Below are 53,478 nucleotides of genomic sequence, written 5' to 3' on the forward strand. Positions count from 1 at the left end.
TTGAACAAATCCCAACCTTTTGGCCACGTTTGGCATCCAAGATAGGAATGGATTAGGATAATAATTGGATTGGATTAGGATAAAATTAGATTTGTTTTCATGTTTTCATGTGTTTGGTATCAGAGGATTAGAGCTGGAATGGATAAGTACAAGAATCAAATCCATTGTCAACTCCTCTTCTCTACCACCTCCAATACTCAAACGCAAACTCACCTCCTCTTCACTAACCCAACCTGACCCACCCTAACCCATACCCGAGTCCATGGCCTCCACAGCCAACCCCTTCTCTATCTCATTCTCCTCCAAACCACCGCCAAAGCTTCACTCTTCAAGCCCAACAACCCGGTAGAGTTTTCTCTTTGAGGTCAGAGCCACGACGTCGCGGCTCTCTGATCTTCGTTCGTTTTGGATAGCTCCGTTGAGTGTAGGGAAATCGAAGTCGAATTCAGCATAGCTGGTGGGCCGGCGCAATGGAAGAGAAAGACTAAGGAGGGATGTCCAGCTCACGCCATAGCCGCCTGAGACGGAGAGATTGAGCAGAGGGATGTTTGGGTTCGATCAGATCGCACTGAGGAGGATACAAGGTTGGTGTTTGTATTTTGATTGAAGAAGGATAATGGTAATTTGGTCAAGATCCAAGGATGGTCATCGTTATAATCTTGTACGATTGTGCATATCCCACCTCTCCAACAGGAGTTGATATCCTACCTTAACAAGATTTAAATTTCCAATCCTAGAGTAATATGAACCACCAAACACTAGCTTAGATTTTTTTTAGTCCTATCTGATTATTAATCTAGACAAACAAATGTGGTCTTTAGGTTTAATTATATAGGCATGGGTTCCATAAAGAGAGAAACTACAAAACCCTTAAGCAATGTTTTAGGATGAGTGAACACATCTTCATTCTTGTATAGAAGTTTATTCAAACGTGCATGATTCAGAATTACTAGCAATAGAGGCATGTGAATAGTAGTATTGGAGTGGTGATTGAGCCACTTTTGGTTCAAGTCTTTCCAGGAATCATTGACTTGCTTAATTGGTTAGCTCGATTTTCGCTTCTTCTTTTGTGACGTTGTATTGATTCATGTAGCAATATTCCACTAATGAGGCATGGTGTTCTCTCTTTTGCTCAAACTACGTAGATGCAGTTATAAGGTTATAAGATAGATTCTCTTTTTTGCTCAAACTACATAAATTTGACCTCCATGGTGTTATTTTTTCTATTTGGCAAGTCAATCATGAATCAAACATCATTATACAATAAATCAATTTTTTCACCTATATAAATGAAGGAAAAATAATACGTTCATTAAGTGAAATGCCATGTATTATTAGACAAGGAATATGTTTCCCAGGTAATTATGTTCATCCAACTGAATCTAAATTGCAAATGCCAGTGAACCATGACCTGTTGGTTAACTAGCCTAACTAACACCATGGAGGTCATGAGTTTAAATCTTATTGACATTATGGGTGGGGTGGGGAAAAAACTGTCGTCCAGAATATTAAAAAATAAAAAAACTGAATCTAAATTCCTTGTCTAATTTTGAGGACAAACTTTGCAATTTTGATTCAGTTGATGAACGTAATTACCTGGGAAACATATTTCTTGTCTAATAATATAGGTCATTCCACTTAATGAACGTATTATTTTTCCTTCAATTATATATGTGAAAAAATTTGATTTATTGTATAATGATGTTTGATTCATGATTGACTTGCCAAATAATATATATATATATATATATATAATTACAAAGGAGGGTAATTAGGGTAATTAAAAAAAAAATTAAAGTAATAGAAAAATAGATAGGGTGTGTGAATAGAGAAAATATGTGTGTGAATAGCACCACCCTATATTAAGAATTAAAATCTCCTAATAACGTCTTAATCTTTGTGGGGTATGATAGGAAAAAATTGTCACTCATATAATTTGGAAATAAACTATTATCTTTAAAATAAATAAAAACTTGGTCATTTCAATGGTTTAGTTACTTTATAAATCTTAATTACATATCCATTCCTTAATCATACAGCATAAATCTCTTTTTTTCAATAAAAAAAAATCAAACACAAGATATTGAATTTTAAAAATTAATTTCTAATCAACAAGAAAATAACATGAACTCTTCTGTGGATTAAATTTTTTTTTTCTGTTTTAGCTGTGCAAAAAAAAAAAAAAACGAAGATTGATCATTTTTTCATAATGTTTATTTTATTTTCTCTATTTCCTGTGACTTATAATTTATTTAAATATTCGTTTAGTTTTTTTTAATTGCTAGCTCATTTTTTGTTTATTTTTGCAAATATAATGGTTAGACTTAGATTTAGGTCATAATATGATTTATTTTATTTTTTCTCCCTAATATGTGTTCAACATGTATATCATACATTTTTATGTCACATAATCTTAATCATGATTTTAATGCTTAATATATATATATATATATATATATATATATGTATATGTATATATGAATGCTTTAATGACTATGTAGTGAAATTGAAAAATAAAAATACATAAAGAAAATAATAAAGAATGCAATCTAATATTATTGAATTGTAAAGTGTTGAGAAAATCAATATAATATTTTTTGGTAGAATTATTGTCCTTAATAGTCATTTTATAGTAGGTTATATATGCCATTTAATAAGTCATAATAGAGTGAGGTTAAGTGAGCAGACTTGGAGGTTCAAATAAAAACACTCATATTCAATAGCACTAATAATGATGTTATAATGCTGTATTTTAAAATATGAGATTGCACCGTGGACAATTTTTTTTTAATAGAAATTGATATCATTAGAATCAATAGCCATGAAAAGGCTAAAGTCTACAAACCCTCAAAAAAGAACCCCGGCAAGTAACAACCGGTACAACCTATCTCAGAAAATGCAAACAATTAAGTTCTAAAAACGCTCGCTTTACGCAATCCTATACAAGAAAGGATTACCTCGTCTTTTAAGAAAATAAAACCATTCAACTAGTCCCTACTTGCCAATCACGCAATTGTGGTACAAGCAACTAGAAACGTCTTAGAAAACTTATAGAAGCTCTCCCAACTCACACAGGCTTGAAACCCTAGGCAAGGAAGATTTATGCCACAACTAGCTCATTTCTTTTCGAATTAGAGCTTGTAGTAGCATCTCCACCATTCAGGTTGGTCAACAGACTCTTCTTAGCAGACTTCCGCTTCCCAGCACCATCTACCTTCAAGTCCTTCTTCTTTCCAGCAGTATCAGATAGGATTTTATTTTTGCTTCCCACCAGCCTCGCTCTCTTCTTCTTCACTATGCCTTGATCATTCTGTGGCAGTGAGACCAGCCCCATATCAGCAGGCTCCAGAGTGCTTTTTACCCACTGCCAAACTCAATTTGAGTTTCCTTGGAGAGATGGTGAGCTCAGCCTCAACCCTAGAGTGACGCTTGTCTGTTATTGAATCTACCATACTATCAAACTCATCTATCTTTCTAATGCTTACTTACAACGTGGTTTTTGCACCAAATATGTACGATTGCACAAGAGTTGCTCCGGGATCATCCTAGGGAGTTGAGTCTTGAAAGTCAAACTGTGCCCATTGAAAGAAACCCTAGGATTGAATGCAGCTACATGGGAACAACCTTCAGAACCCGACCCCGTATTCAAGCTCCAATCTCGACCTGCATGGCACCAGACTTCGCCACCGTTGGTGACCCCAGCACCATGCACTCTGCAGCGGCATCCTCTTCGTTCAATGCCAGCCCCGAGCATGGCAACCCAATGTGGGTGATCAATCCACACACTCCACACCTCCCAAACAACTTATCATACCTGAATTTGCACAAAAAGTCCATTGTATCCTCCACCCAATACCAGCGCTAAAAGGACAATGGCCTGATCAGAGGAATCTCAACCCTAATCCAGTATTTTCCAACCTTCTTCCCCTGCTTATCGATCTCTTGAAAATCTTCCAAAGTATATATGATCATTGTCATCACCCTTTCATATCTGAACGTAGGTGGAATACCTTGCAGCGTGATCCAATAGGATGACTTCACCAATGACACCTTCTCAATTGGCATAACACCATCATATTCAGCCAAGGCCACAGGAGCACGGTTAAAACCCCATGGCGCACCCCTCCAAACCCTAGCCCAGTCTTCAGGGTCTGAAAAAGTGAACAAAACCCTACCTCCTTTAGCTTCTTCAACTTACAGCGTCCTATTCAACCTCTAGGCAGATCGAAACATACCTAGGAAGGAACGGACCTTGAACTCCCTAGCAGTGAGGAGTTTCCCAACCATAAAGACTTCAGATTGTCGCAAGCTCTTACCTTGCGACGGACGGAGATCTACCCTCCTCTTTCCCTCTGCCAGTGCAAGCTAGATAGGAGGCGAGTCGGGCAGCCGTGGCATCATCGAAACTCTTGATGGGGCAGCTAAAACTTGCACAGAACGTTAAAATCTAACCCTAGAGAGATACAGAGATAGCAGCATTCTTCTTTTTCTAACAACTACAAGTTGGCATATCGCAATGGACAATTACTGTCTCGTAGTTGATTGAAAACCTGTGGTGTAGTTTTTTTTTTTTTTTTAGTGAAGTTAGCATTTTCAAGTGACTTCAATTATAGCCCTATTTTTTCTAATACCTCCATGTTTTCTCTCCATGAAAACCCTAGCTTACTTTTTTCTTCTATCTACATTTCTCTTAACACAAACCATAGATCTGACCCTCAATGGAGTTGATATACATCGTGGTGAAGGTGGTAGCCTTTCTCACTCTCTAAACGATCACTAGCTCATTGCCTTGGAATTGTTAAAGGTTCCTCTCAGCTGCCAAGAACGGTTCCTAGATTCATCACCTCCAACATCAACATCGATTTCTTGGAATTACATCGCCCAACTTCTAGGGATTATTTGGGATTTTTGTTGACCTAGGTTGTAATCTATGGTCCTTTGCTATTTGTTGAAAAAAATGACGGTGGAAAGGACGCAAATTTACCATGCTCAGCAGACAAGATCAAGGATATCCAAAATGGATTGAGGGTAACATCTTATTCTTGGCAAAGTAGTTTTACAAGCTGTGTGGATGGGGTTCAATGGTAGAAGTGGTTTTTCAGACGCCATAGAGCAAGTTTTAAGGAGGCTGCTACAATTGGTCAGGCCACGGGTTTTGTTCTAGCTCTTAGATGGGCTCTTAAATCGGATTTTGATCTGGTTCTACTTGCTAGATTTCACTATTGGGCCACAGTTAATTGGGATTTCCAACAATGCTTGTGGGGTTTGGAGTGGGTTTGTTTTGGGCTTCTTTTTATCCTTGGCCTACATGCTCCTTTAAAGGGGAGTTTTCTATTGTGCCCTTTAAAAATGGGAAAGAAGACACTATTTGCTTAGTTTATCTTCTTATATATGTCTACTTGCCCATTCACTATTTGCTTAATTTTGTAAGTTTGCCTGCATGCCATGTAGTTATCTTTTTCATCAAGTAATTTGCGTGCATTGACAAAACCACAATTGTTTGCATTGGCAAAACCACAACTGCATGTATTGAAAAGGAATATTCAAATTAGCTTATACTGTGTAAGAATAATTTAGTATAGTTTTGCAAGCTCTTTTTAAATGAATGAGCGTCATTGTGATAGTGAATGGTGCTATATTCCTATAGATTATGAATATTATGTAAATGGCGTTCTTGCTTTTCTTCCAATGAAATCTATTTTAACTAAAAAATAAATAAATGACTTCAATTATTGTTTATGAACATTATTTTTCGATTTCTTAAAATACTACTTTGTTTTTGAATAAATCATCTCATGGATGTTCATTGATATAAAAAGGTTGGGTTAGAATGACCATTTCATACCCTTCTGCTGCCATCTACAGACAGACAAGAAGTTGTGGTACTACCATAGTGGTACATATGATAGGTCTATTCATACGCTGTGTCTTGCTCACTTATTCTAAAGCAAGCTTATAGTACTATGACTAAAACATTGCATAATACATAAGCAAAAGCACACAAAGTGCATAGACTAGGAAAAACAAAAACCTATTAGGTCCCTCAAAATGGGCTTCCTTGTCCTCACTAAGTTTTCATTATTTTGTTCTTGTAGTTTTGCCTAGTATTCCTACCAGATGTTTCAGTTGTATTTGGCTTATGTACTTGTTTGTGCCTTCTCCCTTTCAGGTATTCAATTAAAGTATTTTCAGACCAAAAAAAAATTAGGTCCCTCAAAAAATGTAAGGTTGTGATGAAAATATATTATACTTTGAAAACTTTGTCAATGAGCTGTGACATATTGGTAAGTTATAATTCCAACACTGTAAAAGTCTAGATTCAATTCTCACTGACATAAGTAAGGGTGGGGTGGACTAAAGTTTTTTATTAATTAATTTATATATATATATATATATATATATATATATAAACATAAATTAATTAATTAAACTTAAATTAAACAGTGGCTTATGGCCTACAGAGAATCCAAGAGAAGGCACAAAGCCCAACGCAGGTCTAGCCTTGACACTTCTCAATGCCTCTGATTCGTGCACACTGCGATCTATGACGACCGCTGCAACTACCAACACATCGCGATCAATCCAGGAACACCACCTTGACGTCACCACCAAGAGACTTGAATGAAGGCTCAAACAAACTTCTTTGACTCCCATTCAGTATAGGTACCCTACATACCCTTCCGTTGCCATCCACAGACAGACAAGAAGTTGCGGTAATACCACTGTTGCACATACGATAAGTCTATTCATTCAACATGTCTTGCTCACTTATTCTAAAGCAAGTTTATAGTACTATGACTAAAACATTGCATAATACATAGGCAAAAGGGCACAAAGTGCATAGACTAGGAAAAATAAAAACCTATTAGGTCCCCCAAAAAAAGTAGGGTTGTAATGAAAATAAATTAAACTTAAATTAAACAGCAGCTTATGGCCTACAAGAACTTATGGTAATACCATGGTGGTACATAGGATAAGTCCATTCATTCGACGTGTCTTGCTCACTTATTCTAAAGCAAGCTTATAGTACTATGACTAAAACATTGCATAATACATAGGCAAAAGCACACAAAGTGCATAGACTAGGAAAAGCAAAAACCTATTAGGTCCCTCAAAAAATGTAGGGTTGTAATGAAAATAAATTAAAATTAAATAAACAGCAGCTTAACTTCTTTATTCATGGCCGCAACATTTCTGATTGTATCATGACCACCTCTGAGTGCTTTAACATGTTGGATTCAAAGTGTTATGGTGGCAATGTAGCAATCAAGGCAGACATTACGAAGGCTTTTGACACTCTTTCATGGGTTTTTCTTCTTAATGTTCTAGAGGCTTTTGGTTTTGCTCCAAAATTTGTGCTTTGGGTGCAAGCACTCCTTCAGTCAGCTAAGCTTTCGCTGTTAATTAATGGAAGGCCAATGGGTTTCTTTTCCTGTGGTAGAGGTGTGCGTCAGGGTGACCCGTTGTCACCATTGCTTTTTTGTTTGGCTGAGGAGGTATTAAGCCGTGGTCTCTCTGAGCTTGTATTAGCAGGTAGACTTCATCCTATTTCTTCTCCCTGTGGTACACAAGCTCCTTCCCATGTGTTATTTGCAAATGATGTCATGCCCCGAATTTTGGATAAATAAATTCAAAATCCGAAACGCGATAACTCAATCATACAAACCAATAGAGCATGCATCATGACTCAATAAGTGTTCTACTATCTTAGAACACAAAATCCGGCTAAGGCGTAGCCTCAACCAACCCACACATAAATCATCACATAACATTACATGCACACAATCAAACTGGTAGAGAATCTCTACCACCACAACAAAGAAGGATGCATCATGCAATCTATCACCAACAACAATACTCTACAACAGGAAGTCACATGCAATAGTCTAACTACAGACATTAGGCAAACTGAACACAATACAAACATAATAGAAAGAGGTACACTAGCGTTATACATTACACTAACACGATATTTAAGGTTGATAGGGTACCTTCTATACCTGAGCTTTACTAACTAATAACTAACACACTAGCCTGCCCAAGGAGGCAACTGTCTCTGCTTTGTCCCTCGCCCACTACCTAAAGGCTGGGTACACTCTCTAGCGTAATGCCCTGTCTGGTCACATCTATAGCATGCCAAGCTCCTTGGCTTCAGGCACACTCTAGCAACATGACCCACCTCCTCGCAGTTGTAACATCTTAGGGGTGCCACCTGCCATATAGGTGTAGCCCTAATAGGTTCAACGGCTACTCCAGCTGGAACCTACTGATGAGTCCGCTGTCTCTTCCAAGACCTACCTCGATGACCCATCAAACTACTACTCTCATCCACCGTCTTCCCCTTTCCCTGGGCATTTCTCGAAGTCGTCAACTCATCCTAGTGAGTCTGGGTATCCTGCTCAAGAGCCATGGCCTTAGCTAAGATGAATGCTATAGTAGGTAGCTCCAGAAGTGCTACATTATGCCTGAGAGAAGCATTCAGCCCCCGTTGAAACTTCTTGGCCAAACTCAGAGCATCCCAAGGACTCAAAAATCGGTACAACTGTGAGAACTTCACCTCATTGTCCCTAACACTCATAGTTCCCTGAACTAGAGAGAGGAACTCCACCTCCAACTGCTCTATCACTGATGCTTGAAAGTACATCTCCTTGAAGAGTCTCACAAATCCCACCCATGTCATGGTCGACATATCTCTAGCCCTCTCCACGCACTCCCACCATACCTGTGCCTCATATTGGAACAGAAAAGTAACTATCTCCCTCTTATCATTGTCGATATAAACAACCATCCTAAAGTAATTCTCCATGTTCCTGATCCACTGATCAACCAACATGTGGTATGTACCCCCCTGAAATGGTAATGCTCCCAGCCTAGTAATCTTCCTCGCCAATATCATCAGACGAGTGGCATCTATCACATCCACCACAAGTGGAACAGGCACAACATACGATATCTCCACCTCCTCCTCATAGAACTCCTCCACAGGAGGGACCCTGCCTCTACCCCTAGCTCTGCCCCCTCCTCGGGGTCTCCCTCAGCCCCTAGCCATGCCTCTCAAAGGATCCATCACCTAAGGAGCATAGCACACTTGGTTAATACATGTATAAAACTTAAACACAAGCATAAGTCAAATACAAAGGTCATATTAACTAAGGCACTAATACAAGGAGGACACACATCCGCCAACAAAATCTTCTAAGTCTAACAAGAGTTCAATCAAGAGGTTCTCATTCCTCAAAAGGCTAAAAATCAAAAGAACATACAGAAAACTCCTACACTTCACCTACAGAGTCGACCAGTGCTCTGATGAATCAACACTCTAATGCACATCTAACACTCATACATACCTAATGACTATATCAATACTGAAGAGCATCAAATGGGGATCCGCTGCAGACTGGCCATCACTTGTGTAGTACTGATTATCACCAAATATGTACCTTACGCTCTGATACCAAACTGTCACGCCCCGAATTTTGGATAAAGAAATTCAAAATCCGAAATGCGATAACTCAACCAAATGTCCAGAAAACATAGAAAATTTTTTCAATTTAATCTAAGCAATAAAACAACCTAGCCCACAAATGTCAATACCGACTCGTTCTCTAGAGTCACATATTAAATCACCACGTGTTTACATAAACTCGAAAGCATCAAAGTAAATGTAAACGCTCACCAGAAGCATACTACAACACCAGTAAATAAAACAAACAAAATGGGTTCTAAACATGATACTACTGCGACGATAAGCTCGGCCTCAACCCTGGTTACCCTGACCTACAGGAAAAATCATACATCATGGAATAGTGCACCAGGTTGCAAAAACAAACTCGGTAAGCTTTTGCAAGCTCGTATGAGTAAACTCAAATAAAATTACTCAAAACAACACATGCATATAATTTCTCAGCTAGGTAAATTAAAGCAACAAAATTTAAATCCACAAAACACAACTGAACTTACAATCACACAAGGTAAAAATTAGTAAAATCCCTGCTAGAAAATTAGTTCAAAAGATCACCGAAAATCACACAAGTCAAATCATAGCAACTCCTGCATATAGTTTAGTTCAGGAGATTGCATTAAAATCAAACAATAGAAATGAGAAAGTAAAATAAATAAGGCAATCAAAAGACTCACACTGAATTCAAGAAACCACTCTTCCAACTCCAAATGAACGATCTCACAATATGACTCATTTTCAAAACTCAACATCCTTACCTCTTAAAGGTAACATACATCACTAAAGTGATAAAATCATATTTTTTCAACTCACACTATAATATGAAAATCAAGTCCCTCCTCGGACAATTAAAATAAAGAATTACACGCCACTGATTTTTAACACAAATAAAAATCGATATATAATCCTATAATTATATCGTTCAGTCATCAATACAAAATACCTGAAATCTTTTTCCCTTTTAACCAAGTACATACTGATGCCCTGATCCCTCAAAGTTAATATACACTAGCTCTCCACAGAGTTATATATTACACAAGCTTACGAATTAAACGTAAATGCTCCTTAGAGCTCACTACAAGCGGAAGTCTTAATAACGGTAAAGTCACAAAAATGGCTTACTATCGTAAAGCTGCTAGCACGCTACCTCAGATTCAGCCACGATTTCCCTGACCTACAGGATTAACCCCTACACCGTTTGAATGGTGCACGGGTTGTCACACAACAAACCCGGTAAGCTTTTGCAATCCTGTATGAGTAACTCAAAACAAAACACCACACAACACAAGCCAAAAACGAGGAAAACCTTTCAACTCGAGAATAAGGAAAACATACCATGTTTCCCAAAACAATACTCTTTTCCCAAAAGAAAACAACAAAAGTCATACCGTGACAAAATCATATAAATCGTTAACCTAACAATTCAAATATGATAAATCGATCCAACCTAGATAAAACAATAAATCGGTCCAACCTGGACAAAACAACAAATCGGTCCAACCTGGACAAAATAACAAATCAGTCCAACTTGGACAAAATATCAAATCATATCAATTGTTAACCTAATAGATCGAATATGAATCTTTGGTCCAACCTGGACAAAATATGTACCCAGGAGTCGTAAGTAACCTACTTAGATCCATGAGGTACGATGGCAAACAGACTAGAGCTCTAACTGAATCGTAACCTGTCATCCGGCCAAGGTTCAATCTTACGATATAACATTGCCATGAGGATATAACATGCAACCCCGGATCCTTAGGCTAACCTGACCCTCAGATCAAAACATTAAATCAAATCAAACCGAGAAATCACAACCTGTGACTCTCAATTCCTCAGACCACCGGTCGTCAGATTAAAACATTAAGCAACTCACACCAAATCTTGACATTTTCAAACAATAGAAATTCCAAATTCCTAAAACAATGTTTCTCGAAAAGTCAAGCCCAAAACAATAGAATGAAACCATCAATCCCTATTGCATAATTCACCCATCCACCCATAAGAATATACATATTTCAAGTGTGTGTGTATATATATATATATACATGGTCATTCACTCAGGAATGCCACTAATACCAACTATAGTTTGCAGTTAATAAATAACTCTCAAAACGATAAGGGTATTCCATTCGTAAATGAACCTTGTGAGATTACTCACCTCGAAACTCCCACTGTGTCTTCTATACAGAACCAAACTAACACTCACACCAACAACTAGTCCAAGAATACTTCGTCAAGTACCTAAGGAAAGTACAGCCTTGATTCAGTCACTGAAACACAAGGAATAACGTTCGAAACCCTAAATCGAACTGAAATTCCCAAAGTGACGCCAATTGAGGTGAAACCACATCCGAGACCACCCAATATCTCCGGAATACTTATACAATCGATATGTCAAAGTCACAAGTCGATCGGACGCTCAAATCGTCACGGAGCGAATCATCAAACGGTCTGAAACCGTAAAAATCACAATATATTCATACGATCTCCAAAAGTTGCATACAATATATTCATACGATCTCCAAAAGTTGCCTATTATATATAGAAACGCTCGTATCGACGAGTAGAAGATATATAATACCAGAAACTATCCCTCACATGGATGGAACGCCGCCACAGGCAGTGGTGGTGGTGCCGCCGTCGGGTCAAACTCGACCACCGGAAACTCAAGACCAACAAACATGATCATCATGAAGAGTAGAGCAACTTTCATACCTGGAGCTAAGCCTAGATCGGTCTAGATAGTCCTAGATCAAGCTTGCATGATCGACCAATCGATGTCGTCCGATCAAGCTCTAGATTCACTGTGCACCGCTGATCTCCAACCCTTGATCTTCCACTCCACACGCAAAATCGTCCTTCAAGGCGGGTATGAGGATGATCAAGAGGAGGAGGCGAACCTAGAACATTGAAGGTAAAGTGGCCGGAAATCGAAAAACCGGTCGGATCGCTATCGTACAACTGAGGTAGCCTTCGATCTCCTTCTGGGGTGCTCCACCGGTGAAACCAACACTAAGGGTCGACGGCAGAAGCTGAAGCGCGTCGGTCCAGGCCGGGTCGGCCACTGCTAGTGGCTGTAAAACGAAGATGGAGCCGGGTCAGGTCGGCCGGACTTCGTTGGGTCTGAGGAGAGTGAACGGAGAGTTTGGTTTCCGTTTTCGGAAACCCCTATTTATAGAATTTCCCAAACTTCAAACACTCATAACTTTCTCATACGAACTCCGATTCTCGCGTTCCACATGTCCACGAATTTGTATCGACACACTCTACAACTTTCGTGAAGGAGGTTTTCGGAGAATCTCAACATATAAAAAGTCAACCTTTACGCCCCCCCCGCCCCCCCCCCCCCCAAAGTCATACTTTCTGAATAAAAATTCGTCCGAAACACTTCCACTCCATCCACGAGCCACGAAACCGTCCAATAATCACAAAATTAATTCCGAAAAATCTTAGGAAAATAAATACGAATTTCCGGTGCATCACAAGAATACACCCCAAACTCTATTTTAAAAACATGTACTCATGAGTCGCAAGTAGCCTACTTGTTACCCCCCATGACGTATCATGATAGACAAACTAGAGCTCTAACTGAATTATAACCATAACCCGGCCAAGGGCATGGTTCCGATAACCAACCCTTGATCACTACTGTGACCCTCGATCTGTAGACCAAAACATTTAAAAAGTCACTCAAGTCTCAAAATGTTACATAACCTCACATGCTCTTCAAAACAATATACTTGACTGCAACAAAATATTGTTTTTGAATCTCAACTCCAATCTCCAAAAATAATATAGAAACCAACTGTGAGCCCCCGAAAATTTTGTTTAATTTTTAGAAGGCAATTTTTCGCCGATAAAATTTTTCCTGAAGGTGATTTAAGTGAAAGAATCGATTTCAAAAATTGTTTTGGTCTCGAGATCACAATTTGGGCCTTATAATTTAAGTTTGGGCCAAGGTCCTCCCTGGGGCCGAAAAAGATTACTAAAGTTTGTTGGGACAAAAGATTGTCGAAGCAAATATGAAAGTGAGACGAATTAAGTTGTAACAAAGTTTTGGATTTTGGGTTTTTGCGAAATCGAGTTTTGGGCCTAGGATGAAGTCGAGAAATAACTTAGGAAGTTTCCAACAAAAAATGAATAAATTAGAAGTTACGAGCCCAAAAACCTTAAAGCAAACAGCTAGGATAAATTCGTAATTTGACGCGAGGGTAGGATGGACTTTTCACACAAACTAAGAAAAAAAGGGTTAGAAAACCCTAGAGACCTCACAACTGTCCTCCCTCCTCTCCCAGCAGCGTTGCTCTCTCTCTCCCCTCTCTAACTTCTCCGAAATCACAGAGTCCGGCCACCACCTCTCGTCACTGCTACCACCAATGGAACCACAATCCAAATCTGACCAAAACCCAAGAGAAATCGCAGCCATACACCACCTCCAAACGTCGCACCCACTCCCCTAAAGCTGTGACTTCGCTACCTCTCTACCTCCATCGATTTCCGGCCACCATCTCACCACACCACCTCCACTAGTCGACGCAACACCCAAACCTGACCATAACCCGAGCCTTACCGTCGACATACACCTCATCCAGCCACTGCATGCGACCACCTAGCCGGAAAGGTTATTTCCGATCACTTTTTGCACTCACCGCCATCACCAATTGATCTAGACCAGGCCACTCACCCAAAGCCCAAAGCCTTTGCACCATCTGACGCTAGAAGACCACCGATGTTGGAGTATAGCCACTGCCCTTCCTTAATCTCCAACCCGGCCAAGAATCGAGCTTCAACACCTCCATAAACGAAGTCAAAGCTGCACTATCTTTTGAAACCCCAAAACTCCGACCTCTGACTCCGACCAGAGTCGCCACACGCGTTACACTCGCCGGTTATAGCCCGTGGATGACCAATCCACCGTGGACGTCGCCGTGAGCGCCACCAGCTTATCCTCTTCGTCTGGTAAGCTGGATTTTTATCCCTTCTCCTTAGTTGAGGCTTCTGGTTTGATCTAGATTGAAATCCCTAACTCTGTCATATAATTGGAATTGTGTGAGGTTTTGTGGAGTCCACAAATTTGGGATTTTTGGAGAGGAGGAGCTGTCGAGTTAGTTTCGAGTGAAATGGGAAATGGTAAGGATTATGTTCAGATTCTGTTTTGGAATGCAGAAATTATGCAATGGGTGGACTGTTAACTTTTTGTGCCTGTTAGGGAACAGAATGAATGATGATGGTGGAAATGCAGCCATGCTGAATAGAATCTCTGTGGAAAAGAAGAATGGTAAGGGTCTGGGTTTTTGGATCTATATTGTCGTGTGATGTTCATACTTGGTGGAATTCTGGTTTTCTGGACTATTTGTTATGATATCGATATGTGTTGGGAATTTAACATGGTAGTGGACAAGAATGAAATTGGTTGTATGTATAGACAGAGTTGGTTTTGTCAAATAAGAAGATGGATCTGTTATCAATATTTTTGGCAGTGTCATTCCACAAGTTGAACAAAGAGAAATTAATTTGGTGGTAATTGAGAAGCAAACCGATTTGTTAAAGGAAGTTAAGGAGTTTGAGTAAATGCAAATATTGACAGAAAATTGATGGTGAGGAAGTTAAGCTAGTAAGGTTCACAAATTGAATTACAATTAAAGAACTCGGGAATTACCATATCCCAAATGAGCAAAGAGAACAAAATCATTCGGGAATGGTAACTGTTATTTAATTGCTTAATGTAGAGATGCTAACTAAAGAAAGGTCAAAGTGTTAAATGTGATACCATATTTCAAATTATTCAAATGCCAATTCACTTGGATTATTTGGGAATGGTAAGTGTATTTATTACTTAAGAAAGGGACGCTAGACTATGGCATCGAATATTTAACCCGAACTATATTATTGAAAGAAGTATGATCACCATATCCCAAATGAGCTTACTATTCTAAGTGAGTTGTTCGGGAATGGTTTCTAATAATTATCGATCATGGGTTACTTGGTGAATTTTAAAGTGAGTTATGAATTAATTACTTATCGGATATAATTTTTGTTAAGGGACTCGAGCGTGTGCCCATGAAATTGGAGGAAGTATCGAAAGTCGGAAACGAAGCTAAGTTTGGGCGAACACTCCAATTCCAGGTAGGGTAAGCTGTCCCTTCCTTGTTAGAGGCTTTTCTATATGTGGAATGCTCTAGTATAATAATATGTTGCCTGCAAGTACGTTTTTGGTTGTTCATTAGTCGATGCCTTGTGATACCTGTGTTTTCATCACTGATACTTGTTGATTGTGAAAATTGAGGCTAGACTTGCATGTTGAGATACTGTACCCCTTGTATGTTTGTACTTGTGACTTGAAAGTGAATGGGACCTAGATGCGTAGATTCCTAGGGATCCCACGGTGTCGATAACTGTGAATCTCCGGAGGGGGCCGTGCTCCTATGTTTGTCGAGGAAGGGTGAGTGCAGACAATGAACCAGTCATAGGAGACTCAGGGCCAGGAAATGGACACTTTCGCTACCTTTCGCTACTTGTAGTCACAAGGACTACAGAGTAGTTGGCTGGTTCTCAAAGGATGACGAACGGGTCGGTCACCGATTTGTTTTAGTTTAGCCGGCAGGTAAGTATCTTGGAGCTCCAAATTGTGTGAAGCATATTGCATATGTTTTATAAAAGAAAATAAATGTTTGGTCGGCCCCTACTGGGCATGCGAGGACAAAAGCTCACCCTTACAATAGTGTGCAGATTTGAGCACGTGGTCGGGGAGCGTACAGGGGAGGCACATGGCTTGGCTTGGCGTATTCTTCTTAACATTATTAAAAGAAGGTTTTGACCCCTTATCAGATTTTGAAGTAGCTCATTTATTTACTTTTTATTTATTTCCTACTCGTTTACCAAAACTTCAAGAGGCCCGTAACCCTGGGGTGCGTCTCTCGCATTTTTAGTTACTTAGTGATTTGTTTTCCAAATTGGGCTCCGATTGTAAGCCCAAAACCCATAGCCCATTTCAAATTTTGCTTTTGAAAATATGTTGTTCGGTTGCTAGAATGAATTGTCTAAGAAAGTGTTTTGTAAACCAACAATCTAAACCCAAAAGGCCTTGCGATTTCGGGTTGATGAGTTATCGGGATGTTATTTGTGACATGTCGGTTTCTCATCGGCTCGAGGTCGCGGCGCTGTGGGACCCCCCCTCTCGGGTCACTACACCAACATTAAAAATATTTTTTTCACATTTTAAATCACCAACATAAATTGATATGTAAAAACTCTCAATTACAAAATGTCAACCATATAATTGTTTAAATTCAAACGAACCAAAATTCATTCATTTCCTTAGAAAATTAAATCACAACGATAGCAACATCGAACTCACAAAACATGTTAAATCCACTTCATTACACAACTACACCAATATATATATTCCACATAAATAAATACACACACACACACACGTAGTCACCCACTCAGGAATTCTGCTAATACCAATGATAGTTCACAAATACAAAATCGGTGAAAAAATTATTTTTATAATAAAACTTCATTTTACTTACCTATGAACAGTTGACGATCAAGTTCATATAATTTAGAATAGATATTTATTTCCGAAAACGATTTCACAACTTAATAAATAATTTCGAATAATAAAGTAACTCCGTTCATAAATAAACCCCGTGAGATTTACTCACCTTCAAATCTCATTGCATCTTCTCTTACAGCCGAGATAAAGTATAAAACACTCTCCGTCAATCACTTAAGTAAAATAAGGTCTTAACTCAGTACACGATTAAAACGAAAGTGGTTATGGTTTGAACCGAGCATTTGAACCCAAAACCGAAGATTTCGTCAATCGAGACAAAACTTTCACCAAGACATTTGAAGGTCCTCGAAACACTTATAGGATCAATTACTCAAAATTATAAGACGATCCAACGGTCGGATCCTCAGGGATCGCAAACCGAGAAAATCAAAATTACGTAAATCTAGCATGCTTCGAAAAATCACAATATGACCCATGATATATCAACAAGCTTGTATCGATGAGTAGGTGACAACTATGAAAACAGAATAAACGATAAACTTGGTCGGATACAGCACCACGCGCCATCAGAGACCCCCAAAATTGGGTCACAATATCGATGCCAAAATCTTCCCCACAACATGTATAACAACTTTCACACTATATTGAAGTCAGATTGTAAGCCAATTGGTCGGAATTCACCTCGAAAGGAAAGGGGCCGATTGAAACCCTAGAATTTCAAATCCAAAATTCGATCTCCACACTTCGATTCGTTGCAAGCCGCTTGGAGGGAAGCATTTATGTCATCTGGGTTCCAAAAGCCTTCAAGAATCGTCGCTTGAGGTGGCCGGAATCGTGAGAACTCACGCTTGGTCGAAAATCGTGCTGCCACCTTCTTCTCCTCCTTGCTACACCTTGTAGCACCCAAATCGCGCCACCAAAACACCACAGACTTGAAGAGGGAGGAGAGACGAAGCGAACAGGAGCAATTGCGTGGCCAATGGTGGCCGAACGACGGAGATATCGCCGGACAAAAATCTCCGGCTATTTCTGGTAGGGGAGAGAGAAAATGGAGCTCGATTTCTATTTTAGGAAAGTTAGGGTTTTCTGAAAAATTACCCAAATTTTTCTATTTATCCCAAAAAGGAATCTTCTTCCAAATACCATAACTTCCGCATACGATCACCGATTTTCATGTTCCACATATCCACGAACTCGTATCGACGCGCTCTACGACTTTCGTGAAGAAAATTTCACATAATCCAAATGCATAAAAAGTCAACCCTTGAATCGGAGCATTTCGAGATAAATAATTGTTCAAAATACTTCTGCTTTACCTTCGAACCACGAAAGCGTACTAAAGAACACTTTCTTAATTTCAAGAAATTTCAAGAATTTAGTAACTAATTTTCGGGGTATTACAACATAGACTAGGAAAAAAAAAAACCTATTAGGTCCTCAAAAAAATGTAGGGTTGTAATGAAAATAAATTAAACTTAAATTAAATAGTAGCTTATGGCCTACAAGAAGTTGCGGTAATACCACGGAAGTACCTAGAATAGGTCCATTCATTCTACGTGTCTTGCTCACTTATTCTAAAGCAAGCTTATAGTACTATGAATAAAACATTGCATAATACATAGGCAAAAGCACACAAAGTGCATAGACTAGAAAAAACAAAAACCTATTAGGTCCCCCAAAAAATGTAGGGTTGTAATGAAAATAAATTAAACAGCCGCTTATGGCCTACAAGAAGTTATGGTAATACCATGGTGGTACATAGGATAGGTCAATTCATTTGACGTTTCTTGCTCACTTATTCTAAAGCAAGCTTATAGTACTATGACTAAAACATTGCATAATACATAGGCAAAAGCACACAAAGTGTATAGACTAGGAAAAACAAAAACCTATTAGGCCCCCAAAAAAATGTAGGGTTGTAATGAAAATATATTAAACTTGAATTAAACAGCAGCCTATGGCCTACAAGAAGTTAAGGTAATACCACAGTGGTACATATGACAGGTCCATTCATTTGATGTGTCTTGCTCACTTATTCTAAAGCAAGCTTATAGTACTATGACTAAAACATTGCATAATACATAAGCAAAAGCACACAAAGCGCATAGACTATGAAAAACAAAAACCTATTAGATCCCCTAAAAAATTTAGGGTTATAATGAAAATAAATTAAAATTAATGTTCTGTTGAAAACTAATATGTGACTCTTTTTTCAAGGATAAGATTGTAAAATTACTTTTTTTTCCCCCTTTTTTTGTAATATGACTTATTTTCACTTATATTGTGACCATAAAAAATGAGATAATTAAAAATAAACTTTAAACTTCTATTAAAAATATGAATGATAAGAAGAAAAAAATTACGCAAGTTTTGATAAACTTTTGGTTTTAATGTCGTATAGTTTGTCCAAAAAAAATATTTTATAATTTTACTTGAAATGTTTTGTTTGTATATATAAAACAAATTAATTTTTTATGAGAACTTGTTTTAAATTTTTATTTTCATAAGAGGGTAGAGATATATTTTAATTTCTATTTTTAATTGAACTTCTATTTTATTAACATATTAATTGACCAAAATATTATTTAGGATTTTTTAGTAAACCAAATTATTTAAATGAGTATTTTCGTCAAACTACTCTTGAATATAGATCATGTGCTTTGCACGTGTCAGTTTTTAATGGAACATTAACCAAAGTTAGTGATAGGTACCATTTGAAACGAAATCAAAATGTTCGGGTACTAGTTGTGATCAAAATTGAAGTTCAGATACCATCGATAAGATAGCGGATAAGTTCAGGTACCATTTGTAATAATAACCTCAAATTAAATTAAATTTAAACAGCAGCTTATGGCCTACAGAGAATCCAAGCGAAGGCTCAAAGCCCAATGCAGGTCCAGCCTCCACACTTCTCAGTGCCACCAATTCGTGCACACTGCGATCTGTGATGATTGCTGCGCCCGCCGCTGCAACCACCAACACATCGCGATCAATCCAAGAACACCACCTTGATGTCACCACCATGAGACCCGAACGAAGGCCCAAACAAACTTCTTCGACTCCCATTTAGGATAGGTACCCTACATACCCTTCCGCTGCCACCCACAGACAGACAAAAAGTTGTGGTAATACCACTGTGGTACATACGATAGGTCCATTCATTCGACGTATCTTGCTCACTTATTCTAAAGCAAGCTTATAGTACTATGACTAAAAAATTGCATAATACAAAGGCAAAAGCGCACAAAATGCATAGACTAGGAAAAACAAAAACCTATTAGGTCCCCTAAAAAATGTAGGTTTGTAATGAAAATAAATTAAACTTAAATTAAACAGCAGATTATGGCCTACAAGAAGTTATGGTAATACCATAGTGGTATGTAGGATAAGTCCATTCATTCGACGTGTATTGCTCACTTATTCTAAAGCAAACTTATGGTACTATGACTAAAACATTGCATAATACATAGGCAAAAACACACAAAGTGCACAGACCAGGAAAAACAAAAACCTATTAGGTCCCCCAAAAAATGTAGGGTTGTAATGAAAATAAATTAAAACTAAATTAAACAGCAGCTTATGGCCTACAGAGAATCCATGCCAAGGCTCAAAGCCCAATGCAGGTCCAGCCTCCATACTTCTCAGTGCCTCCGATTCGTGCATATTGCGATCTGTGACGACCGCTGCGCCCGCTGCTGCAACAACCAACACATCACGATCAATCCAGGAACACCACCTTGACGTGCCACCAGGAGACCCAAACGAAGGCCCAAACAAACTTCTTCGACTCCCATTTAGGATAGGTACCCTAGTTGCACAACGTGAAGACTCCGGCTAGTAAGGTCGATCTGTGTTAAAGTCCTTGTTTCAAAGGCAGAGAGAACCCCGCAGTAGAGATAGATCCTTCCTCGGCCCACAATCAATTGATCATAAGTCAGATCGGCGCAAGATCTATGAACAGAACAAAACCTCGATTGATCTTTTGGCAGCGAATTGGCACGTCTGCGAACATGTTACCGATCCAGAAGGACACGTGTAAGCCTAGGAAACCCTCAACCCAGTGACACATATCCAAGACGATTTTTGAGTGAATAGGAGCATCTTCAACTGGACCCGACACCAACTCCATATGCATCAACCTCCGACCTCGAAAATCTACCTAACCAATTAAGCAAGTCAATGATTCATGGAAAGACTTGAACCAAGAGTGGCTCGATCTCCACTCCTATACTACTATTCCCATGCCTCTACTACTGGTAATTCTGAATCATGCACGTTTTGAGTGAACTTCTATACAAGAATGAAGAGTGTTCACTCATCCTAAAATATTGCTCAAGGATTTTGTAGTTTCTCTCTTTATCGAGCTTATGCCTGTATAATTAAACCTAAAAGGTTGGACTTGTTCAATCTTTCTGTTTGGTATAGAATAAAAGTCTCCTCAAGCAGTGGCAGATGTAGGAGTTTTTCTTAAGGAAAGACTCAAACAAAGTAGTAGTTTAAACCCTAGAACAAGGCGCCTCTCTCTTTCGTCAATAGTTAGGGCTTTCCCTCATCGACAACTCCTCTCGTACTGCGGCGCCTCACCATCACAGCTGGCCTTTGGTCATGCTGGTGTTGTAGGGGTCTTGTTGCCTGACGGGTGATTTGGGTTTTTCTATTGCAGGTTTTTGGTTCTGAGATGGTCAAGGTCGGAGGTCGATGCAGATGGAGTTGGTATCTGGTCCAGTTGAAGATGCTCCTTGAGCAATGTTTTAGGATGAGTGAACACATCTTCATTCTTGTATAGAAGTTTACTCAAACGTGCATGATTCAGAATTACCAGCAGTAGAGGCATGGGAATAGTTGTATTAGAGTGGAGATCGAGCCACTCTTGGTTCATATCTTTCCATGCATGAATCATTGACTTCCTGTGACGCTGTATTGATTCCTGTAGCATTCCACTGATGAGGCATGGTGTTCTCTCTTTTGCTCAAACTATGTAGATGGCTAGATGCAGTTATAAGATGGATTCGTATGCATATAGAACTTATTCTAGTTTTTAGCAAGTGCATGCTATGCACACATAAATTAAAAGTACCTTGTGGCCAACCATGTCATTCAGGATTTTGAAAATTACAGATGTAGCCAGTGGCAGATCCAGGATTCAAACCTTGGGCGGGCTTGGGTTTCTTAACAATTTTTTTTTTTTTGGTGCTGGCACTACTAGAATACACCAATTCAATGAAGGATTCAATAACCAAACTATAATTAAGCTAAAGAAATTAAACAAAAGAATACTAACAGCTCATACAGCTGGACCAGCAATCTTGTTAAACAAATTAATCAAACTATAATTGAGCAAACATTATACACAATTGCATCACCGAAGTGTCCCTATACTGTAAAACCTACATACTAAAACACCAACAAGTATTTATCAGATGCCATCAATAGCATTTTACTGATTACCACCAATCAGTGACATGAGAGGTCCTCCATGGATCCTCTACTCCGGAATTTTAAAGTCAAAGCTCTTTATCCCATCACTGCTTCCAACACCAGTTCCATACCCATTTCTCTCTTTCTTCTCAGAACTCAATGACTAACTCCATAAGGTTAGACATCTTTTAATCTAATAAATCAAACTATAATCAATTAATCAAAGTATCAAACCAACTAACCAAGCTCGGAGCCTCAGTCATCTTCTAATCAAAAGAACAACACAGCGCCACAGTCATCAATTAATCAAAGTATCTAAGTATCAAACCAAGTAACACAAGAACAAGAGTAGCAAAACTGCAGAACCCAAGTAACAAAAGAAAATCCCAAAGAAAAAGAGTTTACCCCATTAGCATGAACCACGACTCTATGAAGGTAAATGATATGCGATTGAAGAAACAATTATGATCGTCTATGCCCAAGGCTTGGCTCATGTGTCTGAGATTTGCCCCAAATTGAACTCAACATCAATTCTTAACCCTAAAATTTGCCCCAAATTCAATTGATTGAATTGAACACATACTTACAATTTCAGGAATTAAAACAGATTGTATTTGAGTCTGGAATTAAGGCCTTTTAAGAAGAAGAAGAAGAAGAGATGGACCAATTAAGGTCTGAGTCTCTGAGAGAACATGAGAGGCTAAGAGCTAAAAAGTTTGACTGAGAGTTCGGCAGTTTCAAGCTTGGTACTTTCGAGTGGGCTTGACAATGCCAATATACAATTCTTTGTAAGTATACATCTAATTTTTTTTTGAAGCTCAAAAATCTCGGACGGGCTTGAGCCCGCCCCAGTCTGTACCTAGATCCGCCCCTGGATGTAGCCTTTAAAATATTGGGGTCATTAAACACCCAATCCATGGAGTCTTTTGTATGGAGAGCTTGCGCGCTGTCGTTGCCATCGTAAAGAAGGCATTGCCTTCAACCATTTATGGCTTCATGGAAGTAAGCATTAACTTCAAATTGAATTGCGAACGAATATTCAAGTTCAAGGTAGACTCCCAAAGGGCAAAATAATTATCATGTCTCTTACGAAAAGTAGATTTTTTTTATTTTTTTTTGAATAAACGAAAAGTAGCTTGTTTACAATGTCCAAGTCCTTCCACCACCTGAAAATAATTACAAATATTTATATAAAGAAGTAGTAACATATTGTAAGCACTAATAGGTACGTAACTGATCAAAATAGTAAGTTAACCTTGTAATATATATATCACTTACAAGTTCATTCTGATGGATTCTTTGCACACGGTGGAAATTGAGTCGGCAGAATTTCAGTGTGAATCATCACTGTGTGATGATGACCTTTACTCTACTGATCTCCGTCTTCGATTGCTTAGACAACGAGGGCTGCAATTGTTCAAAAAAGACAACGAGCTAGGCTACAACTACTTTTCCTGTACGTGCGGTAAATTTGTATTCTTTCTTTCATTAATTTCTAATAGCACTATATAAAATAACTTTTATCTATTTACTAGACAGATTGCTTTGTACGTACGTTCGCATGTTAACTGGTTATATCATATTGCTGTCTAAAGCATTATTGGTTGGTAATATACATGTAGATATATTCAACAAGTTCAAGGAAACTAAATGGACATTTAAGGAAATTCTTATGATCGAGCGATGGCTATCAACTCTGTACGATCGAAGTAATATATGCCTTGCTTCTTTCCTTGGAAAGCTCTTCCAAAGTGGCTGATATAAGTCATTAGTTACTGGTTTCAATGACGGGGAGGTCAAACGGTGTGCTGTAGACTCGAGAAGAGTCCTGGTGAAGTACAGTGCCTCATATATCAAGTACGTCTTCTCCATGAACCCTAAGATGAGTGGCTTCGTACAAAGTTGATAGTCCTACTACATCGCTCATAAGAAATTCCTTAACTGTCCCATGACTTTCCTTGAACATACGTACATAACAATCTATATAGAAAACAGAATAATTTTGTACAGTGCTATTAGAAATTAATGAAAGAAAGAATGACAAATTTACCACAGAGAACGTTATAGCCTTATTGTCTAAGCAATCGAAAACGGGGAGCGATAGTGTAATGATAATCATCATTTTCCAGAACTTCACTGCCGTAAGAACTGTTGTAGATTTGTTTCAATATTTCATTGATCTCATTTTCAGAATGGTAGGACATGCCTAAACGAGTAAACGCTGCTTGTTTTCAATCATGTCAAATCTTTCTGAAGCTTGTTAACTGGAGCCATTAGCATCCTTTTCACTTCTTCTTTCAGTTCTTGGATATGTTGCTCAAGTTTGATGTCAACTTCCTACAGCAAATTGAAGAAAAGGGACAAACGGTAAGTACCATGGCATTTAGTCACTATTGGTTTATATTACTGGAAATTAACTAATAGCTAGAATAAGAAACATATACATGTATATAATATTGGGTTTGTTGTATCATATATCTTAATTGTAATTACCATAGAAGCGGCATATGAGAGAAAATGGTCACCCCAAATGGTTGGAGCATAATTAGCTGAAACGTCGCTTAACATCAAAAGCGGCATACGTTTGGGCTTTGAGCTTAAGCTGCTAAAACTTGAAGAGGCATATTATTTTCCAATAATACCAAATCTGGACACAGGCCTTAATCTGGCGTGATCAAGATGAGCTAGGAGGAGTTCAGCTTATGCTGCGGCCAAGCTTGCAAAACAGAGGTTAACCTCGGATGAATGGGTGAATCAACCCCAAACCTCTCTTCTTCTTCTTCTTTTTCTGTTCTAATTAAGGAATGACGGGCTCCCTTTCCCTCTTTTATAGGACGCGGATCCTCTCCTAACCTAACTATCAACCTAAGTTACTTAAGCTTTTGAAGAGGTAATGCCACATGGCTAATATGAGATCCAATGGTCCACAACTAACCCACGTAATTTTTCTCTCATTTTTTAAAAATTTTATTTTGTCTTTTTCCTGATAAAGTAATATGGAGTTCACATTCAAAACCAATTGGCAATGAATGGAGTGGCCCAAACTCTTATAAGCTCATAAGGAAGGTTATATTTTTCCAATGTGGGAGTTAAATTTTTTCACATTCTCAACACGCCCCCGCACGTGTGGCAATTTCTCAAGCCATACACGTGGACAAGTTATATTGGGTGACGGTGAACATGTGTGACCATCGTTGAAACCAAATATGTGGGTAGCCCGCTCTGATACCATGATAAAGTAATCTGGGATTCACATCCAAAACCAATTGGTAATGAATGGAGTGACCCAAACCCTTATAAGCTCATAAGGAAGGTTATTTTTTTCCAATGTGGGAGTTATATTTTTTCACATTCTCAACATTCCCAACCTTTCTCTTTTCTCTGTACTTCATTCTTACTTTCGTTCTCTCTCTTCTTCTTTTTGTTCTTCTTTTCTTAATTACCAAACCTAGAATTGAAGGCTTTTCTTTTAATTGGCAAGCAATTTCGACACAAACCTGAGCCTTTTCTTCTTTTTGTTCTTCTTTTCTTAATTACCACAGCAAGACCCACAATCACCACTAATTCTTCACTAAAACTCTCAAAATTTCAGAAAAATCAAGAGCTTCCGTCAAATCCATGGAAACCCACTTGAGTATTGTTAAGGGTGCTGAGTGAATTTTGTGTCTTTTGGGTTTGATTGAATGTTATCAGAGTCTCCATGGCTCACGCTGATGCATGATCTTCTGAGCACCGGCACTTCTTCAATTAATTTTGGTCGAGTTCCAATTCAAGATTCGAGTTTCTTCAATTTGTTTGATTAATTTTGGTTGATTATATCCTCTTTATCTGGGCTTGTTCTTTATCCCTTGAATTTTGAGATCTGCTTTTTGGATTGATATTGCTTTTTCTAGTTCAATCATTGATAGCTTCAGTGAAGAGGAATTGGAATATTGATCAGTACGAAGGAGAGAGAGACAAAAGAAAGAATGAAAGATGGGTAGTGAAAGGAAAAAACAAAGCATGAGTTAGTTGTCAGCCATTGGATTCAATATCGACACGTGTCGTAATCTCTTTTAAAGCTTAGGTAGGTTAGGCAAAATATAAGATCAAGAGAGCATCCTCTTCCCTCTTCCGTCTTCCCTCTTTTATAATCTTTTTCTTTCCTTTGTCTCTGCATTTTGTAGACAATTTCCCTTGTATTTGTTGGGTAATTGGGTTTTTACCATTTTTCCTGTTTGCTCTATATATAATCTATTCAATGAAATAGCTGGCGCACGGGTGTAATATTGGACTGTTATGGTGGACTGTAGCCAAGAATAATATATTACATATACTCGTGTATGTAATGCAGAAATATATTATTAATGAAAAATAACTTCTTTTTTTTTATCCAAAAAATGAATTTTATTAACAGCCTGTACGTGGACAATACATCCAAGTAATAAAGTGGCTTCATTAAAAACCCTACCCCTAATATCAACTAGAGAAATCATCTAGTACTACATCATTAAGCTAAGAAGGGCATTCCACTAATATTAACTTAGGGTGCGGCTATTGCCAGTACCCTACCATTTTTTTTTGTTTACCGTACTTGCTCATTACATCCTACATTTTAATTTTAATTATTAAAGGGTGAGGCTATTTCCACCCTACCAAATGCTTTGTTTACCCTAAAATTAAATTTTTATCCTGAAACTTCCAATTTTACCCTTAAATAATTTAGAAAAGAAAAAAAAATATATATATCACCATTGAAATTTAAACTGGATACGATAAAAGAAAAAAAATAAGCACACAATCGTGCTGCAACCCCACGCTTTCTTGTTTTTTTTTTATTTTAATTTTTTTTTCTCTTCTTTATCTTCTCCCTTCATCAGCTACTATCACGTATAATCAAACACGAGTTAGATGAAATAGAACAAAATAATACTAACCAACAATTCTTTTCACTTATTGCTGTAGCTTGAAAATTTCATCTAACAAATTGTTTGGTAGACTAGTGATGAAGAAGCTGAGATGATATTTTTTTTTTTTTGGTACAAAAAGCAGAGATGATAATAGGGATGTCTGTTGGGTGAAGTTTTATTTACTACAATTATTTTTTCTGTTAATAATTGTAGTTAAGGACAATTTTGGGATTTTAAAGAAAAAATTTGATGGTAGGGTGAACAAAGTATTTAGTAGGATCGAAATAGTCGCACCCTTATTAAATTTACTAATCTAACTTATTTCTCTTTCTAAGAATATCCTTATATGACATATCCAATTAAAAAAGAAATATTTTTCACGAAAATCTCTCATTTAATTTATACCAATAAAAAAACTAAAATATATAAAAATTTCCTAATAAATCATAATCTGATTTACTTTTTTTTATTTTTAATTTTTCTCTTTTTCAATGTTAGTGTTCTCTATTTCAATCCATGTAAAATGATTAGTAAGTTCTTCAAAAAAAAAAGGATTAGTAAGTTTAGAACTATGAGCAATGAAGAGAAGATTGATTTTATTTTTTCGTGTTTTAAATTTTTTACTTTAAGTGTTCACAAAGGGTATTGCAAAGATTTTGATAAAGTCCTAAAACTAATTGTTTTTGAATTGAATAACGAATTAACGATGAGGAGGCAACAAAAAGACCACAAAAAAAAAGGTAATAAATTCAAATTTAGGTGGAGAAGATAAATATTAATGTTATTTAATGAAAAATTAAGTAATCTTTGTATTCAATTACTTATGTATTTATTTTTCCTTACATATTTGGATTTTAGAAAATTAGTGTACTTATTTTTCATTTTGCACTTGGGTAATATAGTCTTTTAATAATTCAAACGTTTGTATGGTGAACTAAGAAAATAGTAAGGTGGCAATAGCCGCGCCCTTAACTTATTGCTACTAAATGGTAGGGTGGCAATAGTCGTGCCCTTAACTTATTGCTACTTGTGTATGTATCAGTTTATTAAATATACTAGTTAAATTAGCTCCATGTGGTAGTACACTAGTTTGGTCTCATCTCGACTTAGTCTACGACTGTAGGAAGTATGTTTATTGTTGAATAGAGCTACGTTAACATATTCTAGAATATTCCTACATTAATATGTAGACTTTGCCCCTAATATAAAAAAGAAATATAGTACTGCTCTATTATTATGGAGCATTTCCTTTTGGTATTTTTTTTTTTTTATGAGTGGACGATAATATATTAAGAATCAAAATTTTAAATAGAGAAGTTATTTTAAATACACACCCCTAACTACTTAATACACACTCATTTTAATTTCTCATTCCAATATTTTACTAAATACACAACCCAAAGTACCTAAAATACCTTAATCTCAAAAACTAGGGCTGTCAATGGATCGTGTTGGGTCAAGGTATTTGTCGTGTCGCAAGAGATAAACCCAAACCTAACCCATTTAATAATCGTGTCAAAAATTTAAACTTAAACCCAACCTATTTATTAAACGTGTTGCCCGTTTCCAATCCGCTTAACCCATTTAATAAATAGGTCATGTCATGTTAGATAAAATAACTCATTTAAGGGTTAATAATGCGACCCATTTAACTAAAAAAATGCATAACCTGATTAAATTCACTAAAAATTCCACAAAACGAAGAATATAAATAATTATATATAATTCATAAATAATTAAATCCAATAATTATAAAACAAAATATTTCAAATCATCTAATCTTATGATCAAATACTTCCAACGTCCAAACTTTCAAGAAGAAATAGAGCATAATCGGGTTAAACGAGTTTACTTCGTGTTGGTGGGTTGACCCGTGGTCGACCCATTTATTAAATGGGTGATGGCGGGTTGACCCACGGCCGACCCGCTTTTTAATCGTGCGGGTTCAACCCGTTTTATTTCGTGCGGGTTTTGAGTCGTGTTATCAGGTCGTATTGAAATTGACAGTCCTATCAAAAACCATGAAATATCTTATTATTTGGCTATATTACTACCATTTATTATAGGGTTTTTGTGTGAAGACCCGAAATTTTCAGTTAAATATTTTGTAATTCAATGTTTGTTTAATTATATGAATTATGAATTGTGGGCTTCGGTCGTATGATGTTGTATGAGGAATTTGGTTTCGAATGATTTTATTTTCGAAACGAACGTTATTTAAGGAGTCGTGAAAAATGACTTTTTATACATACGGAATTTGGGAAACTTCCTTCACGAAAGTTGTAGAGCCAGTCGATACGAGTTTGTGCATATGCGGAACACAAGAATCGGAGTTCGTATGAAGAAGTTATAGCATTTGGAAAAGTTGCCAAATTGGGTATATATATAAATGGAAAGTTGCCAGAAATAGGGTTTCCATTTTGGGCAGCCGACCTCTCTCTCTCTCCCGAGCCCTAGCCGAAAACAGAGCAAGGAGTCTCCGGCTCCGTTCTCCCTCCTCCGGCCACCAAACCACACCAAACCACTTCCTTTGGCTTCGCCTCAACCTTGCGCAGCTTCCTGTGGCAGCCTTGAGCCGTCTTGTGGCTTGGGGCGGCGGCTGCACGTTTTTCCTTTCCGGCCAACTTGGGGTGTGAAGGAAATATCCCGAGTTCTAGGTCACCAATCTTTGAGATTCTTAGCTTGTTGAACTCCCCTTGAGTTTCTGATCAAGATTCCAAAAGACCCGGACCGGAGGTGAACGTTTTCACGCTCGTCGGAGCTCTCACCGTTTTCTGCAAATTTTCCAGCCAAACTGGACTGTTTGAGGTATTTTCGATCACTTGCGTTCATTTTCTGACTTCGATCTAGTTATGAAAGTTGCTCAAAATGATTAAACGAAGAGGAAAACCTCGGCCCTGACACCATAGGCGGTGGTCGGCGGCGGATTTGTCCCTAACTCCGGAGGCCTTTTCCGGCCACCTCCGGGGATCCCAAGGGCAGTTTCTACCCATTTTTATGTTCTACATGTAGATACGATCATTTCGATATATAGCATGTGAATTTTGGAGATAGTATGATTAAGTTTTGAGTTTTATGATTTCGATTGATTTCGATCGTTCGATTTGTGATCTGTGAAGTTTAGACCGTCCGATAGACTTGTAGTTTTGATATAATGATAGTAGGACTGTCCCGATGACTTTGTGTGGTCACGGGTGAAAATCTGACCGTTGGATCTTCGTATAAGTGCATTTCTTGAATTGTGCATTAAGTTAAATATCGTTTTGATTAGGTGTTTGACGGATTTGTTAGCGGACGATTGTGAATCGTATTTTGAGTTGTAAGAAGACGCAGCGGGAGTTTAGAGGTGAGTAAACCTCACAGGGTTCATTTACGAACCGAATTTCCTTATCGCACGATTTATTATTTTGTTTGAAAAATGGTTTTAAGAAAATGAATTTTTAAGTATATAAAAATGAATTTTTTGGTTTTACATCGTGTGAACTATAGTTGGTATTACTGATCATTACTGTGTGAATGGTTACATGTGTGTGTGTGTATATATATATATATATATATTTACGTGATTATATATTGAATGGTGTGACATTGAGGTGTAGAATTGTGATAACATGATTTTAATATGTTGTTGATGAATGTTGATAAATGTTGATAAATGATTTTATCATGTTGTTAATATTTTGATAAATGTTGGTGATAAGCATGTTGATTTGTGAGTTGAATAGAAGGTAGAGAATGTAGGATTCCGAGGATCGAATGGTGCAAGGATCTTTGGTTAATGATAACCAGAGTGTATGTGTTCTGAGGACAGGGAGGTCCAAAGTTCGATCGTTAAATAATAACGGGGATATATTGTTCTGAGGACATGAAATAGTCCAAAGTTCGTGGGTTACTGAGTTAACCTGGAGGTGTCGTTGCTTGACCCTAGGCCAAGGTGTCAGAGGTAACGAGGTGGTTAGAGCTCTAACGTGGTGCCAACATGGCGATAGTTGTGATTAGGTGCCAAAGTGGCGAGAGTTGTGATTTGGTGATTGTGGAAATGTGTTCCATGTTGTTTCCTGTGTGTCGGATTGATATTTCTTTGTGGATGTTGAGATTGTTGGATGTTTACTTGAGTTAATTAAAAGAATTGTGATTTATTAAATCAACCGTTCATTTCTTATTGACTCACGAGCTTTGCAAAAAGCTTACCGGGTTTTGTGTTGTTGCAATCCCGGTACACTATTCAAACGGTGTAGCGGATAATCATGCAGGTCAGGATAATCAGGGTGGAGAGCGAGCTGAGTAGGGCAGCGGGGTTGACGTCAGCACTTGGTCTATTTTGGTGTGTTTTATAGACTCTTTTGAGCGTAACTTTTATTTATGGTGGTATTGTAATATTTGACTCGAGAGATAGTTTGCTACGAGGTTTGTATTATGGTTTGTGAGATGTTGGTTTTTGGGAAAAAAAATTTCAAGACGTTATTTGTTTAGTTGTAAACTTGTAATCATGTTTCGGATTTGAATTTATTATTCAAAATTCGTGGCGTGACATTTTGTCCATGTGATACCCCGGAAATTTGTAATGATTTTTCTAAGATTTTCTGGAATTAATTTTATGTTTATTGGACGGTTTCGTGACTCGTGGACGGAGCGGAAGTGTTTCGGATTAATTTTCATTCGGAAAATATGACTTTAGGGGTGACGCAGAGGTTGACTTTTGATACGTTGAGATTCTCCGAAAACTTCCTTCATGAAAGTTGTAGAGCGCGTCGATACGAGTTCATGGACATGTGGAACGGGAGAATCGGAGTTCGTATGAGAAAGTTATGAGCGTTTGAAGTTTTGGGAAAGTTCTATAAATAGGGGTTTCCATTTTCGGAAACTTACTATTTCCATTTTCACATTTACCATTTCCGGAAATCAGAAATCCTCCGTTCTCTCTCATCACCCGCACTTGACCTGACCCGAACCCTGTGATCCGACCCAGATTTTCCGGTGAGCCCCAACGACGGCAAACCACCAGACGAGCCCAGATCAGTTCGCCTCCTCCGTGCGCTCCTCCTTGTGGTGTCCTCTAGCGCCGATTCCCGGTGGTGGCGGTGGTAGAAGGCGGTGCAGATTGATGTTTTCGGACCCGATCGGTTCTCCGATCTCCGACGTCGGCGGGGCTTCAAGTTGAGCTTGGGGAGCTCAAAGCAGCCTCCTTGATCGATCCTTGATGGTTGTTTGGATCGATTCACGTAAAACTTGGTTCAACTCAGATTGGATTACTGTTCACAGCTTGTGAGGTAGTTTTTGACCCTTTATGCTTGTTTTCTGACTTCGAGCTAGTTATCAAAGTTCACAAGCATGCTTAGATGAAGAACTTTGATGTTGGGAGTTTTGTGAAATATTGAGTTTTGGCAGGCGGCGGTGTGCCACGGCCTGTGGCGGCGTTCCGGCCACTTAAGGAACTGTTTTTGGTATTATATATGTTCTACTCGTTGATACGAGCGTTTCGATATATAATATGCAAATTTTGGAGTTCGTATAGAATTGTTATGATTTTTGCAGTTTCATACCGATCGATTTATTCTATTCGTGAGGATTCGAGCGTCCGATCGACTTGTGGTTTGGTCACATCGATCGTGGACATATTCCGGATACTTTGGGAGGTCTCGGATGTGGTTTTGCCTCGATTGGCGCCACTTTGGGGATTTTAGTTCAAAACAGGGGTTTCAAACTTAAATCAAATGTGAATCGTTACTGATTTGAGATCATTGGTGATTAGGTGCTTCTAAAGGTGAATTGGACGAGTTGTTGGTGATAGTGTTAGTTCGGTTCTGTATGGAAGACGCAGCGGGAGTTTCAAGGTGAGTAATCTCACGAAGTTCATTCACGAACAGGAATACCCTTATTGTTTTGAGAGTTATTTATTAACTGCAAACTATAGTTGGTATTAGTAGGCATTCCTGAGCAGATGACTACATATAGATATATATTTACGTGAAAATATATGTTTTGTTGGATTTGTGGATCTATAGAAACAATATGCATGAAATGATGCTTTTTATTGTTTTGGGTTGTGGCTTTTGGAAAACAAATGGTGGGAAATGGTATTTCTATTGTTTTGAAAAGTGTTTGATGATTTGAGAGTCACAGGTTGTGATTTCTCCTTTTGGTTTGATTTAACGTTTTGATCTGATGACTGGTGGTCTGAGGATTTGAGAGTCACAGGTTGTGATTTCTCCTTTTGATTTGATTTGACGTTTTGATCTGAGGGTCAGGTTGGCCTAAGGATCCGGGGTTGCAGGTTGCATCCTCATGGCAATATTATATCGTAAGGTTGAACCTTGGCCGGGTGACAGGTTACGATTCAGTTAGAGCTCTAGTCTGTCTGCCATCATACCTCATGGATCTAAGTAGGTTACTTAAGACTTCTGGGTACATATTTTGTCTAGGTTGGACCTAATTACTGTTTTGTCCAGGTTGGACCTAATTACTATTTTATCCAGGTTGGACCGATTTGCTGTTTTGTCCAGGTTGGACCGATTTGCTGTTTTGTCCAGGTTGGACCGATTTACTGTTTTGACCAGGTTGGACCTATTTGTTGTTTTATCCAGGTTGGATCGATTTATCATATTTGAATTGTTAGGTTAACGATTTTTATGATTTTGTCACGGTGTGGCTTTCGTTGTTTTTTTTGGGAAGAGAGTATTGTTTTTGGAAGCATGGTATGTTTTCTTTATTCGCGAGTTGAAAGGTTTTCCTCGTTTTTGGCGTGAGTTGTGCATGTGTGTTTTGAGTTACTCATACGGGCTTGCAAAAGCTTACCGGGTTTGTTGTGTGGCAACCCGGTACACTATTCAAACGGTGTAGGGATTAATCCTGCAGGTTAGGATAATCGAGGTTGAAGCAGTGATAGCGCCCTTGCAGCTTTACGGTAGGAAGCCATTTTTGTGACTTTACCGTTGATAAGGACTTCCGTTGTATAGTTAACTCTGAGCAGCATTTACGTTTTATTTTGTTGTTGACAATTTAATTCGTAAGCTTATGCAATATATGACTCTATAGAGCAGGTCAATATTGACATAGTGGGTTTAGGGCATCAATATGTACTTGGGTTAAAAGGGAAAAAGTTTCTAGGTATTTTGTATTGATGGCTGAACGTTCACGCATATGTAATTATGGGATTATATATCGATTTTCATGTATGTAAAATCAGGGGCGTGACAGTCCATTTACCCCATTTGTAGGGATTTTTTTCCCACTTACCCCTTTAAGTTTTTTTAGTTCCTCCTTACCCAAAACACTCTAAGGAGGTCTTCTCTAATACCCCATAAAGGCTTTTTTGTTTTGTTTTTTGTTTATTTTTGAGACTATTTTACCCTCATCCCTTTGATAGAGGGAATGGAAGAGAGAGAGAGAAACCATAGGAGACTTCGCCGAAGCCCGGCCACCGGCCGCCAGTCGCCGGATTCCTCCCAACTTTCGCCGGAATCCGGTCACCGGTGGCCGCCCATCGGACTTCTCTAAAAATCTCCCCGAAGGTCCCTAAAGAGGTCGCCGAAAAGGTTTATTGCCTCCTAATAGACCTCTATTGCCCCCCAATAGACTTCTAGGTCGCCAGAAAGGTATTACCCCCCCAATAGAGGGGCAATAGAGGTTTATGAAACCTCGCCAGAAGTCACTAAAGAGATTGTCGGAGATCTCATATGGGGCCAGAGAGGTTTATTGCACTATGCCAATAACATCATCAGACGACAGACCATGACTGTCGTCTGATATGTAAAAAATCTGTCATCTAGTAAGCTGATATCTGATTGACGTTCAGACGGTGGGTAAAGTCCGACGTCAGAAATTCACTCAGACGATAGACACCTAAAAAAAATCTGTCGTCTGAATGTGCTTAAATATGCACAAATTGTAAGTATATGTGGTTAGATATGAAATAGAACGACTGTCACACCCCTGATTTTACACACATGAAAATCGATATATATAACCCCATAATTATATATGTGTGAACGTCCAGTCATCAATACGAAATACCTGAAATCTTTTTCCCTTAAACTTACACACATATTGATGTCCTGAATCCTCAAAGTTAATATACACTCGCATCCAAAGAGTTATATATTACACAAGCTTACGAATTAAATTGTCAACAACAAAATAAAACGTAAAGGCTGCTCAGAGTAACTATACAACGGAAGTCCTTATCAAAAGTAAAGTCACAAAGGTGGCTTCCTACCGTAAAGCTGCAAGCTCGCTGCGTCAACCTCGATTATCCTAACCTGCAGGATTAACCCCTACACCATTGGAATGGTGCACCGGGTTGCCACACAACAAACCCGGTAAGCTTTTGCAAGCCCGTATGAGTAACTCAAAACACACATGCACAACTCACGCCAAAAACGAGGAAAACCTTTCAACTCGCGAATAAAGAAAACATACCATGCCTCCAAAATCAATACTCTTTTCCCAAAAGAAACAACGAAAGTCACACCGTGACAAAATCATATAAATCGTTAACCTAACAATTCAAATATGATAAATCGATCCAACCTGGATAAAACAATAATTAGGTCCAACCTGGACAAAACAGCAAATAGGTCCAACCTGGACAAAACAACAAATCGGTCCAACCTGGACAAAACAACAAATCGGTCCAACCTGGACAAAACATCAACACAAATAAATCATACCTATTGTTAACCTAACAAGTAGAATATGATAAATCGATCCAACCTGGATAAAACAAAAAATCGGTCCAACCTCGACAAAACAACAAATCGGTCCAACCTGGACAATACATGTACCCAGGAGTCTTAAGTAACCTACTTAGATCCCTAAAGTACGATGGCAGACAGACTAGAGCTCTAACTGAATCGTAACCTGTCACCCGGCCAAGGTTCAATCTTACGATATAATATTGCCATGAGGATGCAACCTGCAACCCCGGATCCTTAGGCCAACCTGACCCTCAGATCAAAACGTCAAATCAAATCAAAAGGAGAAATCACAACCTGTGACTCTTAATCCTCAGACCACCGGTCGTCAGATCAAAATGTTAAATCAATTCAAAAGGAGAAATCACAACCTGTGAATCTCAAATCCTCAAACACTTTTCAAAACAATAGAAATACCATTTCCTACCAATTGTTTTCCAAAAGCCACAACCAAAAACAATAAAAAGCATCGCTTCATGCATATTGTTTCACAAATCCACAACTAATACATGAATACGTATGTATATATATACATCCCATAATATATATATATACACACATAGTCATCTACTCAGAAATGTCACTAATACCATCTATAGTTTGCAGTTAACTAAATAACTCTCAAAACAATAAGGGTATTCCCGTTCGTGAAATGAACTTCGTGAGATTACTCACCTCGAACTCCTGCTGCGTCTTCAATACAGAACCGAACCAAACTATCACCAACAACTCGTTCAAATACTTCGTCAAGTACCTAATCACATACGGTTCCAACTCAGTAACGATTTATATTTGATTTAAGTTCGAAACCCCTGTTTTGAACTAAAATCCCCCAAAGTGGCGCCAATCGAGGCGAAACCACATCCGAGACCTCCCAAAGTCTCTGGAATACGTCCACGATCGATGTGACCAAACCACAAGTCGATCGGACGCTCAAATCCTCACGGATAGCATAAATTGGTCGGTATGAAACTGCAAAAATCATAACAATTCCAAACGAACTCCAAAACTTGCATATTATATATCGAAACGCTCGTATCAACGAGTAGAACATATATAATAACAGAAACAGTTCCTAAAGTGGCCGGAACGCCGCCACAGACGGTGGTGCACCGCTGCCGGCCAAAAACTCATTATTTCACAAAACTCCCAACATCAAAAAGCTTCATCTAAGCATGCTTGTGAATTCTCATAACTAGCTCGAAGTCAGAAAACAAGCTTAAGGGATCGAAAACTACCTCACAAGCCGTGAACAGTAATCCAATCCGAGTTGATCGAAGTTTCACGTGAATGGATCCAAACAACCACCAAGGATCGATCGGCGAGGCCGCTCTGAGTTCAACCAAGGAGACTCGAAGCCCTGCCGACGTCGGAATAAAGATTTCCGGTCGGGTCCGAAAACACCAACCTGCACCGCCTTGTAGCGCCGCCGTGGAGGAGAATCGGCGCTAGAGGACACCAGAGGGACGACTAGACGGAGGAGACGATGCTATCAGGAAAGTTTCGTCGCCGGAGACCGCCGCAGTCCGCCGGAAAAGTCGGGTCGGATCGTCCGGGTTCGGGTCGGGTCAGCCGGATAATTTCGATTCTGAAGGTGCGAACGAGAGAGAAGAGAGAGAAAGGAATGTTTCCGGAAACGGAAATAATGAAAATAGTAAGTTTCCAACTTGGGAAACTTCTATTTATACCAAAATGGAAATTCCTTCCAATGGCCATAACTTCCTCATACGAACTCCGATTCTCGCTTTCCACATGTCCACGAACTCGTATCAACGCGCTATACAACTTTCGTGAAGGAAGTTTTCAGAGAATCCCTACGAATAAAAAGTCAACCTTTGGCAACCCCCTAAAACCATATTCTTCAATTAATTATTCGCCCGAAACACTTCCGCTCCATCCACGAGCCACGAAACCGTCCAATAGTTATAAAATTAATTCCGAAAAATCCTCGGAAAATAATTACGAATTTCCGGGGCATCACATTCCACCCCCCTTAAAGAAATTTCGTCCCGAAATTTACACGTACCACACCCACGAGTACGCATAAACCAAGCTCAAATCCTATTCTCATTTCTCAACAACCTGTTCTTGTCTCACTATACAACATACCTAGCTCAATAATGGATACAGGTACCCTACCTAGTATCACAACACAAGGAATCTTTACCACACTACTTGGTGGTCACCCAATTGTTTCTGTGACCGCAACACTACCCACAGATCACACAAGAGTCCAGAATTCTGTTATCACAACAGTATCTGCCTCATTTCTTCGATAATGCAACCCTTGCATTACAAGAATTGAAAGTGAAACCTTCACTTCAACTCAAATCAACAATAGCCCAAACATCACAACTCAATAAGTGTCTACCCAACTTGAGACACAAATTAAGCCAAGGTCTGGCCCCGCCTGACCCACACAAAATCATCTCCTATCATTGCAATCAAAATCAAAGTGGTATAGACCCTCTATTACCACAACAATGAAGGATGCATCACACCACATACCACACTCAAAAGTCTAACTATAGACAACAGGCAAAACTCAACACAACACAACACAACACAACACAACACAACACAACACAACACAGGGAAAGAAGTACACAACTATCACACATCATTCTAGCAACACAAGCAGAAATAGATGAGGTACCTCCTTCCCTAGCACCCTGCCGGCCAACAGCAAACACCCTCGCATTTCCCTGAGGTAGTTGCCTCTGTTGATTCCCTTGTCCTCCACCTTGTGCCTGGACACAATCCCTGGAGTAATGCCCTGCCTGGCCACAACTAAAGCATATTACATTCTTCGGCCTCGTGCAACCCTGGCAGTATGGCCCACCTCGCCACAATTGAAACACCTCAGCAGTCCCACCTGTCCCACAGGTGCAGCCCTAACAGGTGCAGCTGCTTCCCTAGCTGGCGCCTGTTGATGAGTCCTGCGCCTCTTCCAGGACCCACCCTGATTATCAGTCCCTTCACTGCCCTCTGCAATTGCCTTTCCCTTCCTTCGAGAGTCCTTCTCAGCCGACTCCTGCTCCTGGAAGATCAGGTTCTCCTGCTCAATGGTCATAGCCTTAACGAAAATGAGCTTCACCGTCTTCAGTTCCAGAACAGCGACATCACGCCGGATCGAAGCATTCAGTCCCCACTGAAACTTCATAGCTAAGCTCTCAGTATCCATCTGCCTCACAAAGCGATACAACCTTGAGAACTCAGCCTCATACTCCCTCACACTCTTAGTCCCTTGGACTAACGAGATAAATTCCCTTTCTAATTGCTCCCTCACAGAAGGCGGAAAGTACTTCTTCCTGAACAGTTCCACAAAACTGTTCCAGGTCATGGTGGACACATCCATGACTCTCTGTGTGCCGCTCCACCAAACTCGTGCATCGCCTTGGAGCATAAACGCCGCAATCTTTCTCTTCTCAATGTCGTCGCAGACGACCATCTCGAAGTAGGTCTTCATGTTCTCGATTCATTGATCCGCCAACATGTGATCCGTACCTCCCTGAAATGGAACTCCTCCCAACCTCGAAATCTCCTTTGCCAACTTCGACAAACGAGTGGAATCCACAACATTCACAACCTCCACAACAGGTGGCACAGGAAGCTCAACATTCGATGCCTCGAACTCATCCTCGAATATCTCCTCAACAGGGGGAGGAACCCTGCCCCTACCTCGGGATCCACCCCTGCCTCTGGGTCTACTTCGACCCCTAGCTCGGCCTCCCTGTGAATCCATCACTTAAGAAGCAAAACACACTTGATTAATACTTGCAAAACCTCCAAACGCAAGCATAAGTCAAACAACATGACTTCAACAATCTAATAACTAAGCTCGTACGAAAGGATACAGTTTTCCCCGAAAACAATCCTTATCACCCCATCAGAGGTCAATCCAGAGGTTTCCATTCCTCCAATGACTACAACTCAAAGAACCAACACCTAGGTTCACAACTTCACTAACAGAGCAAACCAATGCTCTGACGATTCTACATTCTAACCCACAACCAACACTCCTACATACCCAATGATTATATCAATACTGAAGAGCATCAGATGGGGATCCGCTGCAGACGGGCCATCACTCGGATAGTACTGATTATCACAAAATATGTACCTTACGCTCTGATACCAAACTGTCACGCCCCTGATTTTACACACATGAAAATCGATATATATAACCCCATAATTATATATGCGTGAACGTCCAGTCATTAATACGAAATACCTGAAATCTTTTTCCCTTAAACTTACACACATATTGATGTCCTGAACCCTCAAAGTTAATATACACTCGCATCCAAAGAGTTATATATTACATAAGCTTACGAATTAAATTGTCAACAACAAAATAAAACGTAAAGGCTGCTCAGAGTAACTATACAACGGAAGTCCTTATCAAAAGTAAAGTCACAAAGGTGGCTTCCTACCGTAAAGCTGCAAGCTCGCTGCCTGCAAGCTCGCTGCCTCAACCTCGATTATCCTAACCTGCAGGATTAACCCCTACACCGTTGGAATGGTGCACCGGGTTGCCACACAACAAACCCGGTAAGCTTTTGCAAGCCCGTATGAGTAACTAAAAACACACATGCACAACTCACGCCAAAAACGAGGAAAACCTTTCAACTCGCGAATAAAGAAAACATACCATGCCTCCAAAATCAATACTCTTTTCCCAAAAGAAACAACGAAAGTCACACCGTGACAAAATCATATAAATCGTTAACCTAACAATTCAAATATGATAAATCGATCCAACCTGGATAAAACAATAATTAGGTCCAACCTGGACAAAACAGCAAATAGGTCCAACCTGGACAAAACAACAAATCGGTCCAACCTGGACAAAACAACAAATCGGTCCAACCTGGACAAAACAACAAATCGGTCCAACCTGGACAAAACATCAACACAAATAAATCATACCTATTGTTAACCTAACAAGTAGAATATGATAAATCGATCCAACCTGGATAAAACAACAAATCGGTCCAACCTGGACAATACATGTACCCAGGAGTCTTAAGTAACCTACTTAGATCCCTAAAGTACGATGGCAGACAGACTAGAGCTCTAACTGAATCGTAACCTGTCACCCGGCCAAGGTTCAATCTTACGATATAATATTACCATGAGGATGCAACCTGCAACCCCGGATCCTTAGGCCAACCTGACCCTCAGATCAAAACGTCAAATCAAATCAAAAGGAGAAATCACAACCTGTGACTCTCAATCCTCAGACCACCGGTCGTCAGATCAAAACGTTAAATCAATTCAAAAGGAGAAATCACAACCTGTGACTCTCAAATCCTCAAACACTTTTCAAAACAATAGAAATACCATTTCCCACCAATTGTTTTCCAAAAGCCACAACCCAAAACAATAAAAAGCATCGCTTCATGCATATTGTTTCACAAATCCACAACTAATACATGAATATGTATGTATATATATACATCCCATAATATATATATACACACATAGTCATCTACTCAGAAATGTCACTAATACCATCTATAGTTTGCAGTTAACTAAATAACTCTCAAAACAATAAGGGTATTCCCGTTCGTGAAATGAACTTCGTGAGATTACTCACCTCGAACTCCTGCTGCGTCTTCAATACAGAACCGAACCAAACTATCACCAACAACTCGTTCAAATACTTTGTCAAGTACCTAATCACATACGGTTCCAACTCAGTAACGATTTATATTTGATTTAAGTTCGAAACCCCTGTTTTGAACTAAAATCCCCCAAAGTGGCGCCAATCGAGGCGAAACCACATCCGAGACCTCCCAAAGTCTCTGGAATACGTCCACGATCGATGTGACCAAACCACAAGTCGATCGGACGCTCAAATCCTCACGGATAGCATAAATTGGTCGGTATGAAACTGCAAAAATCATAACAATTCCAAACGAACTCCAAAACTTGCATATTATATATCGAAACGCTCGTATCAACGAGTAGAACATATATAATAACAGAAACAGTTCCTAAAGTGGCCGGAACGCCGCCACAGACGGTGGTGCACCGCCGCCGGCCAAAAACTCATTATTTCACAAAACTCCCAACATCAAAAAGCTTCATCTAAGCATGCTTGTGAATTCTCATAACTAGCTCGAAGTCAGAAAACAAGCTTAAGGGATCGAAAACTACCTCACAAGCCGTGAACAGTAATCCAATCCGAGTTGATCGAAGTTTCACGTGAATGGATCCAAACAACCACCAAGGATCGATCGGCGAGGCAGCTCTGAGTTCAACCAAGGAGACTCGAAGCCCTGCCGACGTCGGAATAAAGATTTCCGGTCGGGTCCGAAAACACCAACCTGCACCGCCTTGTAGCGCCGCCGTGGAGGAGAATCGGCGCTAGAGGACACCAGAGGGACGACCAGACGGAGGAGACGATGCTATCAGGAAAGTTTCGTCGCCGGAGACCGCCGCAGTCCGCCGGAAAAGTCGGGTCGGATCGTCCGGGTTCGGGTCGGGTCAGCCTGATAATTTCGATTCTGAAGGTGCGAACGAGAGAGAAGAGAGAGAAAGGAATGTTTCCGGAAACGGAAATAATGAAAATAGTAAGTTTCCAACTTGGGAAACTTCTATTTATACCAAAATGGAAATTCCTTCCAATGGCCATAACTTCCTCATACGAACTCCGATTCTCGCGTTCCACATGTCCACGAACTCGTATCAACGCGCTCTACAACTTTCGTGAAGGAAGTTTTTAGAGAATCCCTACGAATAAAAAGTCAACCTTTGGCAACCCCCTAAAACCATATTCTTCAATTAATTATTCGCCCGAAACACTTCCGCTCCATCCACGAGCCACGAAACCGTCCAATAGTTATAAAATTAATTCCGGAAAATCCTCGGAAAATAATTACGAATTTCCGGGGCATCACAACGACCGTCAAATGTTGTTGTTGTCAAACTCTAGCAACAGACTTTACAAAAAATCTATTGTCTGTTTTAATGTGAGACGACAATAAAATGTCGTCTGAATGTGTAGAATTTTAAAGTTTCTTTGTTACATCTGTCGTGTGAAATGATTTCACACAACAATAATCTATTGTGTGAATAACACGATGACTACAAACTCTTATCTTAGTCTATGGATTCTGGTTGTTTCAAACAACAGAATTTTGCTTGAATTCTATTGTTGGATGTTCAGTTGTTTTCCTTTTTATGTTGTGTGATTTGGTTTACAATCACAGAATTTGGCTTCAATGTGCTGTTCTTTTCTTAATAAAGCAACATACATTCTAAAACCAAGAAACCACAGTAATGTAGCATACATTCATCAGAACCTGAAAATATAAACCAAAATATACCATTCATATAGAAAGTGGAAATCGCTTTGTACCATATATACATAAAAAACCTGGAAACCACTAACAACATATCCATTGATAAACACTGCAAAAACTGTACTACCACTTCAAGCAGCCACCAAACTACATCAATTGTTCCACATATTCAACAAAGTAAAATCGATCTAGCCTGAAGTAGCCTCTTTAACGAATCCATGAAGTGAATGGTTTCTTCATCCAGATTCACAACAACCAACGTCCAATGACCACTGTTTACAATAGAAATAAGTCTAGCTCTCATTCAACTGGTTGACACAGAGCATCATGATATGTCTTATGTCTTCTTCTCTGAACTTTATCATCAACACTCTGCCTTTTGAACACATGCAACAGTTCGATATGTATATAGCTACTATAAGATTGTATAGCTACTATAAGATTGCAAGGTGAAGATAATAATAATTGCCTACTAATAATCATATATTCTAAACTTAAAAGTACTGTTAAAAGATAAAATGACCTTTTCACAATTCATCTTCCCTCAGTCCATATGAATGAGTATAGGCAAGCCAGTAATAAGTAATGCAGAATATGCAACTCAAATGTAAATGATCTAGAAAAGGAAATTATAAAACATGTGGATCAATTTATAAATATTTGAGCTTTAGAATGCAAATGTGAATAGCTCAAATCTAAAATCACATATATCGAATAACTGTTACCAAAATCTTAAAACTGAACTAGGCACAGAAATAATGCAAATGTCTGCTTAGCTAGTAAATATAGACACGATGGCCACAATAGAAGACTAAAAATGATCAGTGGGTAAAACAGGCAAATCTAAATATTTGTTAAGTATTATAAAAACCATGGTGCACCTGAAACAACGCAAAAAAGCATGAAAATCAAAACTTCACCGCAAGCAAACAAGTGGAGAACCTTCACTGCAATAAGTACCATTGCATTAGGCATGCCAAGGTAATTTATATCAAGTTGTTTCCAAAATAAGTCTTCGATCCAATTCTGTATGCTATAGACACAAAATCAATTATTAATCAACAAACAACATGGGTAAAAGAATAGATTAGATAGATTGCTAGTGGAGGTGCATATAATTCGAGAAAACTCACAACAAATACAACAGTTAATTTGTCACTAAGTTCTATAGAAGGCATAGAATATGTAGTCGGCCACAATAGAGCAGCACACAACTAATCAGCATGGTCCCTTCTATTGATCAGTCAATAATTTGGGCTCAATAACAATGAAATTAGAAAGAAAAAAAATCAAGAAGGAAGGATACCATTTATAACCATTTACAATTCTACAAGACCATACTAGGATCAGCATACTAGATAGAATGATAAACATTATAGCTTGGGACACCTAAAGCCTAAGAAAAAAATAATTGACCTTTCTGGAAGTATGAAAGGAGAAGAAGAGGCTCTTGCCTCAAATGGTCTTCTGTCCAAGATTTCAGAAACATGCTTTCAAAATCTTCAATAAATCCAATCTACAAAACCCACAAACACAATTGAATTGAAGAAAACATGACAAAACTAAATTGACCCATCAATGAGATGCTAGCAAAACCAATGACAAATGGCCTTTCCTTTGCTACTCTTATCAACTGGAGTAGCAACCTTTCATTTTCCAACTCTCCTGAAAATAAGATGCACATAATACAAATATACACGTATCAGACCTCGCAAACAACAAGCATGAAACTGAAACTTAACAAAGATAGCTAAGCAAAAACAAAGTTTAGATAGGTTATGACCCCAAAAGTGCAAATGCAAATGGAAATAAAATGCTAACTAACCTATCATCTCCTTCTCCGATTCACGAACACCCCGCAATTCGAATCCAGGGGGTTGGCTAAGCTCCTTCACCGATTTCAGAGACGAATCGTACCTTCGAAAAGGAAATTTGAACATAACCCAGACAAAAGATAACCTTGTATCCCCAATTCGAATATAACCCAGCAAACAAAAATCAAATTTGAATAGAAATTTTCAATTAAAACCCTAAAACCCAATCCAAAAGAAACTCTAAATAAATTGATTAACAGTGAATCGAAGGGCTTACCCAACAATAGTGAAACAATAAGGATTGAAAGCGTTGAAATCTTCTCAACACACCAACAAGAACTCGTGAGAGGGATTAAGATGGTTTGGCTGTATGGTTTGAAAAAGTGATTGAGATGGCTGGGTTCTGTGTTTGTCGAAGAGAGATGGGGGAGATTGAGTTTTTAGTTTTGATTAGAGAAGAGTTTAATGGGGGAGATCTGCCAAGAAATTTGTGTTGAGTTGGGGATGCTGGGTTCTTCTGTTCCTAAGGGAGAGTGAGATAGATAGGGTTTCTCAGATGTGGAAGAGAAAATTTTTCAAAGGGTTAAATTTGTCGGGGAGAAAGAAATAGCTTTAAAATTTGGCATATATCCCTTCATGTTGTGCCAAAAAAACAAACAGCTATGAAAAAAAAAATTATCTCCTTTGACGAGACGACAGTTATCTGTCGTCTGAACAAAAAAAAAAAAACATATACAACATGAACCGAAATCAAATTTATCTCCTTTGATTAGACGACAGATAAATGTTGTGTGAAGACAAACCTAATTCTCAAAGCTAACTTACCATGGTATGTTGCTATATTCAGACGACAGTTTTTACACTGTCTGTCGTTAAAATATATCAGACAACAGAAACCAACCTGTCTGTCGTCTGATCTCTGTCGTCTGATGAGGTTATTGGCATAGTGTTGCCCTCTGAATCAACATGTATTGCCCCCAATAGACATCTATTGCCCCTCAATAGAACTTTTGGTCGCCGGAATTGGAACTAATCTCCATAAAATTAGACAAATAAAACTTTAATTAAGGAAAAAAAAAGATTACATCAATTCAAAACGTCTATTGCCCCCCCCCCCCCCCCCCCCCCCCCTTTCGATTGAAAAATTTACAAACACCGACTTTTACATCATCATGCTAACAACCACAACACATGTATTATCACCCTTCTAAAATTAGGTTAACATTCACTTTTATTGGCCGAAATTTGGGGCCCAAGTTTCTAATCTATTGTTTCAAATCAGTTACACACCATCCTATACAATTATGGCTTAGTTACATATAAGTGCATCTTAGAATGTTTTTTTAGCCATAAGGCCACCAACTAGTTTTTTCCTTCATAAGGCCACTAGATTAAAAAAGATGTTATATTTTGGATATTAAAAACTAATATATTTACATAAATGCCACTAGAATACAAAATCAACATTCATTCTCTCTCTCCTCTCCGGCGAGGTCTCCGGTCAACTCTGGCGGGTCTCCGGCTGACCTCCGACAAACTCCAGTCGACCTCCGGCCGACTTCCGGCAGGTCTCCGTAGAACTCCGGCGACCACAAAAACTACTGTCCCCAGTAACAAAAGCTACTCTGGTGAGATTTCTGGCAACCTCCGGCTATGTCACAAAAGCTACTGTCACCAGCAACAAAAGATACTATGGTGAGATTTCCTGCAACCTCCAGCGAGGTCACAAAAGCTACTATCACCAGCAACAAAAGCTACTCTGGTGAGATTTCCGACGAGATAACAAAAACTACTGTCACCAACACCAAAATCTACTATTACCAACAAAACCTATGCTCCCCAAAACCAAAAGCTACTATCCTCACCAACAAAAGCTACTGTCTCCAACACCAAAAACTACTATAACCAGCAACAGACGCTACTGTCACCAATACCAGAAAGCTACTCTCACCATCACCAAAAGTTACTTTCATCAACACTAAAAGCTATAACCAAACATAACAAAAACTACTACCATGCAGAATAAAAGCTACTCCCAGAGACGACTAACAAAGCTATGGATGGAAAAGTAATAATACAACCAGTAATAAAACATGTGCAAAACTATTGGACCAGTAATAAAAAGGTATTGATATAGGTATATAAAGTTACAATAACACATGTACCTTTACTGGATCAGCAACAAAAAGCTACTGACATAGATACAGAAAACTACTATAACACATGTACAAAGCTACTGGACAAGTAATAAAAAGCTACTGACAAAGATACTGATTACACAAAACAAACTGATTATACATGTTGATAGTGTAAGACAATTTCCACCAAGAAATGCTAGAGATACGAAATCACAACAAGAAGAAAATTGAACTTCATTCAAAATCATGTTTTTCCAATTTGATAAGCTATTGACAAAAAACCACTTGAAATCAATTAAAATGAAAACAAAAACTACTGACATCAGCTTTAAACGATACTAACATAGACATAGACAACAACTATCACCGTATTGAAAAGCCACTATAACAGTTATACTGAGCTACTGAATTGACATCAATCAAAACAAAAATAGAAAAGCTACCGATATCAGCTTGAAAAAATACTAACATAAGCATAGAAAGCTACCATCACTGTGTTCAAAACCATTATGTAATAGAGAGGTACTGACTTGAAATCAATCAAAACAAAAACAGAAAAGCTACTGACATCAACTTGAAAATATATTAATGTAGCCGTAAAAAGCTACTATCACTGTGTTGAAAAGCTACTATAACAGTTATAGAGAGTTACTGACATCAGCTTAAAAATCTACTAACGTAGCCGTTAAATACTGTGTATTTAAGCCAAGTTCCCATTGATCTTTGGAACCTAGACTCTTTTCTTCTTGACAATTATTTCATTTTCCTACCAGGTGATTTTAGCAGGTCCCTCTTCTACATAGTCCCAGTCATCATCACCATCGTCATTTGCATTTTCGATCTGCCACAAGTATCATAAGGAAACATAAAAAAACTATCCTCCTGACAATTTGCTCCTCTCAAAGTATTCCAAAATAAGAAGCAATTGATATTCCTTATGAATAGGACTCTCTCTTAGTCCTACCAAGCAATTAATGCTTATCTCAAACATGATAGAGTTCTGACGAAGCAGTAGTTAAGCATCAAAGAACAAATATATTTGTGCTTCCAAATTAATGTTTAGCCTACCATGGACATGTACACAATCATATGTATATCTATAGTGAAAAATTTAAAAGCTGGAAATAACAGCACAACATGCAATAAACTAAACAAAGCAAGCACTAAATCAAAATATAAAGATAGATGAAAAAAACTTGTTGTGGTAATCTTCCAGCGCCTTAATTATGTGTTCCTCTTCTTCTTCTTTTTCTGCTTCGATTGTTTCTTCTTTTGAATCTCCATGGCTTCAATCTAAGCTCTCTCTTGCATAAACATGATCCTCACACTCTCGGACCTCTTGAATCTTGGAGCCTTGCCTCTTCTTCCTCACATCACGCTCTTTGAGATCGATCTCATTCCTAGCTCCGATCTCCCACTGCCGTAGTTGCCAACCACAGTACAGACCTCTATATCCGATTAACCAAATCGAAGATGAAAGGAAGAGGAAGAGGAAGAGGAGAGGAGAGGAGATCTAGTTCCAGTCGGCCAACGTGATTCAGTTCCACCGAGTTAACCGGCATCGTGACGAACACCGGATAGCTGGTCTAGCAAGTCAACGAGCACTGTGACGAAGGTCGTCGTTGTCTGGTGAGACGGATGAGAGAGAGAGAGAAGATGAGGATGCAATTTATTTTTGAAACAGATAAGCTCTATTGAAAAAGATACAGAGAGAGAGAGAGAGAGAGAGAGAGAGAGAGAGAGAGAGAGAGAGAGAGAGAGAGAGAGAGAGAGAGAGAGAGAGAGAGAGAGAGAGAGAGAGAGAGAGAGAGAGCTGAGGGCAAAATAGGTATAGCCTAAAAAAAACTGATGTTTTTAAGCTCTAAAGTGGCCTTATGAGAACAAAAAATGTTAGGTGGCGTTATTGTTAATTAAAGTTTCAAAATGATACTTATGAGTAATTTTCTAAATTATCATGGCAACATAATAACAATTATCATGGACCATTCAAAAAAAAAAATCAATTATCATGGCAATATAATAACAATATATATTGTTTCTTTTTTAGGCCAGAACTAGTTGAGCTGGGCTTCGAATTGATCATTTTGGCCACCCATTCTAGATCACATGCAGAAGCCAATCTCTACTGTGAAATCAGCGTTATCTTGTTTGATTTGTACATCATGATCATAAATCCTTGGAGATATAATGAGCTGCAGTGATCTACAATCATAACACACCTGCAAAGAAAACCCAAACAATAAAATATCCAAAGAAGACCAACAAAGCTAGATAGCTGCATCAGATTAGTAATTAGGGCAAAGACAAGTTGAGCCGTGTTTTTTTTGAATCATATAGTGTTATTTGTATCCTTCACTTCGTCACCACTCACCATCTAGATAGAGAAGAAAGCAGACTTATCTCAAAAACCATAACAAGTCCGTCACCAAAAACTACATTTACATTTGGATTTGTTGATCAGTTTATTGGTGGTGATCCTGCCATTCGGAAAAAAAAAAAAAAAAAACTACAATATCACGTTGTTAACCTCGTCGAAGGTGCGACGGAGTGAGCAACCAAAGGGAACTCACAAAGAAAGAGGAAGCTCACCCAAAACGGAATTGGTCCGACCGAAATTGGTGCCATATTCACCGAGGACGAATATGATGACTGCGGTGTAGGGCGGTTCCGGGAAGGATGACAGAGAGAGAGAAAGATCACCATCGCTGACGGAGACGGAACCGCCTTCGTGCTGTAGAGTATCCGCTTGGAGAGCCGGACGAAGCTGGAGAATTAGCTGGCCATATTGCCATGAAACTTTCTCCGGCGAAGTTGGTGATCTGTACTGGATACGCGGAGAGAGAGAGAGAGAGAGAGAGAGAGAGAGAGAGAGAGAGAGAGAGAGAGAGAGAGAGAGTGCGTGTGTGATGCGTCGTGAGTGAAGAGAGAGAGGGGAGAGTGGCATGGCATGATAGTAGTTTTTTAATTAGGTTGAGGGCTAAATTGTCATTTAATTGTTAAATTGTGTTAGTGGGAATAAAAATTTGTTGCTGGGGTAAGTGAGATAATTTTCACTCATTTTGGGACTTTGGATCAAGGACCCTTTGTTATATTTACAATAGATTAGTATATATTAGTATATTGTCCTTTTTTAAAGGGAAAATTTTAAGAACAATACATGAAGTATAGGCTGTTCTGAAGTTCGGTGTATTTGGTTTCAAAGAAGTAACTTTGGTACATGAAGTTCCAATCCCGACCAACTTTTAGTACATGATGTCAATAACACCGTTAGACCTATGAAATTATTCAATTTTCAAAAGGTAATTTTGGGTTTTCACCTCTCTCTCTGGGGACACCCATTTATGGGCATCTTTCTTCTTCTTCCTCCTTCTTCCTCTCTCCCTCCCTCTCTCGGACACCCATTTCTGGGTATTCTTCTCCTTCCTTCTTTTTCTTCTTCTTCTTCTTATTCCTTCTTCCTCCCCCCGGATTTGATTTGGATATCCAGATTATTTGATTTTTTCCTCCTTATTCTTCTTCCTTCCTCCTCCTCCTCCTCCTCGTTCCTTCCTTCCTCCTTCCCTCTCTCTTCGATATCAAGTTTTATTTGGACACCAAATCTAATTTTCTTCTCCTTCTCCTTCTTCTTCCTTCTTCCTTCTTCTTCTTCTTCTTCTTCTTCTTCCCCCCCATCCCCAATTTGATTTGGACACCCAAAATCTGGGTACCCAAATATGATTTTCTTCTCCTCCTCCTTCTTCCCTCTTCTTTTTCTTCTTCTTCTTCTTCTTCTTCTTCTTCTTCCTTCTCCTTCTTCTGCAATTTTTCTTCTTCCTTCTCCTTTTTCTTCTTCTTGTTCCTCCTTCTCCTTCTTCTTCTTCTGCAATTTTTCTTCTTCCTTCTCCTTTTTTCTTCTTCTCCTTCTTCTTCTCCTCCTCCTTCTTCTTCTTCTTCCTCCTCCTCCTTCTTCTTCTTCTCCTCCTCCTTCTTCTTCTTCTTCCTCCTCCTCCTTCTTCTTCCTTCTCCTCCTTCTTGCCTCTTCTTTTTCTCCTTCTTCTTCTGCAATTTTTCTTCTTCCTTCTCCTTTTTCTCCTTCTTCTTCCTCCTCCTCCTTCTTCCCACTTCTTTTTCTTCTTCTTCTTCCTTCTCCTCCTTCTTCTGCAATTTTTTTTTTGTTAATTCATGAAGAGACGAATTTTCCCTTACAAATTTGACTAAAATCAGATTGACTAACAGGGGCCGTAACGACATACACTGATTTTGGTTCGGGATTGTAACGTCATGTACCAAAGTTAATTCTTTGAAACCAAATACACCGAACTTCAGAATGGCTTATACTTCATGTACTATTCTTAAAAATTTTCCTTTTTTAAATGACTATATTGATTACTTGTATTAGTTATTCAAAAATCCATAAAGATTTATTGTTCCCTTCAAATAGATGCCTAGAAGGCTAAAAAAGGTTTTGTATTATTTGAGTTCTCATCTACCAAACACCACGTTGATCAAGTATAAAATTTTGACCAAAACTATATCAGTAGTTTTTTCACAGTAGCGGAACTACAAAGTTGTCATTGGAGGGGCCAAACAAATTAACAATTAAAAAGTTAAAAGGGCCGGCCCCAAATTTCACCCTGAAATCTGAAGTGGCCCTGCGGGACCCACTTTTAAAAGAAGATTTTACCGAAAATTTGGCAGAACCTGCCCTAAAAGTTGGAAACCCAAACCTGTAAGAATATAAAAAACACTTCTAATAACCCAACCATAACCTCCTGGAGCCACCCTGCTCCCATATTCCAAAGCACCTCACAATCAAAAAAATAATACTAATACTTCAAATACTTAAAGTCCAACAAAACTCCATAACTAAAAACAACAATTCACCAAAGTTAGGTCATGGACCTCAAATATAATTTACTACAAGTCTGGGTCGCAATTCATGGTAATTAGAGCAATCTAAAAACATAAATTGATATAAAGTTCAGTAGGTTAAACAGGTAACCTAGTATATGAGATGATGGAAGTAGATGCGGTCACTATGGCTCACTCCTAATGCGCTGAGCAGCAACGCTGTGAACTGGGCATTTGAAACCGAAGGACCTAGGGGGAAAGTATTTAAAAACGTTAGTGTGAGTGGACAAAAGTTAATAATTATAACATAAAGAAATAGGAAAGAGTGTTATCAGAGCAATTCTAATAAAAAGGTTAACAATTCACAAAACACAAACATCAACTTGAAAAACATAAATCCCATAGGTAATCAGAGCAATTCTAATAAAAAGGTAAATAAGGACAACCTAACTCAAAGGCAAACGCGGAAGCCATGCTGTTGACTATGCCTCAACTCCGTGTACGCCCGACCTCACTAATTCGCCTGCAAACTGGGCATTTGAAACCGAAGGGCCCAGGGGAAAGTATTGAAAACACGTTAGTGTGAGTGGACAAAAATAAGCAATTTTAAACAAAAGAGATTTTATACTTTCCCACATTTAATTTATTAAAAAAAATCTCCCGATGCATGCACTGATTTAGGAAAACGAAACAAAAGGAGTTCCGCTCAAGAAAACCGACTAGCCCCGCTAGTCCCAAACAACTGAAAGGAAGGATGGAAACTCCAATACTCAACAGAATAAGACCAGCCCCGCTGGTTAAACGGAAATCAGACTAGGCCCCGCTAGTCAAGTAATGATAGGATATGGGGAAAAATATCACCATACGGGTAATGGAGCCTCCCAGGCTCTACCTACCCTCGACTGCCACTCACACATAGATTGTGCGAGGAGGAGAACTAATAACCTCGACTTCCACTCACACATAGATTGTGTGAGGAGGAGAACATTACCTCGACTGCCACCCACGTGAGGAGGAGAATAAGTCACCTCTACTGCCACTCACCAACACAAAGTAAGTGAGGAGGAGAATAAGCTACCTCAACTGCCACTCACCAACACAAAGTTGGTGAGGAGGAGACCTAATCACATGACCTGCGTATGGTGAGGAGAAACCATCGAAAACCAGTAAATCCGTAAATCCATAAGGCTTCTCCAAAATCTCTCAAGATAAAATCCATGTATTCAACGACGTGACCCCGCACGCCAAAATAGTCTCGAAATCATAAACAAATGGGCGAGAATTAATAAATCATTATAATTTCTTTAGGAAATCTCATTTCCGATAATATTCCAGAAAATCTCGAAATCATCATTAAGGCATTCCCAATGCCAAAACCCAAAAGTCGATAAATATATA

The 53,478-nt window shown here is 38.8% G+C and overlaps 1 protein-coding gene and 1 long non-coding RNA gene across 2 annotated transcripts; both read right to left on the bottom strand.

The window, feature by feature from the left end:
* Positions 1–8,377: 8,377 nt before the first annotated feature.
* LOC112198893 lies at positions 8,378–8,806 on the bottom strand. Its single transcript, XM_024339988.1, has one exon. The coding sequence runs from the start codon at positions 8,804–8,806 to the stop codon at positions 8,378–8,380; it is 429 nt and encodes a 142-aa protein (XP_024195756.1).
* Positions 8,807–23,039: 14,233 nt separating this feature from the next.
* LOC121052441 lies at positions 23,040–25,168 on the bottom strand. Its single transcript, XR_005809078.1, has 3 exons — positions 24,897–25,168; positions 23,682–24,740; positions 23,040–23,569 (listed from the first exon to the last, which is right to left on the bottom strand). It is a non-coding gene; the product is annotated as an uncharacterized LOC121052441 (long non-coding RNA).
* Between the last annotated feature and the right edge of the window lie 28,310 nt (positions 25,169–53,478).

This window comes from Rosa chinensis, chromosome 4, assembly GCF_002994745.2.
Source record: "Rosa chinensis cultivar Old Blush chromosome 4, RchiOBHm-V2, whole genome shotgun sequence".
In the NCBI taxonomy this organism is placed as follows: Eukaryota; Viridiplantae; Streptophyta; class Magnoliopsida; order Rosales; family Rosaceae; genus Rosa; species Rosa chinensis.

Coding starts and splice junctions, on each gene's coding strand:
- LOC112198893 (XM_024339988.1), bottom strand. CDS start 8,806: ATGGAGAATTACTTTAGGATGGTTGTTTATATCGACAATGATAAGAGG.